At 35.2% G+C, this 52,641-nt stretch overlaps 1 protein-coding gene across 3 annotated transcripts; it reads left to right on the top strand.

The window, feature by feature from the left end:
- The first annotated feature begins 22,086 nt into the window (after positions 1–22,086).
- LOC127939004 (filamin-A-interacting protein 1-like) lies at positions 22,087–51,309 on the top strand. 3 transcript variants are annotated; one of them, XM_052535976.1, is made up of 8 exons: positions 22,087–22,489; positions 34,010–34,285; positions 35,879–36,052; positions 36,153–36,331; positions 43,233–46,011; positions 46,194–46,258; positions 47,107–47,164; positions 50,054–51,309. In XM_052535976.1, the coding sequence occupies exons 2-8, from the start codon at positions 34,016–34,018 to the stop codon at positions 50,072–50,074; spliced, it is 3,546 nt and encodes a 1,181-aa protein (XP_052391936.1). In that variant the 5' UTR covers positions 22,087–22,489; positions 34,010–34,015; the 3' UTR covers positions 50,075–51,309. The 3 variants fall into 3 exon arrangements, with proteins under 3 accessions (XP_052391936.1, XP_052391937.1, XP_052391934.1); XM_052535977.1 differs by lacking the exon at positions 46,194–46,258 and having other exon boundaries at positions 22,088–22,489; XM_052535974.1 differs by lacking the exons at positions 46,194–46,258; positions 50,054–51,309 and having other exon boundaries at positions 22,088–22,489; positions 47,107–47,737.
- The last annotated feature ends 1,332 nt before the right edge of the window (positions 51,310–52,641 follow it).

The following is a 52,641-nucleotide window of genomic DNA, read 5'->3' as shown; positions in this document are numbered from 1 at the left end:
GAATGCCGAGTGTGTGCAAAGCAGTAATCAAAGCAAAAAGTGGCTACTTTGAAGAACCAAGAATATTACAATTTTGGTTGTTTCACACTTTTTTGTTATGTATATAATTCCATATGTAATTCCACATGTGTTAATTCATAGTTTTGATGCCTTCAGCGTGAATCTACAATTTTCATAGTTATGAAAATAAAGAAAACTCTTTGAATGAGAAGGTATGTCCAAACTTTTGGTCTGTACTGTACATAACAAAAAAAGTATGAAACAACTGAAAATACGTCATATTTATGTCATATTTATATTCTATACTCGAGAGAGAGAGAGAGAGAGAGAGAGAGTGTGTGTGTGTGTGTGTGTGTGAGAGAGAGAGACAGAGAGAGAGAGAGAGAGAGAGAGGAGAAATTTAACAGTTTAATGTTGTATGTAAACTGTGTTTGAGAGAGAGAGAGAGAGAGGTGTTCAGAGAGGAGTCTGTTGGATGTTTAGCTGTTATTTGTTTTATGGACTCAATGTTGAAAATGTAAAACATTTCAAACACTGTTGGCAGAAATGAAAAATAAATAAATTTTAGGAAGTTACAATTTTGTTTGATTTCATGATGTATTTTACTGAACATGAGTATTTACAATGCAAATCCAAATTATTTTAATTTACTGACAGTTACTTATATCTTGTCTTTTAACTTTATTAAGATCAGATTCTGCAGGTAAAATAACAATATTAAGGTGACTTGACTTGGACTTGACTTGACATAGCTTGTGACTTGACTTCACTTGACTTGCCCAAGAAAAAAATACTTGGGACTTACTTGAGACTTGAAGGTTAAGACTTGAGACTTGCACATGTGTGACTTGGTCCCATCTCTGGTATTTAACATCTTTATTATTGCGGAGATTAGTGTGTAAGTCAGAGTTTGGGATCAGAATTATTTTTTATGTTTTTTTTTTCTTACTGGAGTTTACAAATCAAAACTGCATTTTCTTTGATCAAAAATACATAAAAAAAGTTAAATATTATTATGAAGTAAAACAACATTATTTTTATTTTAATATACATTAAAATCTATTTTATTTCTGAGATTTTCAGCATCATTCCTCCAGTATTCAGCGTCACACGATCTTCAGAAATCAGAATAATATGATGATTTATTATCAGAGTTGTGCTGCTGAAACTGTGATGCTTCTTTCAGGATTCTTTGATAAAAAAGTTAAAAAGAAGAGCATTTATTTAAAATAGAAGACTTTTCTAACAATATTCACTACAGTTCAATAGTTTGGGGTCAGTAAATTTTTATCCTTTCTTTTTTTTTATAAGAAATTGTATTCTTTATTAGATTTTAGAATCTTTTATTCAGGATGTGTTAAATTGATAAGAAGTGATATCAAAGATTAATATTATTGGAAGAGATTTATATTTTGAATAAACGCTGTTCTTAAAAAAAAAAATGATACATCAAAGAATCCTTAAAAAAGTATCGGAGATTCCAAAATAATATTTGGTGGCACACCTATTAATAGTTCTAATAATATTTCATCATATTTTCATGATTTCTAAAGATCATGTGACACTGAAGACTGGAGGAATGATGCTGAAAATACAGCTGCACATCACAGAAATAAATTATATTTTAAAGGATATTAAAATATAAAACATTAGCTATTTTATATATTTTATTTTGATAATTTTGAATTATTACTGAAATACAACCTTTTTTTGTTTCAAACAGTTCATTAAACAATAATAAATGAAGTACCTGAAGCTGACAATGACGTAAATGTATAATAATTAGCAAAGATGGTTAATTTAGCGCTGTAAATGCGCGTATGAGGGGCGGAGACGCCTGCAGAGCGTCAGACGCGCGTGAGGACCAAACACAGCAGAAGGTAGGAAACTCCACTCCTCTTATTTCTCTTTTACTATAGCGATTTATTTTTAGATGCGTGATCTGAGTCTTTCATAGAGTTATAGAGTTATTAGAAAAATTGAGTTATTTTTTACATTCTTTGGTCGAAGTTTTCAGATCGGCACTTCGGAGCCTGTTAGCGACTCGGTTTATTCAGATCGGCACTTCGGAGCCTGTTCGCGACTCCGTTGATTCAGATCGGCACTTCGGAGCCTGTTCGCGACTCCGTTGATTCAGATCGGCACTTCGGAGCCTGTTAGCGACTCGGTTTATTTAGATCGGCACTTCGGAGCATGTTCGTGACTCGGTTGATTCAGATCGGCACTTCGGAGCCTGTTCGCGACTCCGTTGATTCAGATCGGCACTTCGGAGCCTGTTAGCGACTCGGTTGATTCAGATCGGCACTTCGGAGCCTGTTCGCGACTCCGTTGATTCAGATCGGCACTTCGGAGCCTGTTCGCAACTCGGTTGATTCAGAACGGGACTTCGGAGCAGGAAGTGTTTGTCAAACAGTTAATGTGTGATAAATGAATATTTGACCTGAGGCTTTTTTTAAACCTGTCGATGTGATTTTTAAATTATTTCAATGACTTTTGGATGTCAATACTTCTTGTACCTCAGTTGCATGTGTTGTGTTTTATGAATTGTGGATGGATTAATCAACTGAGAAATAAAGTTGAACATTAATTATCATGAACTCTTAAATATGATGATTAAAAGAAAAGGTAATATTGCATATAAAATTATATCTAAGTATGAACTAACTTGCGCAATATGGTAAATATTCTTACTCCTAAATCAGTGAAAGAAATGTTTGGCTCAGTTTACAGAAAAGTGTACGTCACACATCCTTTCATTATGATGCAACATAGTTTTCTCCTCAGATGAGTATTTAACATCTTTATTATTGCGGAGATTAGTGTGTAAGTCAGAGTTTGGGATCAGAATTATTTTTTATGTTTTTTTTTCTTACTGGAGTTTACAAATCAAAACTGCATTTATTTGATCAAAAATACAGAAAAAAAGTGAAATATTATTATGAAGTAAAACAACATTATTTTTATTTTAATATACATTAAAATCTATTTTATTTCTGAGATTTTCAGCATCATTCCTCCAGTCTTCAGCGTCACACGATCTTCAGAAATCAGAATAATATGATGATTTATTATCAGAGTTGTGCTGCTGAAACTGTGATGCTTCTTTCAGGATTCTTTGATAAAAAAGTTAAAAAGAAGAGCATTTATTTAAAATAGAAGACTTTTCTAACAATATTCACTACAGTTCAATAGTTTGGGGTCAGTAAATTTTTATCCTTTCTTTTTTTTTTATAAGAAATTGTATTCTTTATTAGATTTTAGAATCTTTTATTCAGGATGTGTTAAATGGATAAGAAGCGATATCAAAGATTAATATTATTGGAAGAGATTTATATTTTGAATAAACGCTGTTCTTAAAAAAAAAAATTATACATCGAAGAATCCTTAAAAAAGTATCGGAGATTCCAAAATAATATTTGGTGGCACACCTATTAATAGTTCTAATAATAAATCATCATATTTTCATGATTTCTAAAGATCATGTGACACTGAAGACTGGAGGAATGATGCTGAAAATACAGCAGCACATCACAGAAATAAATTATATTTTAAAGGATATTAAAATATAAAACATTATTTTATATATTTTATTTTGATAATTTTGAATTATTACTGAAATACAACCTTTTTTTGTTTCAAACAGTTCATTAAACAATAATAAATGAAGATCCTGAAGCTGACAATGACGTAAATGTATAATAATTAGCAAAGATGGTTAATTTAGCGCTGTAAATGCGCGTATGAGGGGCGGAGACGCCTGCGGAGCGTCAGACGCGCGTGAGGAACAAACACAGCAGAAGGTAGGAAACTCCACTCCTCTTATTTCTCTTTAACTATAGCGATTTATTTTTAGATGCGTGATCTGAGTCTTTCATAGAGTTGTAGAGTTATTAGAAAAATTGAGTTATTTTTTACATTCTTTGGTCGAAGTTTTCAGATCGGCACTTCGGAGCCTGTTCGCGACTCGGTTGATTCAGATCGGCACTTCGGAGCATGTTCGTGACTCGGTTGATTCAGACCGGCACTTCGGAGCCTGTTCGCGACTCCGTTGATTCAGATCGGCACCTCGGAAGCCTGTTAGCGACTCGGTTGATTCAGATCGGCACTTCGGAGCCTGTTCGCGACTCGGTTGATTCAGAACGGGACTTCGGAGCAGGAAGTGTTTGTCAAACAGTTAATGTGTGATAAATGAATATTTGACCTGAGGCTTTTTTTAAACCTGTCGATGTGATTTTTAAATTATTTCAATGACTTCTGGATGTCAATACTTCTTGTACCTCAGTTGCATGTGTTGTGTTTTATGAATTGTGGATGGATTAATCAACTGAGAAATAAAGTTGAACATTAATTATCATGAACTCTTAAATATGATGATGAAAAGAAAAGGTAATATTGCATATAAAATTATATCTAAGTATGAACTAACTTGCGCAATACGGTAAATATTCTTACTCCTAAATCAGTGAAAAAAATGTTTGGCTCAGTTTACAGAAAAGTGTACGTCACACATCCTTTCATTATGATGCAACATAGTTTTCTCCTCAGATGAGTATTTAACATCTTTATTATTGCGGAGATAGTGTGTAAGTCAGAGTTTGGGATCAGAATTATTTTTTATGTTTTTTTTTCTTACTGGAGTTTACAAATCAAAACTGCATTTATTTGATCAAAAATACAGAAAAAAAGTGAAATATTATTATGAAGTAAAACAACATTATTTTTATTTTAATATACATTAAAATCTATTTTATTTCTGAGATTTTCAGCATCATTCCTCCAGTCTTCAGCGTCACACGATCTTCAGAAATCAGAATAATATGATGATTTATTATCAGAGTTGTGCTGCTGAAACTGTGATGCTTCTTTCAGGATTCTTTGATAAAAAAATTAAAAAGAAGAGCATTTATTTAAAATAGAAGACTTTTCTAACAATATTCACTACAGTTCAATAGTTTGGGGTCAGTAAATTTTTATCCTTTTTTTTATAAGAAATTGTATTCTTTATTAGATTTTAGAATCTTTTATTCAGGATGTGTTAAATTGATAAGAAGTGATATCAAAGATTAATATTATTGGAAGAGATTTATATTTTGAATAAACGCTGTTCTTAAAAAAAAAAAGATACATCGAAGAATCCTTAAAAAAGTATCGCAGATTCCAAAATAATATTTGGTGGCACACCTATTAATAGTTCTAATAATAAATCATCATATTTTCATGATTTCTAAAGATCATGTGACACTGAAGACTGGAGGAATGATGCTGAAAATACAGCTGCACATCACAGAAATAAATTATATTTTAAAGGATATTAAAATATAAAACATTATTTTATATATTTTATTTTGATAATTTTGAATTATTACTGAAATACAACCTTTTTTTGTTTCAAACAGTTCATTAAACAATAATAAATGAAGTACCTGAAGCTGACAATGACGTAAATGTATAATAATTAGCAAAGATGGTTAATTTAGCGCTGTAAATGCGCGTATGAGGGGCGGAGACGCCTGCGGAGCGTCAGACGCGCGTGAGGAACAAACACAGCAGAAGGTAGGAAACTCCACTCCTCTTATTTCTCTTTTACTATAGCGATTTATTTTAAGATGCGTGATCTGAGTCTTTCATAGAGTTGTAGAGTTATTAGAAAAATTGAGTTATTTTTTACATTCTTTGGTCGAAGTTTTCAGATCGGCACTTCGGAGCCTGTTCGCGACTCGGTTGATTCAGATCGGCACTTCGGAGCATGTTAGCGACTCGGTTTATTTAGATCGGCACTTCGGAGCATGTTCGTGACTCGGTTGATTCAGACCGGAACTTCGGAGCCTGTTCGCAACTCCGTTGATTCAGATCGGCACTTCGGAGCCTGTTAGCGACTCGGTTGATTCAGATCGGCACTTCGGAGCCTGTTAGCGACTCGGTTGATTCAGATCGGCACTTCGGAGCCTGTTCGCGACTCGGTTGATTCAGAACGGGACTTCGGAGCAGGAAGTGTTTGTCAAACAGTTAATGTGTGATAAATGAATATTAGACCTGAGGCTTTTTTTAAACCTGTCGATGTGATTTTTAAATTATTTCAATGACTTTTGGATGTCAATACTTCTTGTACCTCAGTTGCATGTGTTGTGTTTTATGAATTGTGGATGGATTAATCAACTGAGAAATAAAGTTGAACATTAATTATCATGAACTCTTAAATATGATGATTAAAAGAAAAGGTAATATTGCATATAAAATTATATCTAAGTATGAACTAACTTGCGCAATATGGTAAATATTCTTACTCCTAAATCAGTGAAAGAAATGTTTGGCTCAGTTTACAGAAAAGTGTACGTCACACATCCTTTCATTATGATGCAACATAGTTTTCTCCTCAGATGAGTATTTAACATCTTTATTATTGCGGAGATTAGTGTGTAAGTCAGAGTTTGGGATCAGAATTATTTTTTATGTTTTTTTTTCTTACTGGAGTTTACAAATCAAAACTGCATTTATTTGATCAAAAATACAGAAAAAAAGTGAAATATTATTATGAAGTAAAACAACATTATTTTTATTTTAATATACATTAAAATCTATTTTATTTCTGAGATTTTCAGCATCATTCCTCCAGTCTTCAGCGTCACACGATCTTCAGAAATCAGAATAATATGATGATTTATTATCAGAGTTGTGCTGCTGAAACTGTGATGCTTCTTTCAGGATTCTTTGATAAAAAAGTTAAAAAGAAGAGCATTTATTTAAAATAGAAGACTTTTCTAACAATATTCACTACAGTTCAATAGTTTGGGGTCAGTAAATTTTTATCCTTTCTTTTTTTTATAAGAAATTGTATTCTTTATTAGATTTTAGAATCTTTTATTCAGGATGTGTTAAATGGATAAGAAGCGATATCAAAGATTAATATTATTGGAAGAGATTTATATTTTGAATAAACGCTGTTCTTAAAAAAAAAAAAGATACATCGAAGAATCCTTAAAAAAGTATCGCAGATTCCAAAATAATATTTGGTGGCACACCTATTAATAGTTCTAATAATAAATCATCATATTTTCATGATTTCTAAAGATCATGTGACACTGAAGACTGGAGGAATGATGCTGAAAATACAGCTGCACATCACAGAAATAAATTATATTTTAAAGGATATTAAAATATAAAACATTATTTTATATATTTTATTTTGATAATTTTGAATTATTACTGAAATACAACCTTTTTTTGTTTCAAACAGTTCATTAAACAATAATAAATGAAGTACCTGAAGCTGACAATGACGTAAATGTATAATAATTAGCAAAGATGGTTAATTTAGCGCTGTAAATGCGCGTATGAGGGGCGGAGACGCCTGCAGAGCGTCAGACGCGCGTGAGGAACAAACACAGCAGAAGGTAGGAAACTCCACTCCTCTTATTTCTCTTTTACTATAGCGATTTATTTTTAGATGCGTGATCTGAGTCTTTCATAGAGTTGTAGAGTTATTAGAAAAATTGAGTTATTTTTTACATTCTTTGGTCGAAGTTTTCAGATCGGCACTTCGGAGCCTGTTCGCGACTCGGTTGATTCAGATCGGCACTTCGGAGCCTGTTCGTGACTCGGTTGATTCAGACCGGCACTTCGGAGCCTGTTCGTGACTCGGTTGATTCAGATCGGCACTTCGGAGCCTGTTAGCGACTCGGTTGATTCAGATCGGCACTTCGGAGCCTGTTAGCGACTCGGTTGATTCAGATCGGCACTTCGGAGCCTGTTCGCGACTCGGTTGATTCAGAACGGGACTTCGGAGCAGGAAGTGTTTGTCAAACAGTTAATGTGTGATAAATGAATATTAGACCTGAGGCTTTTTTTAAACCTGTCGATGTGATTTTTAAATTATTTCAATGACTTTTGGATGTCAATACTTCTTGTACCTCAGTTGCATGTGTTGTGTTTTATGAATTGTGGATGGATTAATCAACTGAGAAATAAAGTTGAACATTAATTATCATGAACTCTTAAATATGATGATGAAAAGAAAAGGTAATATTGCATATAAAATTATATCTAAGTATGAACTAACTTGCGCAATACAGTAAATATTCTTACTGTACCCTAAATCAGTGAAAATATTTTTGGCTCAGTTTACAGAAAAGTGTACGTCACACATCCTTTCATTATGATGCAACATAGTTTTCTCCTCAGATGAGTATTTAACATCTTTATTATTGCGGAGATTAGTGTGTAAGTCAGAGTTTGGGATCAGAATTATTTTTTATGTTTTTTTTTCTTACTGGAGTTTACAAATCAAAACTGCATTTTCTTTGATCAAAAATACATAAAAAAAGTGAAATATTATTATGAAGTAAAACAACATTATTTTTATTTTAATATACATTAAAATCTATTTTATTTCTGAGATTTTCAGCATCATTCCTCCAGTCTTCAGCGTCACACGATCTTCAGAAATCAGAATAATATGATGATTTATTATCAGAGTTGTGCTGCTGAAACTGTGATGCTTCTTTCAGGATTCTTTGATAAAAAAGTTAAAAAGAAGAGCATTTATTTAAAATAGAAGACTTTTCTAACAATATTCACTACAGTTCAATAGTTTGGGGTCAGTAAATTTTTATCCTTTTTTTTTTAATAAGAAATTGTATTCTTTATTAGATTTTAGAATCTTTTATTCAGGATGTGTTAAATTGATAAGAAGTGATATCAAAGATTAATATTATTGGAAGAGATTTATATTTTGAATAAACGCTGTTCTTAAAAAAAAAATGATACATCAAAGAATCCTTAAAAAAGTATCGGAGATTCCAAAATAATATTTGGTGGCACACCTATTAATAGTTCTAATAATAAATCATCATATTTTCATGATTTCTAAAGATCATGTGACACTGAAGACTGGAGGAATGATGCTGAAAATACAGCTGCACATCAAAGAAATAAATTATATTTTAAAGGATATTAAAATATAAAACATTATTTTATATATTTTATTTTGATAATTTTGAATTATTACTGAAATACAACCTTTTTTTGTTTCAAACAGTTCATTAAACAATAATAAATGAAGTACCTGAAGCTGACAATGACGTAAATGTATAATAATTAGCAAAGATGGTTAATTTAGCGCTGTAAATGCGCGTATGAGGGGCGGAGACGCCTGCAGAGCGTCAGACGCGCGTGAGGAACAAACACAGCAGAAGGTAGGAAACTCCACTCCTCTTATTTCTCTTTTACTATAGCGATTTATTTTTAGATGCGTGATCTGAGTCTTTCATAGAGTTATAGAGTTATTAGAAAAATTGAGTTATTTTTTACATTCTTTGGTCGAAGTTTTCAGATCGGCACTTCGGAGCCTGTTAGCGACTCGGTTTATTCAGATCGGCACTTCGGAGCCTGTTCGCGACTCCGTTGATTCAGATCGGCACTTCGGAGCCTGTTCGCGACTCCGTTGATTCAGATCGGCACTTCGGAGCCTGTTCGCGACTCCGTTGATTCAGATCGGCACTTCGGAGCCTGTTCGCGACTCGGTTTATTTAGATCGGCACTTCGGAGCATGTTCGTGACTCGGTTGATTCAGATCGGCACTTCGGAGCCTGTTCGCGACTCCGTTGATTCAGATCGGCACTTCGGAGCCTGTTAGCGACTCGGTTGATTCAGATCGGCACTTCGGAGCCTGTTCGCGACTCCGTTGATTCAGATCGGCACTTCGGAGCCTGTTCGCGACTCGGTTGATTCAGAACGGGACTTCGGAGCAGGAAGTGTTTGTCAAACAGTTAATGTGTGATAAATGAATATTTGACCTGAGGCTTTTTTTAAACCTGTCGATGTTATTTTTAAATTATTTCAATGACTTTTGGATGTCAATACTTCTTGTACCTCAGTTGCATGTGTTGTGTTTTATGAATTGTGGATGGATTAATCAACTGAGAAATAAAGTTGAACATTAATTATCATGAACTCTTAAATATGATGATTAAAAGAAAAGGTAATATTGCATATAAAATTATATCTAAGTATGAACTAACTTGCGCAATACGGTAAATATTCTTACTCCTAAATCAGTGAAAGAAATGTTTGGCTCAGTTTACAGAAAAGTGTACGTCACACATCCTTTCATTATGATGCAACATAGTTTTCTCCTCAGATGAGTATTTAACATCTTTATTATTGCGGAGATTAGTGTGTAAGTCAGAGTTTGGGATCAGAATTATTTTTTATGTTTTTTTTTCTTACTGGAGTTTACAAATCAAAACTGCATTTATTTGATCAAAAATACAGAAAAAAAGTGAAATATTATTATGAAGTAAAACAACATTATTTTTATTTTAATATACATTAAAATCTATTTTATTTCTGAGATTTTCAGCATCATTCCTCCAGTCTTCAGCGTCACACGATCTTCAGAAATCAGAATAATATGATGATTTATTATCAGAGTTGTGCTGCTGAAACTGTGATGCTTCTTTCAGGATTCTTTGATAAAAAAGTTAAAAAGAAGAGCATTTATTTAAAATAGAAGACTTTTCTAACAATATTCACTACAGTTCAATAGTTTGGGGTCAGTAAATTTTTATCCTTTCTTTTTTTTTTTATAAGAAATTGTATTCTTTATTAGATTTTAGAATCTTTTATTCAGGATGTGTTAAATGGATAAGAAGCGATATCAAAGATTAATATTATTGGAAGAGATTTATATTTTGAATAAACGCTGTTCTTAAAAAAAAAAAATTATACATCGAAGAATCCTTAAAAAAGTATCGGAGATTCCAAAATAATATTTGGTGGCACACCTATTAATAGTTCTAATAATAAATCATCATATTTTCATGATTTCTAAAGATCATGTGACACTGAAGACTGGAGGAATGATGCTGAAAATACAGCTGCACATCACAGAAATAAATTATATTTTAAAGGATATTAAAATATAAAACATTATTTTATATATTTTATTTTGATAATTTTGAATTATTACTGAAATACAACCTTTTTTTTTTCAAACAGTTCATTAAACAATAATAAATGAAGATCCTGAAGCTGACAATGACGTAAATGTATAATAATTAGCAAAGATGGTTAATTTAGCGCTGTAAATGCGCGTATGAGGGGCGGAGACACCTGCGGAGCGTCAGACGCGCGTGAGGAACAAACACAGCAGAAGGTAGGAAACTCCACTCCTCTTATTTCTCTTTAACTATAGCGATTTATTTTTAGATGCGTGATCTGAGTCTTTCATAGAGTTGTAGAGTTATTAGAAAAATTGAGTTATTTTTTACATTCTTTGGTCGAAGTTTTCAGATCGGCACTTCGGAGCCTGTTCGCGACTCGGTTGATTCAGATCGGCACTTCGGAGCCTGTTCGCGACTCCGTTGATTCAGATCGGCACCTCGGAGCCTGTTAGCGACTCGGTTGATTCAGATCGGCACTTCGGAGCCTGTTCGCGACTCGGTTGATTCAGAACGGGACTTCGGAGCAGGAAGTGTTTGTCAAACAGTTAATGTGTGATAAATGAATATTTGACCTGAGGCTTTTTTTAAACCTGTCGATGTGATTTTTAAATTATTTCAATGACTTTTGGATGTCAATACTTCTTGTACCTCAGTTGCATGTGTTGTGTTTTATGAATTGTGGATGGATTAACTGAGAAATAAAGTTGAACATTAATTATCATGAACTCTTAAATATGATGATGAAAAGAAAAGGTAATATTGCATATAAAATTATATCTAAGTATGAACTAACTTGCGCAATACGGTAAATATTCTTACTCCTAAATCAGTGAAAAAAATGTTTGGCTCAGTTTACAGAAAAGTGTACGTCACACATCCTTTCATTATGATGCAACATAGTTTTCTCCTCAGATGAGTATTTAACATCTTTATTATTGCGGAGATTAGTGTGTAAGTCAGAGTTTGGGATCAGAATTATTTTTTATGTTTTTTTTTCTTACTGGAGTTTACAAATCAAAACTGCATTTATTTGATCAAAAATACAGAAAAAAAGTGAAATATTATTATGAAGTAAAACAACATTATTTTTATTTTAATATACATTAAAATCTATTTTATTTCTGAGATTTTCAGCATCATTCCTCCAGTCTTCAGCGTCACACGATCTTCAGAAATCAGAATAATATGATGATTTATTATCAGAGTTGTGCTGCTGAAACTGTGATGCTTCTTTCAGGATTCTTTGATAAAAAAATTAAAAAGAAGAGCATTTATTTAAAATAGAAGACTTTTCTAACAATATTCACTACAGTTCAATAGTTTGGGGTCAGTAAATTTTTATCCTTTTCTTTATAAGAAATTGTATTCTTTATTAGATTTTAGAATCTTTTATTCAGGATGTGTTAAATTGATAAGAAGTGATATCAAAGATTAATATTATTGGAAGAGATTTATATTTTGAATAAACGCTGTTCTTAAAAAAAAAAGATACATCGAAGAATCCTTAAAAAAGTATCGCAGATTCCAAAATAATATTTGGTGGCACACCTATTAATAGTTCTAATAATAAATCATCATATTTTCATGATTTCTAAAGATCATGTGACACTGAAGACTGGAGGAATGATGCTGAAAATACAGCTGCACATCACAGAAATAAATTATATTTTAAAGGATATTAAAATATAAAACATTATTTTATATATTTTATTTTGATAATTTTGAATTATTACTGAAATACAACCTTTTTTTGTTTCAAACAGTTCATTAAACAATAATAAATGAAGTACCTGAAGCTGACAATGACGTAAATGTATAATAATTAGCAAAGATGGTTAATTTAGCGCTGTAAATGCGCGTATGAGGGGCGGAGACGCCTGCAGAGCGTCAGACGCGCGTGAGGAACAAACACAGCAGAAGGTAGGAAACTCCACTCCTCTTATTTCTCTTTTACTATAGCGATTTATTTTTAGATGCGTGATCTGAGTCTTTCATAGAGTTGTAGAGTTATTAGAAAAATTGAGTTATTTTTTACATTCTTTGGTCGAAGTTTTCAGATCGGCACTTCGGAGCCTGTTCGCGACTCGGTTGATTCAGATCGGCACTTCGGAGCATGTTAGCGACTCGGTTGATTCAGACCGGCACTTCGGAGCCTGTTAGCGACTCGGTTGATTCAGATCGGCACTTCGGAGCCTGTTCGCGACTCCGTTGATTCAGATCGGCACTTCGGAGCCTGTTCGCGACTCGGTTGATTCAGAACGGGACTTCGGAGCAGGAAGTGTTTGTCAAACAGTTAATGTGTGATAAATGAATATTTGACCTGAGGCTTTTTTTAAACCTGTCGATGTGATTTTTAAATTATTTCAATGACTTTTGGATGTCAATACTTCTTGTACCTCAGTTGCACGTGTTGTGTTTTATGAATTGTGGATGGATTAATCAACTGAGAAATAAAGTTGAACATTAATTATCATGAACTCTTAAATATGATGATTAAAAGAAAAGGTAATATTGCATATAAAATTATATCTAAGTATGAACTAACTTGCGCAATACGGTAAATATTCTTACTCCTAAATCAGTGAAAGAAATGTTTGGCTCAGTTTACAGAAAAGTGTACGTCACACATCCTTTCATTATGATGCAACATAGTTTTCTCCTCAGATGAGTATTTAACATCTTTATTATTGCGGAGATTAGTGTGTAAGTCAGAGTTTGGGATCAGAATTATTTTTTATGTTTTTTTTTCTTACTGGAGTTTACAAATCAAAACTGCATTTATTTGATCAAAAATACAGAAAAAAAGTGAAATATTATTATGAAGTAAAACAACATTATTTTTATTTTAATATACATTAAAATCTATTTTATTTCTGAGATTTTCAGCATCATTCCTCCAGTCTTCAGCGTCACACGATCTTCAGAAATCAGAATAATATGATGATTTATTATCAGAGTTGTGCTGCTGAAACTGTGATGCTTCTTTCAGGATTCTTTGATAAAAAAATTAAAAAGAAGAGCATTTATTTAAAATAGAAGACTTTTCTAACAATATTCACTACAGTTCAATAGTTTGGGGTCAGTAAATTTTTATCCTTTTCTTTATAAGAAATTGTATTCTTTATTAGATTTTAGAATCTTTTATTCAGGATGTGTTAAATTGATAAGAAGTGATATCAAAGATTAATATTATTGGAAGAGATTTATATTTTGAATAAACGCTGTTCTTAAAAAAAAAAGATACATCGAAGAATCCTTAAAAAAGTATCGCAGATTCCAAAATAATATTTGGTGGCACACCTATTAATAGTTCTAATAATAAATCATCATATTTTCATGATTTCTAAAGATCATGTGACACTGAAGACTGGAGGAATGATGCTGAAAATACAGCTGCACATCACAGAAATAAATTATATTTTAAAGGATATTAAAATATAAAACATTATTTTATATATTTTATTTTGATAATTTTGAATTATTACTGAAATACAACCTTTTTTTGTTTCAAACAGTTCATTAAACAATAATAAATGAAGTACCTGAAGCTGACAATGACGTAAATGTATAATAATTAGCAAAGATGGTTAATTTAGCGCTGTAAATGCGCGTATGAGGGGCGGAGACGCCTGCAGAGCGTCAGACGCGCGTGAGGAACAAACACAGCAGAAGGTAGGAAACTCCACTCCTCTTATTTCTCTTTTACTATAGCGATTTATTTTTAGATGCGTGATCTGAGTCTTTCATAGAGTTGTAGAGTTATTAGAAAAATTGAGTTATTTTTTACATTCTTTGGTCGAAGTTTTCAGATCGGCACTTCGGAGCCTGTTCGCGACTCGGTTGATTCAGATCGGCACTTCGGAGCATGTTCGTGACTCGGTTGATTCAGACCGGCACTTCGGAGCCTGTTCGCGACTCCGTTGATTCAGATCGGCACTTCGGAGCCTGTTAGCGACTCGGTTGATTCAGATCGGCACTTCGGAGCCTGTTCGCGACTCCGTTGATTCAGATCGGCACTTCGGAGCCTGTTCGCGACTCGGTTGATTCAGAACGGGACTTCGGAGCAGGAAGTGTTTGTCAAACAGTTAATGTGTGATAAATGAATATTTGACCTGAGGCTTTTTTTAAACCTGTCGATGTGATTTTTAAATTATTTCAATGACTTTTGGATGTCAATACTTCTTGTACCTCAGTTGCACGTGTTGTGTTTTATGAATTGTGGATGGATTAATCAACTGAGAAATAAAGTTGAACATTAATTATCATGAACTCTTAAATATGATGATTAAAAGAAAAGGTAATATTCAGTGGCGGTTCTACATTGAAATACACCCTGGGCGAGACCCCTTTCGAGCGCCCCCCCCCCCCCCCCCCCACACACACACACACAAAAAATAGCAAACAAAGTTCTGCACAAACAGCAATATTTTATTATAACAACTGTTTTCATATGATGTGATATCATTGCATGCATGTTTCCAATTTGCCATTCCTGCACTTGTTAAATTGATGTTCCTCTTGGAAAACAATTTACAGCAGAAGCAAAAGAGGCTGTTGTTCTTAATTGAAGAAATCAGCCAACTTCTTGCCATCTTTTCACCACTTACTAATGTCTTCTTAAAATATTAGTGGTGGCAACTTCTCACATTACTCTCATTCCTACGGAAAACAAAGCCAGGTGGCACTTTACTTGGTCCTCTGTGAACCAGCTCAGTCCGAATCCTGTCAGTCAGATGTGAGGGCCAGTGGGGCTCAGTGGGGGTTCAGCTCCAGGCATTTCTATCAGACAGCATATTGGCATATTACTCAAAACACATAGCAGTGAAAAAACACAGTCCTACTCATAAATTATCAGAAATATTAAAATTACATTAAATTGCAGTTGTCTTGTAGCCCCCACACACACACACACATACACACACACGATATGCACACCTGAAAGCTCATGCTGGGTAGAAGTAGAGGCAAAGAGGTCTTCATCCTCAATATCAGATATTTGTGGAGACATATTTGTAGCGGAGGAGGTGGTTGGCTCATCCTGACCAGTGGTAGAGGATGCTCCAAAATATTTTAGAAGTGCCCCTGAAATTGCAATTTAACTGCATTTGAAATCAAAAGACCATAGGATAATGTTTTATAAAGCTAAAACAGCCTAGGGTCAAATTGACTCAAAACATAATAGAAGGGTTACATAAACATGCTCTTACACACTAAATGTCTGTCATTACACGCTATATCCTCCTAGACCCGAAAAAAAACAACATTTATTTATTTCATTTTTCCCCCCATGTCATCACATTTTTTAGAGCATAGAAACAAATAGTAAAACAAATACATTGAAAAATTATATTTTATTCACGTTATGCTATGGTCACTGGGACTCAGTTGTTTAAAAAATAAAATGACTTTAAATTATATGTATAGGCAAAAACAAAAACTTTTTGGGTTTCAGGATATTTTTCAGCCAAAATTTGTATATCAATCTAACTTTTCATGGAGGTACCATTAGGTTACTGCCTCAAATTATACGCATGACACACTTTTAAAGCATCATAGCAAAAATGCTAACAAAGAGTTACGTTATACCCACCATCAATTAACATTAGCCCTTCATTCATGAAATGGATACTGTAATCATACAGAGACAATAGTTGCATACCTTTATCTTTTGCTCGTTTCTCCTCTTCTTCTTTTCCGAAATTGGGCACCTGGCTTTGACCTTTTCTTCTCCATCTCTGTTTATTTGGCACTCGACAATCAACAGATTTCCCATCCCCCCAACTGTCACTCAGGACCAGAAGTCAGGACTAAACCAATTCACCTTGATGACCGCATAATCGTTTTGTATTACCTAGTTTCATTTGCAGGAACTATAGGCCTGTATATAGGCCTGTATTATAACATTATGAATGAAATGTGCGTTATTTGGAAGAAAGTCGGGGTGTGTGACTGACTTTAGCCTATTATTAATTATATTACTAGTGTGGATCCCCCGTCCCCGTCCACCCCCGCCCTGTCCGTTCCATTTGAGAGAGACCCAGAGGTGAAATGTCGCACGCGCCTCTCGCCCCACTCCCTTACACTTCTCTCACAACACAACGCTTCAGTGGATATTTTCAGCAAGCAGGGGCGCCAGCAGCTGCAGGGAGCGCCAATTTGCCAATTCCACACACAGTGAAATGATATAAATGACGAAAAACCGCTGCGCGACACAGAGGATTTTTTGTTTATCTACTCGTGCTGCCGCCCCCAATGTGTCCCGAAAAAATGACGCCCCGGGCGGCTGCCCGGTTCGCCCGTGCCTAAAACCGCTACTGGTAATATTGCATATAAAATTATATCTAAGTATGAACTAACTTGCGCAATACGGTAAATATTCTTACTCCTAAATCAGTGAAAGAAATGTTTGGCTCAGTTTACAGAAAAGTGTACGTCACACATCCTTTCATTATGATGCAACATAGTTTTCTCCTCAGATGAGTATTTAACATCTTTATTATTACGGAGATTAGTGTGTAAGTCAGAGTTTGGGATCAGAATTATTTTTTATGTTTTTTTTTCTTACTGGAGTTTACAAATCAAAACTGCATTTATTTGATCAAAAATACAGAAAAAAAGTGAAATATTATTATGAAGTAAAACAACATTATTTTTATTTTAATATACATTAAAATCTATTTTATTTCTGAGATTTTCAGCATCATTCCTCCAGTCTTCAGCGTCACACGATCTTCAGAAATCAGAATAATATGATGATTTATTATCAGAGTTGTGCTGCTGAAACTGTGATGCTTCTTTCAGGATTCTTTGATAAAAAAATTAAAAAGAAGAGCATTTATTTAAAATAGAAGACTTTTCTAACAATATTCACTACAGTTCAATAGTTTGGGGTCAGTAAATTTTTATCCTTTTTTTTATAAGAAATTGTATTCTTTATTAGATTTTAGAATCTTTTATTCAGGATGTGTTAAATTGATAAGAAGTGATATCAAAGATTAATATTATTGGAAGAGATTTATATTTTGAATAAACGCTGTTCTTAAAAAAAAAAAAAGATACATCGAAGAATCCTTAAAAAAGTATCGCAGATTCCAAAATAATATTTGGTGGCACACCTATTAATAGTTCTAATAATAAATCATCATATTTTCATGATTTCTAAAGATCATGTGACACTGAAGACTGGAGGAATGATGCTGAAAATACAGCTGCACATCACAGAAATAAATTATATTTTAAAGGATATTAAAATATAAAACATTATTTTATATATTTTATTTTGATAATTTTGAATTATTACTGAAATACAACCTTTTTTTGTTTCAAACAGTTCATTAAACAATAATAAATGAAGTACCTGAAGCTGACAATGACGTAAATGTATAATAATTAGCAAAGATGGTTAATTTAGCGCTGTAAATGCGCGTATGAGGGGCAGAGACGCCTGCGGAGCGTCAGACGCGCGTGAGGAACAAACACAGCAGAAGGTAGGAAACTCCACTCCTCTTATTTCTCTTTTACTATAGCGATTTATTTTTAGATGCGTGATCTGAGTCTTTCATAGAGTTGTAGAGTTATTAGAAAAATTGAGTTATTTTTTACATTCTTTGGTCGAAGTTTTCAGATCGGCACTTCGGAGCCTGTTCGCGACTCGGTTGATTCAGATCGGCACTTCGGAGCCTGTTCGCGACTCGGTTGATTCAGAACGGGACTTCGGAGCAGGGAGTGTTTGTCAAACAGTTAATGTGTGATAAATGAATATTAGACCTGAGGCTTTTTTTAAACCTGTCGATGTGATTTTTAAATTATTTCAATGACTTTTGGATGTCAATACTTCTTGTACCTCAGTTGCCACCCACATTCAGAGCAGAACATGATGTAAACTAGCATTGTGTTGTTGTTGTTGTTTATGATGTCTTGTTTTCTATGTTAACAAAAAAACAGCATTATGTGACCAAGATTAAGAGATTTACATATGTGTGTGACGCTGTGCATATTCTGGGGGTTTGTTGTTATATATCACACTTTTTCTAGACAGTTTATGACAGTTCATTCAGGTTACACACAAACATTCATCACAGTTCACTCAGACATGGTTTCTGTAAAAAGTACTGTGACCGTAATGATGATGGTAATACCAAGGGTTTTTAAATTACCAGTGATTACTTTAGTCATGTACCATTTGGTATTTACCCTGCACTCAAATTTCCATTTGGTATTCACATGGTTCTTTGAAGTATAGTATTAACCAGGGGCGGATCTACCGGGGTGGCATAGGGTGGCAAATGGCACCCTAAAAGAAAGCCTTGCCACCCCTGCTGCCACCCCAGTTGGCAGCAACGAATTAAAGGTTGTGGCCAGTTTGAAAATTTATGAGCGCGAATCTTTCGTGATTCGTGATCCCGCTCCGAACTCTCGATCTGATTCAAATGATTCGCGAACCCGCTCCGAACTCCTGAACTGACTCAAATGATTCGCGAACCCGCTTCGAACTCTCGAATTGATTCAAATGATCCGCGAAGCCGCTCCGAACTCCCGAACTGATTCAAATGATTTGCGATCCCCAAACTGACTCAAATGATTCGCGATCCCGCTCCAAACTCCCGAACTGACTCAAATGATTCGCGATCCCCATAACTGACTCAAATGATTCGCGATTCCGCTCCGAACTCCCAAGCTTACTCAAATGATTCGCGAATCCGCTTCGAACTCTCGAATTGATTCAAATGATCCGCGAAGCCGCTCCGAACTCCCGAGCTGATTCAAATGATTTGCGATCCCCAAATTTACTCAAATGTTTCGCGAACCCGCTCCGAATTCCCGAACTGACTCAAATGATTCGCGATCCCCATAACTGACTCTTATGATTCGCGATCCCGCTCCGAACTCCCAAATGATTCGCGATCCCCATAACTGACTCAAATGATTCGCGATCCCGCTCCGAACTCCCGAACTGACTCAATCTGCCTAGGGCACCAACTCCCTGAAGGGGGCACCATCCCAGTCGCTCCAAAAATAAACAAAAAAAAAACTTCCTCCATTCTCCCATCCCTCGCGACCGCTCGCACCTCATGTTTGCGGATGAATGTTCATAATTGATGGATGAATCCAATCCAGCGAAGAGAAAAGAAAACTATAAGAAAAAAAAAACAGACAAAGTTGGCTTGACGTTGGACGAGTATCAAATTTAGGGACCGTCTCTAAAGTTACATGCGATATTGGTATACACTTTTCTAACGTCAGCAGCATCCGAGGAGAATGACTTATAGTCATAAAAACAACTGTAATTGTTCATGTAGGTGTCAGCTATAATGAACAATTGGATTAAATGTTTGATATTTATAAAAATAATCTGTAAATCATATGTAGATTATGCTATTTGCTTAGTAAAATATACTTAAAAGATATACTAAAACATTATTTTATTTTAAAGGAATATCACACAAGTTTTAATTTAAGCTTTCCAAAACAATAACACCATATTTTTCAAAAACAATTTCTAAAAGTACATTTGCATTTGTGCCTATAATGTTTATTTATTTATTATTATTGTCATCTAATAAATCATATGCTTCAGAGACCATATTCATATAACATCTAAGGCTAAATGTAGCTCTTGACTGGTTGAGTTAGATGATGATTAACACTAAACAGTAGAAAATCAGTTGAGTCTCCCCAGCTGTAAATGTCATTGGCTGTTAAAATCTTGTGTTTCTTATAATAAATTGACATTTTGATAACACTGAACCTTTTATAATGCTCTTAATTACATGTTGATGCATACTGTATGCATTAGTGAGTGTGGAGGTGCTTATGGGGTATGGTCACTTATTCCTTATATGAACTGTTTCAAATGCAAGACATTGATTACATGAGATTAAGTTTGTAAATGATAGCCTGTGTCCTTTTGTAGTGTGCACATATATTTATCATCAAACTGTGATAACTGTGACTAAATTCAGTATATATACGTCTGCCATATGTTGCCACCCCTCAAAAATTCCTGCCCCCTTCTCGCCACCCCATCAATATTTTTCTAGATCCGACCCCTGGTATTAACATAAGCAAGACAAGAAGTGTTGTTCCCAAACAGCTTTATAGTGACAGGGCTGTAAACACAAGTGACATTTCTGACACTATGTCAGTGTTTGACATGCACTTGTGGCTAGAGTTTGCCAAAAGAAAGGCAATAACTTTGGCCTAGTTATGCTGGCTTTGTCATCAAAGATGTTTGATTATTTTTATTTTGTTCACATGCTTCAGGTTAGGAGGTTTATCTCATAAAAACATGTATTGGTCACAGTTTACCCCTATTTTAATACCAGGACCCCCCCTAAATTCTCATGATCATAAATCATAAAAATTTCATTCTGATTTCTTCAGAATACTTTATTGAGAATTACTATTTAATTTCCAATGCAAAAAACAAAACAAAAACAAAAAAAAAATCAATATTTATATAAAAATTATATATTGGTAAAAAAAAAGGTATAAATTCTAAAGACATTTTTTTAATCATTTTTATAATTTGTAAATATATTTTAAATATGATAAAATATTTAAATTGGCATGCATTAATTGAGAGCAGTGCTTAAATTAAGCTAAGCATGAGCAATTTACAAAAAATTAGCATTTTGCATTTAGTATATTTTTACAGTTTTAATACTATTTATACATATATTATATATATTTTTTTTAACAATAAGTTAAATGCAGTACATTACATTTTTACAGGATGTATAAATATTTTATTCTGCATAAGGAAAATTTTGTTGTATGCATAAATACATACATTAATGTATGCACAATGTATTTATTTATAAAAATGACAGTAAAGACATTTATAAAAGATGGGGTGAAATGTGACCTGGACATGTTCTTTGTCAGATTAATCCTGATATGCTCTCAGATATTAGTTTTCGTCCCTACACTGTTTCCCCTTCAGCCACCAGTGTCTGATCTACCTGACATAGAAAGTTGATTTCTATCCCAGCAACTGCTCAGGATGTTATGAGAGTCTTTTCCTCATTTGGCAGAATACTGTAGTCCAGCTGTCAGCAGGGTTCACAGACGTCTGTTTCAGCTGCTAAACGCTATGAGAGACTGAGCGCATGAGTTAAAATTAGCTCTTAGTCGACACAGAGCTTCACGTCAGGACATAAGAAGAGTGGGGTCTCTTCAGACACACTAAACTGTTTCTTTACCTTGTCCAGGACGTTAAATAGGCAGATTCGGATTGATATTAACCGGATCTGGCTGTCTCTACCTCTCTTCTTATTGGTCATTCTCTCTCTCTCTCTCTCTCTCTCTCTCTCTCTCTCAGACTTGCATTGAGGACAGCACAGTTCTCACAGACCGCTAGAGCTCGGACAGTCTCAGCAGAAACAGAAGACCGAACCGCAAGAAGGAGCGCTTTTGTGATGCTTTATTCCAGGAACAGATGGACATTGAAGTGGACATTTCTTTTGACACGTTTTTGAAGTCTTTGCTGACTTTAACACAAAGTCATCTGTGAACGGATACCCGTAACTTGGGACCATAACAAAAGGGTATGTTGTGCACCTCAAAAAAAAAAAAAAAAAAAAAAATCATATTATGTTTTTAATATTTTAAAGGAGAAACTAAGTGTTTTTGTAATCCTGTTGATATACTGTATATATACAGTTATTGGTTTATCTGTGTGTGTGTGTGTGTGTGTGTGTATTCAAACACACAAACATACATATATTTAAATGTATAAATAGTATAACATTTAAATATCTATTAAATTGGACACACACACACACATATGTATATTGTAATTAATAAACTAAATTACATATAAAGTACATAAATGTCATTTTATAAAACTATATACATCTATATGTATGTAATTTGACAATTTTTATTTATTTATTAATTACAATTAAGTGATACTTTAATTTTGAATGTTTTATCATATGTTTCTTTTTTAATTTTTGCTTTTTTGTTCATTATTTTGCCATAACCCATTTAAAATTAGCTGAGAAGCTTATAATCGACAGGTTTCGTTTGTGCCAACTTACCCCATATAGTGTGATGACATCAGATTTATGATTTTTGATATGGATAAAAACAATAATAATAAAAAAAAAACATTTATTTTTACATTGCAAGAGGCACTTGAGCCATATCTAGAGACTTGGGGGAGTGATTGAGCCATATTTAACTTGGTCCAGTAAAAACCACCTGGTAAATAGATAAATCAATTAACACCAGACAGCAATGCCCACTCGCAAGTTATTTCTGCAGGAAGTATGACAATGTGATTTTATTTGTGTTTATGTGCACACGGTGTCCATGTAACTGAGATATTTCTCTGAATCACTGAGTAAGGGCAGCTTTCAGGAAGCGCTTCATCAGATTGCACTTAGCGATATTATTCCTCTGACACGGGCTCACGGGAGACGGCTGGCAGCATTACAGCACTCTGAAGTCCTCAGTGACAGAGCTGATGTCTGAAATCAGCCTGTGTGACTCAGTATTCTCTCTGGATTTAGGCTCTGTCTAAACATTTCAGCTTTGTGGTGGAAAGAGAAAAGAGAAAAGCTGCTTGTGTTTAGGCTCACATTGCATTTTGCAAATAATGTTGGAATCTGAGCATGTGCATTGTCATACTGATGAGGCACCACACAGTAATGTTGTTCATTATCTTGGAAACGGCATGGCCCAGTAAAGAATCATCGGCTGGAGTTAGAGTCTGAACTAATGACCTGACGCGATGCGATAAGACACGGTGCATGACATCAGCGCTCGAATTCTGCACCGCCATCTGAGAAACAACAACGAGCTCGCACTCACACCATCAGTTCTCGCTGTCGTCATGACAACAAAACAGAGGCCGTTTGTTTAGATGGTTTGTTTAGTTCGTTCAAACGTGTTTAGTTTATTTTGAACAAAAAGCACGTAGGTTCTAAATGTCAACTTACATCACTGTTTACTGAGTTTACTAAAACATGCACTTACTAAAAAGTACACGCTTAGGACATTTTTTTTTTTTTTTGTGCAATGGCATATATTAACTGTGTCATAGTTTTGTAAACGGAGGTACCATGGTATTTTTTGAAGTATGATATAAGTATGTGTATGGCACCATGGCATGACCAATGCACATTGTGATACCATGCTATATGAAAAAGCAATAACTTTGAAATATAGTACATACCAAAGTAAATGTGTTTGGGCTTGTACTGTATACCATGGTATTCTCTGCAGTTCCCTTGAGTATTATTTACTGTAGTTTGAGTATGATACACTACTGTTTAGTTTTTTTCCAAATATATTCGTTTAAAGAAATTAATACTATTCATCAAGGATTCATTAAGTTGATCAAAATTTACAGTAAAGATATTTATAATAATTATAATACTACAAAGTATTTCTGTTTCAAATCAATGCTGTTATTTTCATCCAAAACAATACTCATCAAAAAAAGAAATATATATATATGTATATATCATGGTTTCCACAAAAATATGCAGCAGCACAACTGTTTTCAACAATAATAAGAAATGTTTTTGAGCAGCAAATCATAATATTATACTGATTTCTGAAGATCATGTGACACTGAAGACTGGAGAAACGATGCTGAAAATTCAGATGTGCATCACTGGAATAAATTACTTTTTAAAATATATTCACATAGAAAATAGTTATTTTAAATGGTACTAATATTTCACAATCTCACAGTTTTTTGCTGTATTTTTGATCAAATAAATGCGTGTGTGTTTGGTTTTAAAGGAGCTGTTGCATCTGAGCTGTGACATCGGGTATGTGCCAAATGTTAAACTCTTCACCTGTTAGTACTCAAGACTGTATAGCGTCAGTCTTCACTTCTTCGGGAATGGTGTGTGTCTCTAAAAATGACACAGACACAGAATTAACATTATATCAGTTCAGTCAAAGCAGGCTGTGTGGTGAGGTCATCTCTCTGCTGCAGCCCACAGCTATAGTCAGGAAAAAAACAAGGCGGTGAGCCAAAAGCATTACTGCAGACGCTGAGAGATCTGGGGTCACTCGTGGCCTTGTGCTTTCTGCAAAACTCTTCCAAAGCAGCAATCTTGGATATTGTTTTTTTTTTTTCTGATGGATTAGTTGTGACATAGTATTAATTACTAATTTGATGTTTAGTTTATTCTTTAATCCAAAGTGATTTGAGTGCACTTAAAGAAACAGTTCACCCAAAAATGAAAATATGTTGAAAATGTTGACGCCATCAAAGATGTAGATCTGGAGAAATGCAGCATTGCACTACTTGCTCACCAATGTATCCTCTGCAGTGAATGGGTGCCGTCAGAGACAACAGGGGAAGGACTTTTCACTGGAGGAAGGGTTATTATGGATTATGCAAGAATATTTTGGCCAGAAGTAATGATTTGTGATGTTTTTATCAGCTGTTCAAACTCTTAATCTGACGGCACCCATTCACTGCAGAGGATCCATTGGTGAGCAAGTGATGCAATGCTACATTTCTCCAAATCTGTTCCCATGAAAAACAAACTCATCTAAATCTTGGATGGATTGAGGGTGAGAACATTTTAATTTTTGGGTGATCTGTTCCTTTAAATCTCCCAAATGCTATTAACTTTTGTCTTCCTGGTCTTCTTGAGGACAGTCATATATAATTTTTCCAGCATAAAAAAAAAAAAAACTATAGTACCATAATAAATTCTGTTAGTGTGATACGAGAGTTGAATCACTTGAACTTATTTCCTCCGTCCTCTGTTTTACTGTATGAGGGAAATGACATCATCTTCCTTCCATCAGAAAGGCATCTGTTCATCTGGTCTTTTGTCCACTGTGACCGACGATCGGAGCAGATCCATGCGGCCATATGAAAACATGTTTATCAGTAACATTTGCTCATCAATCACATCCGTGCAGGACAAAGGAGATCGCTGTGATATAAATGAGTCCCAAAGCGTGTATGAAGCTAACACTGAAGTCATTACACGTCGAGTGTTTCTCATTCTGGGTCAGCAGATGTCTTTCTGCAGAGCTATTCCTGAGAAAATGCACGTCATTTTGCATCACAGCAATCTTTTCTGACCGTAGGTCATTCTTTCAGGATTTTTTGCTTTTATGCTATTGCACAAATTTGGATTAGTATTCATTTCCAAATCCCTATCCTGAGACCATTTCCAACTCTAAACCCCTCGTGGAGAGTTCAAGATATTTTCACTTAACTCAGCACATTTCTTTTTTCTTTTGTTTCATTTTTTGCTTTCTGGACTGTTTTTTTTTTGTTTGTTGTTGTTGTTGTTGTTTTTTGTAGCAGAATGCAAAATATACAAATATTCCAAAAGTTCATGATTGCATCTATCTATACATTTATATCTAGCCATCCATCCAGTATTCTATTCTTTCACCCATCTATCGATTCATCCATCTTTTGTTATTCCATTCTGTCGTTTCATCCATCCACCCACCCATCCATCCACTGGATCCAGATTAGCGGTCAACAAATATGGGTTTTTGACGGTCATTTGTAAAACTATAGATAATTGGTGATACAGCTTTTCAAAGTAGCATTACTTAACATTACTAACCCCAAATTACTCTGAATTATTGTTCTGCATTTACCACTGAATGTTATATATTGCTGGACAGCGTTCTGGATACTTGAGCTGCTGCATTCCGTTACATGTATACTTAACTGAATAAAGGCCGTTCATCCTGTATATGATTATTATGAGATAATGACTGGCTGTATTTTACCTCTTAAGTGGTATTTAGGAGAGTGGGCTCTCTAATGTCAATCAGAGAGGCACAGAGGTGATGCTCTTGAACTCTCACCTAAAGCGCAACTCCACATTTTCATCATGTGCCATTTTAAACCTGGCTGTAGTTTATGATTCCTATTTTTATATGCTCTCTTCAACCTCTCTGTGTCTCTCTCACTCTCTCCTTCCCTTGTGTGACATCAGGTCACATTTATTAGATTAAGGCCGTGGTCCTCATCATGCCAGCGCTGGACGGCTCATCACTCACATGCTTGTTGAATGACAGTTTGTGCTCTGAATTACTCTGAGCACTTACTTACAATAGTCAGATGTGTTGTTTCTTTTTTACATTATGTTTTTATAGGACTATAAACACTTTAAAATGCATTTATGCATTTTGTCAGATGCTTTATCAGCAACTGCATTGCATTCAAAATGCACTTTTTTTTTTAAATATCATATTCCATAGCCAGTTGAAGAACGTGCACTCGTGAATCATTCAATCAGAGCAGGAATGTGTGTTTAGATAGTGAATATAGGTAACTTGTTTTGATGCTGACTTTGACTTAAAGTGCATTCAGGCACAAATAGCTGGTGTGCACTTGTGATATGGCTATTTTTAGCGGCTCACACTACAGGAAGGTACAGGAGGAAATGGCAGATGGTCAGAGCTTGGTCTGATGCACGAATGTTGTAGGTAGTGTTGTATTTCTGATGAGAACTTGACTGGAGCTGTAAAGGGAAGATGTTACAGAGGAGTATTCCTGATGTTGGTCAAAGTGCATTCTGCTACTCATTTCACTATCAGTTTTTTCTCATGCATTAAGAGCAATGGACAGACATTTGATTGCAAGTAAAAATCACACTCTTAACAAGAATTTAGTCTAATTTTCCATTAGAACATCCAAAAATGATGTTGCATTCAGTATTTAAGTAAGACTTATTTTCAGTTATTTGTGTTACTGTACTTTTTGTTTTAAGTGTAAACAAACTCTGTCATGCAATCCAATCCACTTTATTTATATAGCACAATTTAAACAAACAGAAAGGTTACCAAAGTGCTTTACAGAGATGAAAATACAAAACAAACATCAAAACTAACAGCGATAACGAAGACCACAACAGCTCTTATGCGGAGTCAAAAGCCAGGGAATAAAAATGTGTTTTTAAACGAGATTTAAAAGTGTTTTTCTGCTTGTCAAGTTAAATTCACTATCAATTTTAATGCCTAGATTGGTCACTACTGGCTTTACATATTTCTGCAGGGACCCAAGGTTTATGGGAGTGGAGTCACAAACCCAGCTGGGTCCAAACACAATGATCTCAGGTTTTTCTTCATTTAAATTAAAAAAATTAAAAGACATCCAGGTTTTAATATCCTTGAGACATTCAAGTAACAGAGTCAGAGAACCGTTTGCATCTCTTCTCAGTGGTAAATAGATTTGCGAGTCATCAGCTTAAAAATGGTAAGAAATACCATGTCATATATAAGATAAAAAAAAAATCTTAATGTGCATGCTACTTTAATTATTTTTAGTCATTTTAACTGAAAAAGTAGTCAAGATGATACATTAAAATCAATGTAGCAGTGTAAAGCTTTAAAATGAATTCCTTGTTTGGGAACAATAAAAACACAGACATTTGACTGTTGGTATACAAGTAGAAATCCTATTTTAACAAGCATTTTAATCTAGCTTGACGAGAAAATGAAAATCATCCTAAAAATGTAATTACATTGTACAATATTAAGGCATCAGAGCGTGTATTTATTCTTACTGCACCGCTCGTTTTAACTATAAAATCTGCCATGTTTAAAGGGACACTAAGTAGGAATTACTCCCATCTAGTGGTGAAATTGTATTTTGCATTCAAACTAATTTTGCTCTCCTGCGCCTCGCTTTTTCAAATGCGCGTTGCATCTACGGTAGGCGATATGTACCAAAAAGCTTTGACGGGATGTTTCTAATAGCACTTCGTCGAGTTTTCCTTCAGGTGAACAGGTGTGTTATTTCAAACAAACTGCAACATGACAACTAACAAACGAATGTTACAGTATGAATTACTGACTGTGGAAAACATGAAATATTGTATTTAGTAGTTATGTCTAATTTATTCGTTATATTTTCTGAATTATATGCATTGTTAGATATAAAAAAAATATTATAATATAGACTGTAACACTGACTTACCTGTCGAGGAGAAAACTGGCCACTTCAGCGTCTCTTTTGAAATCTTTATCAAGCATTAGCTCTTTCCACCTAGAAAAAGCTTCCCCGACATTAACTCTTGTTTTCTGTAATCTACGGTCACGTTTCCTTTTACGTTCTATTTTTGACTGTTTTGGCGACGATGTTTTCTTCTCCTGTGGCGCGGCATATGTATGGTCCATAATAAGAATGCAATCCAGACTTTTAAACTTGCCGGTGCAGTTTCAAGCGCCTCTCACTGCTCTGCACCTGCGTTTCTGGCTCTGACCGAAAACGCGCTGTGGAAACGCGCTGGCTTAGTACTTTTTGTCCCTCTCTGCTATTATAGTTTTGCAAGATGGCGGAACTACATGGAAGCCTCCGTCGACCTACCCGTCCCATGTATATAAAGATAATAAATTCTTCATTTACGAGGATTAGTTTAAACATTGGCATAGGTATTTGTACACCATTGAGGGCATATTTATGAATAAAAATATTGATTTTAGATAATAAAATACCTAAAAAGTTACTTATTGTCCCTTTAAGAGGCATTAGTCCTCTTGTACCTGTATCTTGTTTTAAGGATTTGTGGACATTTCAGCTGGAAAACAAGCCCAAACAACTCATTAAAATTGAATTGCAGCGTATATTGAAATGCATTAACGTGGACAGCAGTCTAAAAGTGCTCTGAGCTGCCACTGATCTCTCGAGGAGACACATCTCGTTTTCTCTCCCTCAGAACAAACATTTGAGAAGAAGGATGCACACCTTTTTTGCATTCAGCTGAACATGCCATTGAGAAACCAATGAGATATTTAAGACATTGGTTTTCAATTCATCTGGGTTAATTTCAACTTTCCAGGAATTTTTCAGACATTTTCTAAAAATAAAGCAAGGTAAATCCTTCATAATAATAATGAATACAAACATATGCACCTAATTCTCTCTCTCACAGAGGGCAGGAACAAACAGTTCTGTGTCTGATGTGATCAAATAATGACCATGACCTTACTTCTGGCAATCATGTGATCATCTCAAACACAGCGCGTCAGTCTGAGAGTTTGTCTGCCCTTATTTAGTCACAGTCCTCCAGCTTTCACACGGCTGAGATGCACTCGGACGTTTCCCTCAAGATCTGGAGATGGGTTCAGGACTGTCTCTCTGTTTGGTGGAGGATGGGGAGGAAATATTTGCACAAATGTCATCAACTTCCATTATGTTATTTAACTCTGGTTGTCTAGTTGAGGTTGATGTTAGAAGTGGGTTGAAACCAATGTATTTAATCCATCCATGCATCCATTCATGCATGTATGTCTGTTTGCATTTCTATTTAATTCACTGTTGGTTTTACTAATGCATGCCAGTGTTGTTATGGTTAAAAAAATAAATAAATAAATAATAGACAGATCGATAAATATATTTAAAATTCAAACAAAATAAAATATTCGATGAAAACCTAAATATTATGTGTTAAAACCTATAACAAAATTAGAAATGATGCCTTGGCATATAATTGAAATAAGTTTAAGTTAAAATATTAATAACTGAAATGGAACTACAACTACAGTTGAAACTACAACTAAAAAAAAAAATTAAACTATTAAAAAATTTAATGAATAAAAATGACAAAAGCATTGTTGTTACTTTAGTGGCAGTTCCACTAGTGCAGGTCAGTTTTGTTATAGTTAACTAAAACTATGAAAAATATTTCTTTTTAAAATAAAACATGAAATATGTAATGTAAATATTAGATGAAAAATGTAAACTAAAAAGTGTCGCCATGGCATGTAACTGAAAGAAGTTTAAACGAAAATCTTAAAATCACTAACTGAAATGAAATAAATAAATAAAAACTCTATAAATATTTGTAAAAAGTTGACAAAATCATATAAACAAAATTAAAATGAAAACTAAATAAGAATACAAATAAGTATATAAATAATACTTCAAAACCTTTATTTTTATTTTTCGTCCCCTTGGAATTAGTAGGTTCTATCTTATTTTTGTCAAAATTTTGTTATTCCCATATTGTTATTCTGTGACAACTTATTTACAATATGTGCTAATTTTTTTTTTTTTTGTGTTGTATACATTATTGGATTTTTATTTAAAAAACAATAAGGTTCTATCTACACAGTCGAATGGAATGCAAAAGCTTTGAAGCTCGATATCTCAAAACTACTCGGAATGCAGATAGAACCTTATAATTCCAAGGGGACGATTTGTAATATATATATATATATTTTTTAATAGATAAATAGTTAATTTAATTCATTTATTGTGTTTAATCTTGTGAAATATGCATGCACCTAATAATATGCATGAGCCGGTTTTCATGAACCCAGATGTAGCCGTTAACAAAGAATGTGCCGGTGTTTGAGTGTGTATCCCTGTGCATCGAGCTCCAGCAGTATCCATTACTAAATATAAAGGAAGTGCCACAGATGCTTGCCCACCTCAGATGAATCTGAGGAATTAATTATCACCGGCGCTCATTCAGTTTAAATTTCCCAGGAGGCATGCGTGTAACAAAACCGATAGCTGTGATGTTAAAAAAGCTCGATCAGATCCTCCTGAGCACAAGTGCGTCTCTCGCTATAAATACTGCTCAGTTTCAGCAAGGAGCAGCTGCGTGAAGCTCTTCAGCAGCGAGGTGCATATTCTCAGAGTAAATATAAGACAAACTCTCATTTATATCTCCCAGCTGCCTCGTCTCCAATAATAACACAGCTAAGGTCACCCTGAATCTCTCAAGCATAATCCAAGTTAAAAATACACCCGTCTCGAGTCAGAGAATAGAGGTTTGGGAAAAACTCCAGGAGTTTGAACTCTCATCTGAATTGCTGTTTGGGACGACATCAGTCTGTCAACAGCTTCTGGACAGTTTTTTTGGAGGGCATAATGAACGTCTGTGTGTATACACGCTCTGTCATTGCTATTTGGGACAGCGATTGAATGTCATAACAGAAGCACAACAAATCAAAGTCACCATCGAAATGAAAACACTCCCATGGCCACAACACGCTTCTATTAATAACACAAATGCTTTCTGCAACAATTAGTCTGCCAGGGATTTCCCGTCTTTGCTTACTTGCTGGTTTCATCAGATTCACTTCAGACTTTGTTCAAAAGCCTGAGATCAACATATTGATTAGTAATGTTTATACAGTTTTTTTTCTATTATTATTGGAATAATATAATATATACTGTGTATACTGTAAATATTATAGTTTAGAATCATATTTTTCATTTAATACTGTTAAATTACTGTACATATTCAATCTGAAATAATTTTATATATTATAATTAATATATATAAAACAATATAAATAGTATACATTATTAATTATAAAACTGCAAAATATTTTATAATATACTATTTCAAATGTAATATGTACAGCTGTTAACAGTATTGAATTAGAAATATAATGTCTATTTATAAAACAATTTCACATTTAATATGTATCTTTTGGAAGTATCAGAAAACATTAATTACAAAATATATTTAAGTACATTAATTAAAATGTTGTCATACATATGGATATAAATGTTATTAAATATACACACACACACAAAATACACTTACAAAATGTTTATTTATAATACATAAAATATTTAACATTTAATGGTGCTATTTAGCGCCAGAAACATAAGTTTGAATAAAAAGAGCTACATGAATTAATGTAGTTTTAGAAGCTTGATTGTGATTAGACTAGTTCTCATACCATTGCTCAAATGTGAGGCCATTATAATCTAATTCAGCTCCGTGAACGGAACATCTTGTTTTAATAAGAGGTTTCAGTAAGTGCTCTTTCACAGCCTTTTGATGCAGACGCAGTTCTGATGGGAGCGTGGATGGTGAGCGATGTGTGGGATCTCTAGGAGATATTCGGGGGGCAGTGCTGGATCAGGCCAGAAATGAGGCAGCGCGTACACAGTTGATCAAAAATCCTGATGTCATAGTTGAGCTCAGCACTCATAACATCCCTCCCTCCCTCCCTCTCTCTCTCTCTCTCTCTGCACAAGGGAACGTGAGAAATGAGGCTGTTGCAGATTAGCTACAAGGACAAACTACATATTAAAATATCAAGAGTGGGCTCCAGACATTTGATAAGAGACTTGTAGAAAAAGGTCCAGTGGGTTGCTTTTTAGCATTTCATCACTTGCTCACCAATAGATCCTCTATAGTGAATGGGTGCCGTCAGAATGAGAGTCCAAACAGCTGATAAAAACATCACCATAATCCACATCACTCCATCAGTTAATGTCTTGAGAAGTGAAAAGCCGTGTGCTTGTAAGAAACAAATCCATCGTCGCGATGTTCTTAACTTCAAACTGTTGCTTCCAGCTAAAATTAGAGTCCATAATCCATAACAACACCAGTGAAAAAGTCATCTGGTCTGTATCAGGAGAGAAATCTGCACAGACCAAGCACCATTTCAAGCCAAAACAGTCCAGAACAGCTTTAAATAAATGTGTGGGTGCATTTTGATGTGAGAGAGGAAGTGTTATAATGGAAAATAGACTTATATTTTGGCCAGAAGGAATGGTTTAAAGTAAAAAAAAAAAAAAAAAAAAAAAAAAAATCTTATAATAAGTAAATTTTTGGTTCATAAGATGTTAACTGATGGACTGGAGTTGGGGCAGATTATTGTGATGATTTTATCAGCTGTTTGGACTCTCACTCTGACGGCACCCATTCACTGCAGAGCATCCATTGATGAGCAAGTGATGCAAAGATCTTGGATGACCTGAGAGTGAGTAAATTCTCTGAAACTTTGAGTGAACTGTTCCTTTGAGATATGAATTCTTGATTTCTGAGGAAATGAAGTCAGATTAAGTTTAAAACAAGAAAAAAATCTGCCAATGGGGTCAAAAATAAATAAATAAATGACACGTTTTCTTGTTTTGAGCAAAAAAGCACTTCATTTCTGACAAATTAACTCATTTTGCTCCTTAAGTAAATGTATCTTGTTTTCGGAATGTTTAGATTTTAGAACTGGAAAACAAGACACAAATACAGAGGAAGAGCATTATTTGCAGTGTGATGAACGTTATTAGATGTTTGATTGTTTTCAAAACATTTTCAGGAGTTTGTCTCCGGAGTATCTGTGGATGATGCTCCTCTTTGCACCTGCAGGTGAAGATGAGGTCCAGGAGCAGCGATACGGAGGGGCCAGAGAACAGACCACTGAAGCCACTCGCTAAAATACTCAACACTGAGAAAGAGGGAAGCAAACAAGAGCTGATGAGGAAGAACACCAGAGCTCGGGAGGAAAAAGAGAGCGGTGAGGAGAAGGCTGTTTCTGGGACTTTGAAAAAGCCTTGTGAGATGCAGCAGAGGAGAGCCAGACTGATGGACCTCTCCAAAGAAGATCTCATCCGTCTGCTGGGAGTCATGGAGGGAGAAGTTCAGGTGAGGTTTCACTGCATGATGCCAGTCAGTTTTCCATGGTACAGTTAGACTGAAAAAAAAAACCAATGCAGGACTTCCTATGAAACAATTTGCGCTTAGAAATTGCTTGTACATTTCACAAATAATTATAAAGAAATGGCAAGTAGCACATTGAATTAAACTTACAATTTTGAAGTAGAAAGACTAAAATAGTATTGTCTTGTAAGACATATTCTAATAATCTTTAAAAGCATCACTGTCATTCAAAGAGGAATTAAATAGCATGACAGAAGAATTACGAAGCTTTATATATTTTATACAGTTATTCCATAAAATATATTATGATTTTACAACTCAAACAGTGGGTAAACTATAATATTTTGGTGGACCCTGTTGTATTGTACTGAGTGCCATGCTTGTATACTGCACATTTTGTAAATGGAAAAGCACTACTGTTATATGTTTGGGGGCATCAAGATTTTTTATATATACATCTATTCATCAGGAATACATTAGATTGATCAAAAGTGACATTCATGATATTTATTATGTTACAAATTATTTCTGTTTCACATGAATGTTGTTCTTGTGGACCTTATGTTAAAAAAACTAATGCACAAGAATTTGAAGCAATCTGAATCAGAAATAATGAGAAATGTTTCTTGAGCAGCAAATCATCATATTATACTGATTTCTGAAGATCATGTGACACTGAAGACTGGAAGAATGATGCTGAAAATACAGCGGAGCATCACAGAAATAAATTACAGTTTACAATATATTCAATTGAAAAACAGTTATTTAAAATTGTAATAATGTTTTACAATATTGCTTTATTATTGATGGGAAAAATGCAGGCTTTGTGAGCAGAAGACTTATTTTAAAAACATTTCAACATTTTACCAACCCCAGACTTTTGACCAGTAAGTAATTAGGATATAGTGTGCATACAGCACACAGTATAGGCTCCATAGGATACAGTGAAGACACTGTAAAAGAAGTATGATGTTCTTTACACAGATGATGTCATATGGGTTTATGGAAGCGTACAGCTCTCCCTGCTGGTGCACAACGAGAATGGAACAGTTTGCTCCATGAGACATGATACAAAACCTGGGAAATCCTTTAAAAGATTTCATTTTCATTTATCTTTTTTTTTTATTTTTTATCCAAACCAGTTATTTTTTATCATGTTTTTAAACAGATTGACAATTGATTCAGTAAAGGACAAATGCCTAGGGAAGGTTTTTTTTTTTTTTTTAAAGTTAAGTTAAAACATTATTACTGACTGATAATTATTGACTGACAAGATGATTGGAGAATATTTTGCAAGAAAATATTTATAATTTAGTTTAATTTAATGTGTTCCAATTTTCTTTAATTGTGTTCTAAAATAGCTTCTACAGCAAAATTCTTCTTAAAACATAGGTTACTACACCATGCCATGATTTTTATTTATTTAATTTAAACGTGCTATGTTAGAACCAAAGTATTCTTAGTTTGTAGTTTCATGGAAATACTGTGGTATGTGAATATGATGAACATTCAGTACCGTGGTATGCTGTATATCACAGTACTATGGTACCAGAGTAAAGCAGTGATCGTGTCCTTTAGGCCCGTGAAGACATTATCCACATGCTGCAGTCTGAGAGAACACGACCCGAGGTTCTGGAGGCTCATTACGGATCTGCGGTTCCTGTCAAACCTCTTCAAGCTCTGCAGAGAGACAGTCTGATGACCAGCGGAGACTTGATCAGAGATGATGTCTATGAGATCCCGATGATAGAGGTGCCATATTCATCTCTAAACCTGAATTAACAATGCAGATTTGAACATGTTGTGCCAGTGCAAGCAGTTTATGATGGTGATGATCATTCTGTCTCTGCAGCTGGACCGTTTGGAGGAGAAGCACCAGGAGACGTACAGACGGATGTTAGAGCAGCTGCTCTTAGCTGAGAAATGCCACCGACACACCGTCACCGAACTGGACAATGAAAAGCGCAAACACGTCGACTTCATGAACAAAAGCGATGAATTCACCAACCTGCTGGAGCAGGAGAGAGAGAGGTGAGGAGATGAGCTTTACACAGGAATGAATCATGGTTTTCAGTAAAATGTGCTCAAAAAGTGGAAAAAAATGCTAGAATAATCTTCTTACAGTGGATAGAATGAAGCATGATGACATAATTGTTTTCAATTTTTTTTTTTACATATTTATTTCTGATAGTTTTTGTGTCATTGGGATAGTATTTTATGTTTTATTAAGAATTAGATTTTCATTTTAATGATAATTTGTTTTTGTTATTTTGTAGCATTTTGTCATTTTTATCTTGTAATTCTTTTGTTATATATACACACACACTTTTTTTGTTTTATTTTTATTTATTTCAAGTACTAACAACAAAAACTTTTTTTAATGGATTCAGTTTTAATTAAATAATAACCCTACTCTAAATTGTTAAACTAAACATTAATGAGATTAAATACTCCATGGTATGTGTATCATAATAGAATATGTAATTAAAAAATACATATTTTAACTGGTTTTATCACATTTTTAAACATTGGCAATTTGTTGAGCGTTTTTTAAAAGGTAGTTTTCCACACCTTAAACAATTTTTTTTTTCTTTGAAAGTTGTATATAAAACAAAGATTATTGGAGAGTGTTTTAAAAGAAAATGCTATTTCAGATTTTCTGCTACAAATTGTCTTTTTTACTCAATGTGTTACTTGCTGTCTCCTTGTTTTTGGGAAATTTACAAGAAATTTCTAAGTGAAAATAAGTGTAGATTATACCAGCATCATCTGAGCTATATGTGGACATGAATTGACTCAAATGAACATAAATGATAACATGGAGATCAGTAGCTTTTCTGGAAGCTCAGTGTGTCGTCTTAATGAAGGGATCAGAGGAGCCACATGTTAAATATTAATAATATTATATATTAAGTATATTTCCCCTCAAAAATATGATTTTTTTAAGGATGCATCATGGTGATATTTGGGGTTATTTATTTTATTTTTTTAGATTTACTTAGATTTCGAAATACAGTATGTTGCATTTTAAACACACACACATGGTTTACATGTTTACTCCATCATTTAGCATCATTACTCCATCATTACTCCATCAGTTGTGCTTCATCATATATTTTAGAAATCTTAAAGGGATAGTTCATCCATAAATAAAAATTACCCCATGATTTACTCACCCTCAAACCATTCTATGTGTATGAGTTCTTCTTTTAGATTAATACAATCTGAATTATATTTAAAAGATCCAGGCTTTTACAAGCTTTAAAATAGCAATGAATGGTAGTCGAGTTTTTGAAGCTAAATAAAGTGCATCCATCAATCATAAAAAGTGTCCCAAATGGCTCCGGTGGGTTAATAAAGGCCTTCTGTAGTGAACTGATGCATTTGTGTGAGAAAATCTACATATTTAAACTTTATCTATTCAGTAGCTTCACAAGCTTCATAATCATGAGAGAGCGGTGTTCCAGCGGATGATGTAACACTTTATTTTGCTCAATTTAATGCGTCCTTGCTGAATAAAAGTATTTATAAAAAAAAAAAAAAAATGTAAATCAACTGGCCCCAAGCTTTTGAACAGTAGTGTGTTTTATTCCCCGTTTAATATTATGAAAAGCTCTCATATGCTACATTCAGATTATTTATCAAACAATATATTTATCTTTGGAAAATCAGGTGACTCATAACTGCAAATCCCAAACAATTCCTGACAGAGACAATGAGTTCATTCATATTCTGATAAGACCCCTATAGTGGTCGAACACAGTCACGGTCCCCTGACTTCCTGTTTACCATCCTGAGCTTGACTAGCAAATGATATTTAGTTTAAAACTTGGAACTTGGAAGCTTATTAAAACCTGGAAAATGCTCTGTTGTTTTTTTCTGGACTCTAAGGTTCTATGTTTTAAAAGTTTGTAAATATACTGTAAATATAGATTGAATCTTTTGTTTTGCATTTTATTTGCATTGGATTTTTAAAAAGTAGCTCATTTGTGTGATGCTTCATCAAAAAATTCATAATCAAATCTATAAAAACCCAAATTCTAGCTGATTGCAGTGGCACTGTTCAGTCACACTCCTTCCTTCCACATATCACACTTATCTCCAGCCCGTGTGGGTTTGGACATTCCTTCATGATTCTCTCATTTCAGAGATTGATAGCAGGTGAGGTCATGCCAACGCCGCGCCACCTGGGACGGAGGAATATAAAACTACTGTGTGCTGAGCTTCTAGAGGCGTCTGCAATGTCGTTCCTCCTCAAATTACACCTCTTTCTTTCACATGACAAAAAAGTGTTTTCTCTTGAAGTCCCATATTCAAGAAAGACCGTAATCTGATGAGGACAGCTGGTATTGTTCTTTGATTGGTGTATAGTTACTAATTATTTTACCATCAACAATATTGTTTCATCATGTCAAGTCTATATATATATATATATATATATGTGTGTGTGTGTGTGTGTGTGTGTGTGTGTGTGTGTGTGTGTGTGTGTGTGTCTGTATTTAAAACAGTGGGCCACTTTTACTGATCCAGTCAATTTCTGATGGATACATTTCCTTGGTTAAAATTTAGTTTAATTGCTAATGTCACATTATAGAAGGAAAATGCATTATGAATGCGCTTTCATGTTTACTGCAAAATAAAATCTAGCATAAAAATAAGGTGTGTTTATAAGGGTTTTCTGGATAGTTGCAAGGTGGATGCTAAGATAGTTGGGATCAATTAACACATCTAGGGGATTTTTTTTTCACCCGTTTTATCGTCTTCCAGGAAAATATAATGTCTGATCGCTTGAAGCAATTGTTGCACATCAAAGTCTTATTCTTCTTACTGTAGGTGTGTTAGCAAACATCTCCAATTAAAAATACATCTGGAAGTTTCATGTGCTTTTGATATTAAGGCTGTAATTTAAATCACAAGCACATTTATACTAGACACCAAAAGATGATGTCATTCGATCACTATTCACATGATTTATGATTTATAAGTGTCTTATGCACATGTTTCAGTGGATCTGATGATTTCAGTAGATTTTCCCAATTGTTATGCCAGAAAATTACCAACTATATCAGTTAACTTCCTGCAATGATTGAACCTTTTTCCAAATATTATTTGCATATTAGTGTGTCAAATCTGCATTCTTGTTGCATTTCTGAGTGACAGGGTTTCATCTGACCTGAAACTGAGAGTGCAACATTGTTCTCTTTCAAAACAAAACTTTTCCCTTGTATTGTTGTCTGTTCCCATGGGAACAATTGGTTGCATGTGAGAAACAAAATAATTGGGTCATGTTATTGTTTATTTGAGATGGAAAGTGAACCCTAAAAATGATACAGAGGATTTAGTGCATTGACCACTGCTCTAATTTACTGTTTCCTAAAACAATGTTCGGTAACACTTTATTTACGATAGTACACTTTAGACATTCTATTAACAGTAAGTAACTTTGCAACTACATGTCAACTAGCAATTAGTAGAGTATTAGTAGACTGTCTAAAGTGGATTATTGAAATAAAGTGTAACACAATATTCTGACTTCAATCTCAGGGAAGAGACTAAGAGAGGAAAGCTGAGAAAAGAGTGCATGAAAAGCTCTGTGGTGGCTCCGCCTCCTTTGCCCAAACAAGGGCAGAACAGCTCTATGTTAGTGGGATGATATCAGCAGCAAGAGGGGCAATGCCGTTTCACACAACATTCACCTTTCATTCCGTTCATGACATGGTTGGAATGTGATGGCTAATTCAGGGATCCGTTCAGTGATGCTTTGAGCAGAGTAACTTTAAAAACACATTAGGCAGGACCTACCTGGACTCCTTTTCAGCTAGATGGTGAGTTCAAAAACAGTTTGAAATGAATGCAAGTGGGCTGACAGTATTCATTCATAGATCTGTTTGGATATGTTATGTTGTCTAACTGCTGTAAAATTCTCAAAAATGCATAGTCTGGAAATTCAGATCATGGAATAATGAATGAAATATTATGTAGACGCAAATTCTGGCACTTATTTTGCAAAGGACATGGTCCCGCAGAGCTAGATCAGTGTAAACATTCACCAGCATGTTGTCATAACGTTCACCTTGGAGATTGAAAATGTTTCTTTATTGAGACTCAAATTCAGACCCAGAACAATAAAACCCACAGAAGAAGTGGATTCAAAGGAGGAATCTTTATATTACCAAACTTCAGGGAGAGGAAGAGTAGATATAACCACAATCTGATGTGATCCGACCACCAAGAGCTTTAGAAGCACAGCAGCTGTGGTCAAAGAGTTCTCGTGTGTTCTGATTGGTGGATGATGATGATGAGTGGATAAAGACTAGAGCAATCAAATAGTGAGAGAGTGATTTGCTCACCTGGTTATGATCATGGATGTTTCGATGTGCAAAGCAGTTTGGAATGGAAATATTGATATTTTATTTGTTAACAACATACTTTTTGTACCTTAATTTCAGTAAATGTTATGAAATTATAGAACTAAGCCAATAGTAGCGCTGGCGGTGTCATTTGATGTGGATGAGAACTTCGGATTGTGAATCATTTGAGTCAGTTTGAGAGTTCGGAGCGGGTTCGCGAATCATTTGAGTCTGTTCGGGAGCTGGGAGCGTGAATCATTTGAATCAGTTTGGGAGTTCAAAGCGGGTTCGCGAATCATTTGAGTCAGTTCGGGAGTTCGTAGCGGGTTCTCGAATCATTTGAGAGTCCGGAGCATGAATCATTTGAGTCAGTTTGGCAGTTCGGAGCGTGAATCATTTTAATCAGTTCGGGAGTTCGGAGCGGGTTCGCGAATCATTTGAGTTTGTTCGGCAGCTCGGAGCGGGATTGTGATTCATTTGAGTCAGTTTGTGGATCGCGAATCATTTTAATCAGTACGGGAGCTCAATCGGAGTGGGTTCGCGAATCATTTGAGTCAGTCCTGGAGTTCAAAGCGGGTTCGCGAATCGTTTGAGTAAGTTTGGGAGTGCGGAGCATGAATTATTTGAGTCAGTCCGGGAGTTCGGACCGTGAATCATTTTAATCAGTTCGGCAGCTCGGAGCGGGATCGTGATTCATTTGAGTTAGTTTGGGGATCACGAATCATTTTAATCAGTACGGGAGCTCGATCGGAGCGGGTTCGCGAATCATTTGAGTCAGTCCTGGAGTTCAAAGCGGGTTCGCGAATCGTTTGAGTAAGTTTGGGAGTGCGGAGCATGAATTATTTGAGTCAGTCCGGGAGTTCGGACCGTGAATCATTTTAATCAGTTCGGCAGCTCGGAGCGGGATCGTGATTCATTTGAGTCAGTTTGGGGATCGCGAATCATTTTAATCAGTACGGGAGCTCGATCGGAGCGGGTTCGCGAATCATTTGAGTCATCTCCTGGAGTTCAAAGCGGGTTCGCGAATCGTTTGAGTAAGTTTGGGAGTGCGGAGCATGAATTATTTGAGTCAGTCCGGGAGTTCGGACCGTGAATCATTTTAATCAGTTCGGAAGTTCGGAGCGAGTTCGCGAATCATTTGAGTCTGTTTGGGAGTTCAAAGCTGGTTCGCGAATCATTTGAGTCAGTTTGGGAGCTCGGGAATCATTTGAATCAGATCGGGAGTTCGTAGCGGGTTCGCGAATCATTTGAGTCAGTTTGGGGTTCGTGAATCATATCTGTATATAGATAGGCATTTTTAACAAATTTAGTAGCTAGTTCTAATTACGTCGTCCCCCGTGTTTAGGTGTGATATGTGAACTCCTATTTTTTATAACAGTATCAAGTATATTCAAAAACTAAACAAATCTTGCCTAAAAAGTGCAGGCATCTAGGCTAATGTAAAGTTACATGATGAAGTCATACTAGTGCGCGTGGAGCGTGTGCATTTTGAGTGCGTTCTTTCACTGCATTATTCGGTGTATTCAAATGCATTGATGAATGCATATGAATGATCACAAAATTCAAGATATGGGGAGTAGAAAATGTATATATTTATATAATTTTATGTAGTTAATCAACATCACATGCAGAGTGCCATTTCAGTTTTTCTCCAAAAATCAGCATGATTAAAATGTGATATTAATTTTCTACAAACAATCATTTAATTACAAATGCAAAATGTTGCAGAATAATGTAATATATGAATGAATAATAGCCTAAAGGACCTTTGTGGCAAAAGGGTTCTTTCTTGTCATTATAGAACCTTTTTAGCATAAAAGGTTCTTTGGAGTTGAGTAAAGAACCCTATGGTTCTATATAGAACCCCAATGAACCCTTTTTTCTAAGAGTGTAGACTTTTCTTCAGGTTTCCTTGTTGGCACAAATTCCTGTTGTGATGTGCTAGTTCACTTTTTGTCAGGTTGGAATTTATTAGCACATGAGCTGTTTCTATTTTGTAATCATGTAAGCATGAAATGTTCAGTAACTATTGTCAGAAAAAAATCACTGAAGTATTCATTCACTGTTCCTTTTCTCACAACTGTCATGCTTGTCTTTTTCACACATAGTTTTTCAGTCACTTCTCACAATACTTTTATTATGATATTCAATAATGTGGTATGACACAGGTATTACAAGGAGAGGGTGACTTATGAGAACATAACCCATGTCCCCATTTTTCAAAACACTTATAAATCATACAGAATTAATTTTTTGAGAAAGTAAAAATGCACAAAGTTTCCTGTGAGGGTTAGGGTTAGGTGTAGGGTTGGTGAAGGGCGATAGAATATACAGTTTGTACAGAATAAAAACCATTACGCCTATGGGATGTCCCCACTTTTCACAAAAACAAACGTGTGTGTGTGTGTGTGTGTGTGTGTAGATAAACAAATATATATTTTGTAAATAAAATATACACAATGGTTGACTCTCTCTTTGGTCTCGCTTTGTTGTTTCTGATTAACTTTAATAAAAAGGACTGTATAATTGAACCTTTATATGAATTATTAATTATGAATCTCTTTCTCTTTGATTTTCACCAGACTTAAGACACTGTTGGAGCAAGAGAAGGCATACCAGGCTCGCAAGGACAAGGATCACAGCAAACGTCTTGAGAAAGTTCAGGAGGAGCTGGTAAAGTTGAAATCATTTGCCCTGATGCTGGTGGATGAAAGGCAGCTTCACGTTGAACAGATTGACCAGCAAATACAGAAGGTTAAGGATCTCAGCAAGAAGCTACATGAAAGAGAGCAGCAGTTGGAGCTCATCAACAGCAAAGCTAAAGAAGACAGTCAGAGGATCCAAAGGCTGGAGCTCGACCTAGAACATAAGACCTCCAGATTTTCACAGGAACATGAGGAGATGACCACCAACCTGGCCAAGCAGGAGTTTGAAAGTCGACAGCTGCGTCTAAAGATGGCCAGCCTTTCACGCAGGATTGAGGAGTTGGAGGAGGCCAATCGTACGCTACAGAAGTCTGAGGAGGACCTTCAGGACCTGCGGGACAAAATAAGCAGAGGGGATTGTGGGAACTCAGGCCTCATGGCTGAGCTGGAGAACCTTCGGAAGAGAGTTCTAGAAATGGAGGGCAAGGATGAGGAGATCACGAAAAAAGAAGCGCAGTGCAAGGAGCTAAAGAGGAGGCTCCAAGATGAGGAAAATCACAGCCGTGAGTTGAAACTAGAGGTTGAGAAACTGCAAAAGAGGATGGTGGACCTGGAGAAACTGGAAGGAGCTTTCAATTTGAGCAAATCTATATGTGCCCAGCTTCACAACAACCTGGAGAAAGAAAGAAACTTGAGAAAGAGCTTGGTATGTGAGCTGGAAACAGTTAAACACCATATCAAAGAACTTGAGTGCTCAGAATCAAGGCTGGAAAATGCTGAGACAGGTTTAAAGGATGACTTGACCAAACTAAAGTCATTCACGGTGGTCCTAATAGATGAGAGGAAGAACATGGCAGAACGAATAAAACAGGAAGAGCAGAAAAGTGAGGAGACTAACAAACGGTTTAAAGCTGAACAATGCAAAGTCATGGAGGTCACAGAAAAGCTGATTGAGGAAAGTAAGAAGCTTCTTAAACTAAAGTCCGAAATGGAGATGAAAGTGTCCGCTCTTACCAAGGAAAGAGATGACCTGAAATCTAAACTTGTAAGTGAAGAAGAGAAACGAAAGGATCTCAGTATAAAGCTATGTCAGATACAAAGTAAAATGGATGAGCAAGAGGAAGCTGAGTGGGAATCTTCAAGAAACAGAGCTAATGTAGACAAAGTTGGGTATCCTGATGAGGACAACAAGGTGAAGGAGCTTACTATGGAGATTGAGAGACTAAGGAACCGACTTAAACAGCTTGAGGTTGTGGAGGGCGATTTGTTGAAGACAGAGGATGAGTACGACATGCTTGAGAAGAAGTTCAGAACCGAGCAAGACAAAGCCAATGCCCTTTCCCAACTCCTGGAGGAGATGAAGACGCAGATCACCAAGAACAAGGCCATAGAAAAAGGAGAGTTGGTAAGCCAAGAAGCTGAGCTGAGACTACGCTGCAAGAAGGAAGAGGCCAAAACGAGAGATCTTCAGGTCGATGTCCAAGCTCTAAAGGAGAAGATTCATGAGCTCATGAACAAGGAGGATCAATTATCTCAGCTTCAGGTGAACTACACAGTTCTCCAGCAGCGGTTCATGGAAGAGGAGGATAAAAAGAAAAACATGAGTCAAGAAGTTCTCCAACTAACTAAAGAGTTAGAAGCCACGAAGCGTTACAGCCGTGCCCTTAGACCCAGCATGAATGGAAGGAGGATTGTGGACGTTCCTCTTGCTTCCACTGCAGTACAGACCGATGCAGACATGAACAAGCACATCGAAGACGAGACTCCGGCTGTGTTCATCCAGAAGTCTGTTCTAGAGGAAAATCAGATCATGAGTAATCTGAGGCAGAAAGGTCTCAAGAAGCCGACTGTGTTGGACCGTTACCCGCCGGCGGCTGCAGAGTTTGGGACGAGGAAGTCTTGGAACCCTTGGATGAAGAAGAAAGAAGCGGTTACTATCTCTCAGGGAGTTCAATCAACCAAGGAGGTCAATGGAACAACATCACGCTCATCACCAGAACTGATAATGTCTCAGAAACCCGGTCAGCCCCTTCATATTAAGGTGACTCCAGACCATCAGAGCAGCACTGCCACTTTGGAGATCACCAATTCACGTGCTGAAGACTTTTTCTCCAGTACCACCATCATCCCAACTCTTGGGCTGCAGAAACCACGCATAACAATTGTTCCGACTTCTATGCTGCCAAAGTCCAAAACCAATGAAGGGCCAGCTGAACGGACAAAGTCTCCAGTCACTATAACGGCCATCTCCAGAGCTAAATCTCCAGAGAAGGGTAAGGGCTCTTACTCTGAGCATCCTGCTTCTCCTCTGTCCATCATAACCGTAAGCGCAACTCCAGTCTCCCAGGCGTCCATCTCCCAAGAGCCCCATGAGATGACCACAGGCAGGGCCGTGTTCAAGTTGACCCCTGAAAAGCAGACGGTCCCAACGCCCATCTGGAAATACAACTCCAATATTATAACCACAGAGGACAACAAGATCCACATCCACTTTGGGTCACCAGGGTTCAAGAAACCTCAGGACGACAGAAGTGGTTCAGTTATGGTTTGGCCTAATGGTGTAAGTTCAGACAGCAAAGAGATGCAAACGGGGACAGTTCTGCGCGCTCCCAGACAGACGTCAGCTAATGTCGGAAACATGATCCAAGGAAAGATGACCAGCAGCATCACAATAACCCCCATCACCTCGGCCCCATCCAGACCTACTCAATCTGTGGTGAGTACCAGATTCATTACGTTGTCCCACTGTTTGGATTTTAGAAGATGCGAAACATTGCGATAGAAAATTGAGTGTGCATTTATGCCATAAAATGACAAGAATAGTCATTTAACAATAAATACTTTGTGATATTCTGTCCCTAAAAACAAAATGATCGTATTCAATCTTTTATATTTCAGTTGCTTCTGAAATGTTTCAAAATGATATCAGGGGGTGTCTGCTCCCTAGATAGCTCTCTTTCAAGGTATAGATAAATCAAATTCAATCTCCCTATCCATTATCATTAACTAACACTGGAATGTACTGATGTGCTTGTCACACAAAAAAGCTTGTCAAGAAAATGCATTAAATAGTGACACAAACTGACCTGTCCCCTCATGTTTAACCTGTTATAAAATTGAATAATGTGTGACCAAAACTTGGCTAACCTTCCTATCCTTGCCTAGCAAACCTACTAAATCAAGCACCAATTGTAACAAATAAAATATAATTTACATGTGCAAATATTGAATAGTATTTAATATTAGATTAAAAAACATAATAAAAAAAATAAATAATATAGACTTTAATTTACTTGCAGGAAGTGAAGGGCAACCCTAAGTTTATATATATATATATATATATATATATATATATATATATATATATATATATATATATATATATATATATATATATATATATATATATATATATTTAATTTAGTTTTATTAGTATAAAGAAAAAAATATATATAGTAAATAATAAAAAATAAAAAAAGAAGAAGAATACTTTAAGACTTAGGCTTAACATTCCAGTATAACATATTTTGTGAATGGCCACCCTATTTATTTTATTTATTATAATATATTCCTTTAAACTATATATTTTATTGAATTTAAATATATTTACTTTTGATTTTGTTTTTTGCATAAATAAATGACAATTTAAGACCCCTTTATAAACAGGTTAAAAACTTACATTTTCAGAAACAGAAAGTTAGCCTGCATAATTACAAACACAAAATGCCCTTGCTTTGGCAAACACATGGTCAGTGAATACTGAAAAACTTCCTAAAATGTGTTCTCATATTTCCCTTTTCCTTTCTCTCAGCACGGAACGGACGTGCAGTCATCTCGCTCCACGGCAACACGAATCCCCATGTCAAAAGGTATGAAAACAGGGAAAGCGGTCTTGTCCACAACGACACACACTGAGAGCCAGTCTATGAGAATTGAACTGAGGAAAACTGCAGTTTGCAGCTCTGCAGCCGGAGCCGGAGGAAAGAGCTGAGATTAGCTCATGTTAATGTGGCACTGGAATTGAATCTAAGCACTAGCGAACTCAATGAAATCTGAACAAAAACGTTGCAATGTAAAACAAAGCAATTATTGGCACTGGGGCCTTCATTTCCAGATTGAGATACATTATTGTAATATTGTAAATACTGTATGTTAAATCAGCCTTCATGTACAGACATTTATAGTTGGATCTCCGAAAAATGGAATGTGTGTGTGTGTGTGTGTGTTTTGGACTTAATCTCTTTAGCTAACGCGTCACTGTTAGATTTTTTCCCCTTTAGTATTTATTTTTCCATTTACCATTTCACTAAGGTTTTACCCTGTAAAACTGCTTGTGGAGGTTTCCAGAGGAATGGAAATGAATTGTATTAAATGTCACTGAATGAATTTTGTGATTCCACTAAATAAATATATTATTTTGTTGTTGAGAACACATAGAAACATTCTGTTTTATTTTGTATTTTGGGTTTATTTAATATTTATATATTGGGACTGTATAGGAAATAATATTTATTTCTGTCATAATGAATGTATCTATGTACAGTATAAGGGCATTGATCTAAGGTCAGGAAACCTCCATGAATTGTGAATAACATTCTAAACCATATAGATATTAGTTAAGCATGATTTACAAACTGATTCTCATGATTTACCCAATTTTAGAGACTAAATGTTCTGACGGTGAAGGAATTTGATATTATTTCAAAAATTATACCAATGCCTTTTGTTTTCTTTCAATTCAATAACACATTCTGAATCAACTTTGATCAATTTTGTTTTGTACGTAAAAGTTGATAAACATAAGCATCACATTTCTGTTTCTGAACTTATCTCACCCCATAGGTGTCCACTGTAAGCAGAAATTGTATTTATATGTATAATCTGAGGGAGGAGTCTAAATTACCGGCAAACAACATTATTTTACAGATTTAACCTCCATTGAACCCAGAATATTCCTATAATGAAGGATTTGACACACATTTGTGACATGTATTGCAAAAGAGAAAAGGTTTCTAAGCAAGTTTAGGGCCCTTCATTTTCATGAGAAAATGGTCAGTTAACGTTTTAGGCTCCTATGAGAATAGTTCAGTCAAAATAAAAAAAATTTTTATTTGTTTCTTCATCAGATTTGGAGAAATGTATCATTGAATCACTTGCGAACCATTGGATCCTCTGCAGTGAATGGGTGCCGTCGGAATGAGAGTCCTAACAGCTGATAAAAACATCACAGTAATCCACAGCACTCCAGTCCATCAGTTAACAAGTAGTAAACCAAAAATCTGCTTGTTATAAGAAGTAATCCGTCATTTAGGTTTTTTAACTTCAAACTGTCGGTTTATAATCCATAACGCTTCCTCCGGTGAAAAATGCACTGTCTGTTGTCCGCTCACATCAAAATCAAAACGATGCTTGGTCTGTGTAGATTTTTCTCCTTATTTAGACAACTTTTTTCACTGGAGAAAGTGTCATTATGGATTATGGACTTGTATTTTAGCTGAAAGCAACAGTTTGAAGTTAAGAACATCTCAATGATGGATTTGTTTCTTACAAACTCACAGCTTTTCACTTCTCAAGACATTAACTGATGGACTGGATTGCTGTGGATTACTTGTGGATTATTGTGATGTTTTTATCAGCTGTTTGGATTCCCTTTCTGACGGCACCCATTCACTGCAGAGAATCCGCTGGCGAACAAGTGATGCAATGCTACAAAAAAAAAAAAAAAAACCTTTTTAGATGAATAAACAAATTCAAGATCCTGATTGTGTCCTTCTGCCTGATACAAACTGGGCAATTACACAAATAAAGACAGGGCTTTTAATTGATCCATTTACCATTAAAGGAACAGTCTGCCCAAAAACGAAAATCATGTCTTCTTTCACTCACCCTCATGTCGTGTGACTTTCTTTCCTCCATGATTTTTTGCAGAACGTCCAGAATTATCTTTTTCATATGGTTCTGTTTGAGCTCCAAAAAAGCTCTCAAATTGCTTTCAAACATGCTTCAAATTCATTTAAACAACATTAGCAACAGAAGAATGAAAGTCAGATGGGTTTGGAATGACACGAGGGGGAGTGAACAATGACAAAGTTTTTATTATTAGGTGAACTTTAAAGCTTTTGTCTTTCTCATAATAAGCTGCTGTTTTGTGTGTCACTATCAAAGGCTTTTCAAATCAATTATTTCCATTTTCACAGACTGACAGTGTTCATTTTCTAATCCATCCATGCGCAATAACAGGCTTTGGCAGCTCACTGGATTCAACGGCGTGCTGCGATTCCCAGAAAACAATCGGAAAATTGCTCTGATATTTTCACCATCCATAAACTTGGCTGCTCAAAAGCTTTTAACATGAATCGGTGAAACTGATTCTTTCCATGCAGAGGTTAAACCATGGGCTGGAGTGTTTTCTCCTGGAGCGTAGGTTTGATTTGGACATTGCTCAGGACATACAGTAACAGACAACACCCCTTCCTCATCCAACTGTCCCAACAGTTTTGCACTTATGATAGATTATTGACCACAGTTTCATACCATCTAAGTCTCTTAACATGCTCATAATTAATAAAGAAAGCTTTTTTTTTGCAGCCAAAATTACAACAACAGTGATTACATATGCATGCGTGTATATTTAATTGTTTGAAAAAAAAACATTTCTAGGGACAATTTAGTAGTCACTGGATATTGTCTCGAGCATCCCTAATAAATTCTACACCCTTGTTTTTCACAATAACTCACTTTCCCTGTTTTATCCACAGAGAATGTTGTGCTACATGTGAATGGAGAGCCACGCTGAGGCTGTTTCAGATCCATACTATGCCTGACAGAGAGGTCTCTACATTTGCTTTGCATCCAAATGTTACAATAGAACAAGGTTCGAGTCAGTCAAAGCTGGTTCGAGCACAAGGATCTGAAGTGTGCTCCATATCTGCATGCATACAGCCTATATCATCAATTCAAGACTACAAGACAGTCTGACGGCAGATTACTGAACACTGGATGTTTACCAGACAGTAAAGAAAGAGATCAAAGTTGCACAGAACGTGGAAAGTTGTAGCATGTCAGAAGAAGAGAAACAGATGCGTATTTTGAGAGTAAAACATGGAAAAGTCTACATGTGATCAAAACTGACCTCATTTACTGCCATGTTTTGTTTAAGTCATTTTGACCCAGAGAGGATTTGATTTTTCCCAAAAAATGCTTTTAAATGTTACAGCATTAAGACTACAACCTACTCACACTGGGTATACAATAGCGGCTTTCCAAATAAACTGGATAACTTTTGCACTTGGATTCAATCTTTTCATCAACATGTTTTCTTTCATTTAGCACAGGTTCATGCACTTCAGTTTCTGAGTGAACATTGCATAAATTATCCACAAATTATGCTTTTTTTCCCCTTGAAAACTGAGGTGCTTAAGCTCAAATCTATGAGACATGATCAATTCAGTTTCTAAAAGAAATACAAAAATACTGTGCACATTGAAAGCAAGCAAGTTGTCAAAAAGACTGAATCCAAAGATCGTTTAAAAGTATATTACAATAAGAGATTTACAAGCAAGGAGCACCAAATCTCGTTAAATATTCTGTTTCACCCGGAAATGTATTGCATTATGCATAAATTGGACTATGTAAGGAAGTTCATGTTGACTTGAGATATGCAGTGGTCTAATGTTAAATCATATGTTGTTCATATGTTGTTGAAAATGACTGGTTAAAGTGTCATATACTGCTGGGAACAGTTTATTGATCATTTATCAATCTCTGCTAGTATTTAATGGTGGTATTGATGTGTTAAAAGAATGAGAAAGAATGCGAGAGGGTCAGTTGGGGGAAAGGTGCATGATACTGTACGTTTAGTTAAGTCTGAGTATTGCCCACACAGAACTGTATTTCATTTCACTTATAGCATATGACTTCTGTGAATGCAGTACGAGCTCACTGAACTGAAGTGTGTGTCTGCCTCTATATGAAACGAGAAATCACCCAATAAACACATTTCTGAAGCACGTGACTTCATGGTCCGCTGGATGTGTTATAGTCTGCACCACAAACGTCTAAGGCTTATAGGGACAAATTCAGATTTGCATTGGTATGTAGGGCAATCATGTTAGTACAAAGTGGCTTTTCATTTAGGGCTGTCAATCGATTTTAATGTTTAATCTTATGTAGGCTAACCAATCTAATCTAATCAATTGTTTATTAATCACACATCAAATTAAGATGAGAAGTTACCCACAAAAGCTCATTTCAAGTCATTACTGTGTCACATGAGAAAAGAAGCTTTTTATTTCCATTTTTTCAACTATCCCTTTAATTAGAGGATTTTTACATTTACATTTAGTCATTAAGCAGACGCTTTTATCCAAAGCGACTAAAAAAAGATTTTTTAATTAATATCGATTTTTTTTTATTGTTTTATTAATATACAAATATGAAATATTTTTTATAGTGGTGTCAAACGATTATTTGCGATTAAGCGTACTCAGATATACATATTTTGTTTACATAATATATGTGCTGTGTATATTTAATATGTAATAACACGGTTTTGCACGTCTACAGACAATGTGAACTTAACAAATGCAAAGTGATATTAAATGAAGATTAAGCTCTCTGACTGTGGAAGGTAGAAAAGTATGATTACAGTATTTAATCAGTGATTCACTTCATGTTACGTGGGCTTTTCTGTTTGATCACTGTAGTCTGCAGCGTTCCTTGTCATTGTGACATGCACTGGAAAATAAATAAACACAGGATTATTTAAATTTGTAATAATATTTCACAATATCACGACTGATTTAATACATTTTTATGCAAATAAATTCAGCCTAGGTCAGCAGAAGAGACTAATATAATAATAATAGTAATAATAATAAAAAACATAAATAATACTGACCCCAGTCTTTTGAATAGAGTAGAATGATATGATTTAATTAGAACAAATGACTCATGCATTAAAACTAATGAAACATATTTTCTAAATGATTTCATACAAATTCTTGGTTTACGTCACTGTAAAACTGATATTTGTTATAAAAAAAAAATCAAGGTTATTTAAAAATAAAATTCTATAAAGTACTTTTAAATATTTTTGTCAAACGGTGTTCCCCGTGAGCCTCTGTAGCAGTTTCCAGACGGCAGATCTCCAGCACTGCCGGAAAAACAGAAACTCTTTCAGGTATGATTGTCACCTTTCTGTAATACATTGTCATCTCTCAAATGATGAACTAATGTTGTTGTCCCATAAAGTCTTTGCTAATAATTTGCATTCTCCCTAAAGGCCTAACAGTGCATATTGTGCTCAGATCGTGTTGTTTTGTACACACGTTTGTGATTGTTTTCA

Source organism: Carassius gibelio, chromosome A20 (genome assembly GCF_023724105.1).
Source record: "Carassius gibelio isolate Cgi1373 ecotype wild population from Czech Republic chromosome A20, carGib1.2-hapl.c, whole genome shotgun sequence".
In the NCBI taxonomy this organism is placed as follows: domain Eukaryota; kingdom Metazoa; phylum Chordata; class Actinopteri; order Cypriniformes; family Cyprinidae; genus Carassius; species Carassius gibelio.
Note: the sequence above shows the minus strand (reverse complement) of the source record. Positions and strands in the feature narration are given on the sequence as shown.

Excerpts from the sequence above, each read along its gene's own strand:
- LOC127939004 (XM_052535974.1), top strand. The coding sequence starts at position 34,016 with ATGAGGTCCAGGAGCAGCGATACGGAGGGGCCAGAGAACAGACCACTG. Across the intron at positions 34,286-35,878 it reads TCATGGAGGGAGAAGTTCAG|GCCCGTGAAGACATTATCCA; the intron begins GTGAGGTTTCAC and ends CGTGTCCTTTAG. Across the intron at positions 46,012-47,106 it reads CCAGACCTACTCAATCTGTG|CACGGAACGGACGTGCAGTC; the intron begins GTGAGTACCAGA and ends CCTTTCTCTCAG.